The 59,701-nt window shown below is 43.4% G+C and overlaps 2 protein-coding genes across 4 annotated transcripts; one reads left to right on the plus strand and one right to left on the minus strand.

Annotated features, from left to right (window-relative positions):
• Nucleotides 1-21,733: 21,733 nt before the first annotated feature.
• On the minus strand, nt 21,734-31,661 carry BLCAP (bladder cancer associated protein). Of its 2 annotated transcripts, XM_006881515.1 has the most exons (3): nt 31,526-31,661; nt 25,146-25,285; nt 21,734-23,671 (listed from the first exon to the last, which is right to left on the minus strand). In XM_006881515.1, the coding sequence occupies exon 3, from the start codon at nt 23,496-23,498 to the stop codon at nt 23,235-23,237; it is 264 nt and encodes an 87-aa protein (XP_006881577.1). In that variant the 5' UTR covers nt 23,499-23,671; nt 25,146-25,285; nt 31,526-31,661; the 3' UTR covers nt 21,734-23,234. The 2 variants fall into 2 exon arrangements, with proteins under 2 accessions (XP_006881577.1, XP_006881576.1); XM_006881514.1 differs by lacking the exon at nt 25,146-25,285.
• Nucleotides 25,084-26,560, plus strand: NNAT (neuronatin). Of its 2 annotated transcripts, XM_006881512.1 has the most exons (3): nt 25,084-25,230; nt 26,167-26,247; nt 26,468-26,560. In XM_006881512.1, the coding sequence occupies exons 1-3, from the start codon at nt 25,159-25,161 to the stop codon at nt 26,558-26,560; spliced, it is 246 nt and encodes an 81-aa protein (XP_006881574.1). In that variant the 5' UTR covers nt 25,084-25,158. The 2 variants fall into 2 exon arrangements, with proteins under 2 accessions (XP_006881574.1, XP_006881575.1); XM_006881513.1 differs by lacking the exon at nt 26,167-26,247 and having other exon boundaries at nt 25,159-25,230.
• Nucleotides 31,662-59,701: the final 28,040 nt, after the last annotated feature.

A 59,701-nucleotide genomic window follows, 5' to 3' on the forward strand; every position in this document is an offset into this window, starting at 1 on the left:
ATGGCACATAACAACAACAACAACGTAAGACTTTAATCAGAGAGGATCTGATCTGAGAGAGAAAACAATGTGTAATGATAAACCAGAAAGAAACCCTTTATTGTGGAGCATGACTTACAGAAACCCTAGAGGGACTGAGTATAACTACCCTCTGAGGTTTCCAGGGCTGTAATCTTTATAGAAGCAGATTGCTACATCTTTCTTCCTCAGAGTCACTGGTGGGTTCCAACTGCCAACCTGTTGGTCCATCTTCCTCCAACTTATCTATAAACTTAATGTATTCCCAATTAAAATCCCAGCATGATTCTTCCTGACACTTCTCAGCTATTCTAATATTCAAGGAGTAAATAAGCAAGAATGGCCAAGACAGCTTTGCAAAAGCAGTAAAAAGGGTAGAACTTGTTCTGCCAAACAAAGCATATTATCAAGCCTCGGAATAAACAGATAAGTGGACCAAAAAGGGCCCAGACAGGACTAGCACTGGAACTGAGTATATGATAAATGTTATGATTGCAAATTAATGAGGAGAAGAATTAATATTCCATAAACAGTATTTGGGAGGATAAGAATAGGAGAGTGGAGAGTTCATGAAAGTAGGCATCGTGAGGTACAACTTTCTTCACCATCCCTATGTAGGAACTGTGTATTGCATGTATGTTTTTACAAAAGTATTATTTGTAATAAAATTCAACTTGTATTTAAAAAAGTACATTTGTATGTGTATAATTAATAAATGTTATAAAAAATATCAAAAAGATGCTTATCACCTTGATGCAAAAGAATCTTTCCTTCTTTCTTAGATAAGACTGTAAGTAAACCAGTGCAAAATAAAAAGAATTGCAAGAAATAAAAATTTTAAAAATGACTGAAAACCAGAGAAAGCATAAAATATTGATAAATATGACTACATAAAAATTTAATTCTCTAAGACAAAAATATTACCTAATTTAAAAAATAGAAAAACAATTTCAGAAAATATATGCAATACATATGATAAGGTAATAGTATCCAGGACACAATTTAAAAAAAGTATCAACCTCCTAAAACTCAGACAAACACAAAATACCCTTACAGAATGAGCAAAGGATTTGGACAGGCAATTCAGAGGAAATGCAAACAGACAATAAACACACCAAAACTTTAGCCAAGCTGGTAATTTAGTGGAGAGTGGGAGAATGCAAACTAACGAGATACATTTTTTATGCATCAGAATGGTTAAAATTTAAAGCTTGCAGATGGTCTGGGGAAATGGACACTCTCACATACTGCAGGCAACAGCTTAAACTCGGGAGAACTTTCTAGCAATTTCTATTAGCATTTAAAACATGTACACAATATGACCCATCGATTTAATTTCCAAGTATCTGTCCTGGAGAAAAACAGGGGCATGTACAAGGATGCCACAAAGCTTAATGGAACCATACTGGAAACATGTTCGTATAAAGAAAATAAGAAACAACTGGATCCAATAAAGTGTCATCAGTTCGAGTCACTGTGTCACTGACAGGAGTCCTGGAGCTTCATAGGTCAGAGGAGGAGGGTCCTGGGGGTGGAAAAAGCTGAAAAAGAACATTCCTTGTGTACACCTCTCCATCTGCTCAAACAAAACAACAGAGAAGAGTACATATGTCGGTGGGCACAGGAAAGATTCCAGATAAACAGCAAATGTGCAAGAATGGTCGCCTCTGAAGGGAAGGAAGAGACCTGGGGAGAAGCTAGGGGAGGCCAGGAGGGACTTTTCTAATGGTAATACTTTAATTTTATTGAAAAGGAAATGTATTCATGTATTACTTGTGTAATTAAAATTTAATTCAAAAATTCTAATTTCTTTCCAGCCAATTAGCTCTGCCTTGTGTATGTGCTGGTCTCTCATTTGAGTGCCCGGGGACAAAGCACATCTCCTGTGTGTGTGTCTGTGAATGGAACACAGTGATTAGTAAATTGATTAACATTTGGAAAGCAAAAACAGAGAAAGGAAAACTTTCTCTGACTCACAAAAAAGCCAGCAAAGCTAACAAAGCACTTGGGAATAAACCTATTAAGAAACGTGGGTAAGTTTTACAGCAAAAGAGAGCAGCCTTCATTCACTAAAAAGACCTTAAATATGAACCAAAAATAAATCCTGGTTCAATGGAGACAGATACCATGCTCACAGATGGAGAGAACCTGATATTCTAAAGATGCTATTTATCACTTCAATGCAGTTCCACTAAAAATTCCAACAGGATTTTTCTTTTTAAACCCATGAAACTTTGACAGACTGCTTCTAAAATGGACCAAGATAATTTTTAAAAGAATAAAGAGCTCTGTCTGTGTGTGTGTGTGTGTGTGTGTGTGTGTGTGTCCTTATCATGTGGCAAGACATTTGATAAAAGCTTTTCTCTTTGAAAGTCAAGACTGGTTCAGAAAAAAGCAAACACATCAACAGAACTAAATAGAGTCCACATACAGGGAATTGGGAGAAAAGCTAGTGTCAGGACAATAAACAGTTTTTGTTCAAATAGATAGCCATTTGAGGAAAAAGGGTTAAAGAGAAGGGGGAAAAAACCCTTAAACACAGCAGTTTTCAAAGTAAATACAGAATGTATGACTCCCTGGGGTCAAAGACTTCTTAAACAGGAATGCTACATCTAGCACTGGGGCTGCACAGCTCATTGATGCAGGCAAATACAGTACCTTCTGGTCTTGGAGAACACCAGCCTCAGGTTCGTAATAAAAAAATGTCTATACAAATCTTGCTTTAGACTTCACAGCTCAATCTGGCCCTGGGAAGAGGAACTGTGGCACTCCGCGTAGAAAGAATTCTGGGGCTGGAAAACAGAGATTTGAGCCTACCTCCTAGCTACATAACTCTGTTTCAACAGGCAGTTTCTAATTCATCCTCTATGAAATGGAGTCATGTAGATGAGTGTGTAGTTCACATGAAAGAATGACTGTGAACACAGATAATGGGACAGAATGTACAAGGAAGAAGGGAGTAAATTCTTTCTCCTTTTTCTTGACTTGTCTCTTTAAAGTTCCTGTCACACAAGACTTAATGTTTCAATTCTTTCTTGCATTCCTAGAGAACTGTCATGGATTCTCTTTGGTCAAAAAAGTCAGAACACTTAAAGGGGAAAAAAGTTGGAATTGTTGACTTTAGATAGTTCATTTCAAGGCAAAAAATATTAATTTGGCCCCCAAAGAGCTTACTGCTTGTTGCTAGGTGCTGAGTAACAGAAGCACACAAAATAAGCCATGATCACACCTACAAGACGAGATCAAACTGGTGCTAATTAGAAGTACAGTCACTACACAGGTCAGAAAAAAGCTCCCAAAAGAACATAGAGATCAAGTTACTTTCCAAAAGGTAAACAGTTGCATTTAGTCCTGTTCAGTGAAAATACATTATTGGCCCAAACTAATTTATCCACCTCTACATCCCAGTCTCTTTGGAAGCATTTGAATATTTGTCTCCACCCCTAAATTTTTCACTCACTCAGTCCCCCTTCTATACTGTTTTCTCCTTCAAAACAAAAACTACCCATCATCTCCAGTGCAGCAGCTGGTGGATTTGAACCACCTGCCTATGGGCTGGCAGCACAATCCCTGACCCACTAGAGCGCCCTATCTCTCTTTCTACTGAGACACCACTGGCCTTTCTTTTCAATGCCCTTGATTCTTTTGCTAATCTCAAAATGTTGGTGCTTCCTAGGTGTGGTTTCTGGCTCTTCTTCCTTTCTCCTTGTCATAACTTCAAAATCCCGTAGGACTGACAACATCTCAATCCACTGCTCCTCTCAGGAGCTCTGCAACTTCCCAGAAAGCTCCAGTCAGTCAAGTCCCTTTAGATAGTCACCTAACTTCCTCTTCACCTCTACCTGTAAGTCGTGGCTGTTTTCTACCAAAACTGACTCAGCTCCACAGACCAGGCTCCCCAGCTCCAAGGATGGTACCATTATCGGACAAGCCAGACACCCGGGGTCATCTACAATTGTTTCTCCTCTCCCTCTTCAGTCCATCCAGCATCAAGATTATTTAGAACACGGTGATTGTGTCCAAAGACTAACCACAGTACGAGAGAAACTTCCCAACGGTCCTCCTCGATTCCAGCCTCGCTTCTCTGATGAGTTCTCCACCTGCTAGCTGGTCTCAGGTTATATAGCTGCACAGGTCACAACCCCTGCTTTCCTTTCTCTCAGCATGAAGGTAAAAGCTACATCTGGCCTTTAAGGCACTTTCTGCCTGTTGCTCTCTCCTCTTTCTCTTAAGCCCTTTGCGCAGGCTGTTCTCTCTGCCCAGAATGCTTTTCTTCAACCTCATCCAGTTCACTTCTTTCCCTTCTTCACAATTTGGCTTTTGTAGCAAAATCTTTTGGTGTCAGAAGAGGACAGATCCTCTAATTATTTTTTTTTTAATTTTTTATTATTTTGTGTGCGTGTACCGTCAAACCAGATCTGACTGGTACAGGAGGATATTGCGCCTCCTTCTCCGGCAGAGCATCTGGTGGATTCGAACCGTGTTCCTCTGGGATTGCAGTGCAGCTTCTTGCCACTAGGCCACCAGAGCTCCCTAGATCCTCTAATTATATACTCTCCAGCACCTCTTCTTTGGTGTGACTGTCAATGTTGGAAATTATACATTTATGTGTGTGGTTACCTGATTTCTTTTTCCCCCCTCCTTACTTACTTAGCATATAAGGTCTAGGAAAGCAGGAACTCTATTTTAATTCACTCATCAAAGCAGGTCACACTAGATAAGAGTTGTAGTTGTTATATACCGTGGAGTCAGAAACAACCCACAGCTAATCCTCCAGTGGGTTTTCAGAGGCAGTTAATCACATGGGAGGAGACTGCCCTATGGGGCAGGTGGTAGCCTTGAACTGCATGCCTTCATAATGGCAGTGCAGCTTTTTGCCACTAGGCCACCAAAGCTCCCTACCTACCATACACATAAAATACAGGTAAATGACAATATGTGAAGTGGATAAACTTTTGTTATGAAACAATGGCTGTTTTGTGCATTTGAGAGTTGTTGTCTGTCTTTAAGCTCGCTCATGTCATTTCTACCCTCAATTTGCCTAACCACACCTCACATTCCAAGTCTTTAGTCTTGACCACTCAAAGAACCCCTAGTGACAGGTTCACCTCTTCCTCATGTCTTCTTCACAGTACAGCTTATAGCCCCATTCTTTATCAAAAATCCTCTTTCTTAGGTCACACAAAAAGCTCAGTAATCATCAAATACAAAGAGAAAATTGTGTCTTTATCTTATTGAAATTCTCTGACTTTTGACAGTGTTGATTACTTTCCACCTCAACACTCTTCACTACCTCAGCTGCCATGACAAATCATCCCTTAACTGTTTGTCACACTTCTCAGGCCTTTCTCTCATCCTCTGTTGTTGTGTGTCCACACTTTGACAGGCTCCTCAAATGTCATTGGCACTTATGATTCTATCCTAGGCCCTTTCTCATTCTTTGTCTATACTCTTCTCCCTGGTCATATTACTCATTCTTGACTTTCAATTATTCTCTGAGTGAAGATGGTCCCTGTGTTGGTCCCTCCAGTTAAATCTTTTTCTGAGCCCCAGACTCTGAGATCTCAGTACCTGCTGGGCCCCATAGGGCTGTAACCCTGATCTCTTGGCTTCATCTCAACCTACCGTCCTCCCTCTTAACTTGGCTCACTCTCCTGTGTTCCCTATTTCAAGAGTCTCTTCACCATCTATCCAAGACACATGGGTTCTTCCTTGGCTCTACCTTTCTTGCCCCAAGAGGCAATCAATTACTAAGTATTTCTGCTTTTAATCTACTACAATGAAGGCCTCTTTCTTCTTGTTCTGACCACGGCCAGATCCTGCCTAAAATTTCTCCCAGCCTCAGAGGGTGGCATGAAGCCTGAGTTCAATTAGACCAAGGCATTTTCTCTAGACTCTTAACTTCTTGAGTGGTTTTTGTGTATAGTGTAAGGTGTGGATCTTGTTTCAATCTTCTGCAGGCAGATGTCCAATTTTGCCAGCACCATTTGTTAAAGAGGCTGTCATTTCGCCAATTAATTGATTTTGTCTGTGAAAAATCAACTGACCCAAAATATGTGAAATGGAGCTTCAAAATCCTTGGCCTCCAGGGAGCAGCTTGGCATCACCCTCTCCAGGACTGACCTGTTTGTTCTCCTGCAGTCCACTGTATGTTCAACACCCTTCTCCAGCACCACAACTCAAAGGCATCAATCCTTCTTCTATCATATTTAGTTATTGTCCAGATCTCCAATGTATAGCAAATAACTGCAAAGACCATGGCCTGGATCAGGCACGTCTTAGTCTTTAGACTGACATCATTGCTCTTCAGCACTCTAGAGAGGTCTCTGAGAGCAGACTTTCCCAAGGTAATTCATCTTTTGATTTCTTGACTGCCGTTGCCAAGAGTGTTGACTGTGGAACCAAGCTGAAGTTGTTAACAATTTCAATCTCTTCTCGATCTATCATGAAGCTGCCAATTGGCCCAGTGGTGAGAATCTGTTTTCTTAATGTTAAACTTCAATCTATATTGAAGACTACAGTCATTGACCTTCTACAGCAAATGCCTCATGTCCTCCTCAGTTACAGTAAGGTTGTGTTATCTGCATAACACAAGTTGTTGATGAGCCTTCCTTCAATCCTGATGCTACATTCCTCCTCATAAAGTTCAGCCTCCCAAATAATCTGTTCTGCTTATAGATTGAAAAGGAATAGAGACAAGATGCATCCCTGACACACACTTTTCCTGATCCTGAGTCTGCTCTGTCTGGTCCAAGTACAGGTTTCACATGAGCACAATTAAGTGTTCTGGGATTCCCATTCTTCTCAAGGTTAGCCACAATTTGTAGATATGTATATTTCTGGATTCTTGATTCTATTCTGTTGATCTGTGTGTCTGTCACTCTGGCAGTACCATGCTGTCTTGATTACTGGCTGTGCAGTACATTTCAAAAGGCAGCTCGAGAAAACAAAGTATTATAATGCAATATGAAGAGTTGGAATTGGAGAATAAAAAGAATTAACTGTACTTTTCTCAAGCTGAGAGAACTGAAAAACAAATTAAAGCCTTGAGTTGCAATACTGAAAGATGTTATGGGCAATATGCTGAAAGATCCAGAAAGCATCAAGAGATGGAGGGAATACACAGAATCACTGTACCAAACAGAACTGACCGACACTGAAAAATTTCAGAAAGTACCACATGAGCAGGAGTCAATGGTAATGGAGGAAGTGAAAGCTCCATTGAAGGCATTGGCAAAAAAATAAGGTCCCAGGAATCAATGGGATACCACTTGACTTATTTCAATTATCAGATATAGCCCTGGCTGTGCTCACCAGTCTACACCAGGAAATTTGAAGGTCAGCTATTTGTGTGATGGATTGGAGGAGATCTATATTTGTTCCCATTCCCAAAAAAGGTGATCCAACAGAATGTGGAAACTATCAAGCAATATCTTTAATATCACATGCAAGCAAAATACTGCTGAAAATCATTAAAAACTAGCTAGAATTGTACACAGACATAAACGGCCAAAAGTTTATGTAGGATTTAGAAGAGGCTGTTGCACCAGGCATCACTGCTGATGTGAGATGAATCCTGGTTGATCAGAAGAATGTCTATTTATGCTTTCTTGACTATGCAAAGGCATTAGACTATGTGGATCATAACAAGTTTTGGCTAACATTGAAAAGAATAGGAATCCTAGTCATTTAGTTGTTTTAATGAGAAACCTGGACCTAGACCAGGAGGCTACTGGGCAAACAGAACAAGGGAACCTGGTTTAAAATGAAGAAGCGAGTGTGTTAGGGCTGTATTCTCTCTCCATACCTATGTAACCTGTATGTTGAGCAAATTATTCGAGAAGCTGGACTCTATAAAGAGGAATATGGCTTCGGGATCAGAGGGAGACTCAGCAATAACCTGCATTATGCAGATGATACAACCTTACTTACTGAAAAGTAAGGAGGATGTGAAGCACTTGTTGCAGAAAATCAAAGAATACAGCCTTCAATATGCACTGCATCTTGATGTCAAGAAAACAAAGATTCTTACCACTGGACTGATAGGCAATATCATAATAGATGGAAAAAAATTGAAAGCATCAACAACTTCATCTTACTTGGATCCACAATTAATATCCTTAGTACTAGCAGTCAGGAAAACAGGAGACATCTTATACTGGAAAAGTCTACAGTTAGGAACCTCTCCAAATTATTGAGGAGTAATGATGTCAGTTTGAGAACTACGGTGTGTCTGATTCAGGCCATAGTCTTTCCGATCACTTGCTATGTATTTGAGAGCTGGACAGTGAATAAGGATGACAGTAGAAGAATCGATGCCTTTGAGCTGTGGTGTTGGAGAAGAACACTGAACATCCCATGGATGGCCAAAAGAACAAACAAATATGTCTTGGAGAGGGTGCAGCTGGAGTGCTCTTTGGAAGCAGATGATGAAGATTCACCTCACATACTTCGGGCATGTTGTTAGGAGGGGCTATTCCTTGGGGACGAACATGATGTTAGGGAAGGTGGAGGATGGTGAAGGAGAGGAATACCTCAACCAGGTGGATCGACACAGTGATTGCCTCAATGGGCTCTCCTGTGTCAGGAAGTATGAGGATGGCACAGGATAGGACAGGGTTCAGATCTGTTGTTCATAGGATCGCAACTGATTGCACTCAACTCAATGGCGCCTAACAGCAACAACTTTGCCAAACTGGTCAACCATGTCCAGTAATTTTCTAGCTGAAACCTTAAATTAAGGTTTTCTATTGTATAATCTGCATTAAGAGATATTTTAACCTACTCTTTACAAATTTGAATGCCTCATATTTCCTTCTCTTACCTAATTGTTCCTGCTAGGACTTTAATACCATACAGAATAGGAATGGCGATAATAGGTTCCTTGCCTGGTCTCTGGGGAAATGCCTCTAATCTCTCTCCATTGAGGACAATGTTGGCTATAGGTTCAGAGTATATGCTCTTAATCATGTTTGATTTAAACACAAAAGAAATGGAATTATTTTATGTCTCTAAAGATCATGAAGGCAGGATTGAAGACTATTCATTTCATTTCTCACTAGTGCCTCCTTCTCCATTGGCCTCTCTGGGGCTAATGGTGGCTGTCTGTTTCACATGGGCCAGGAGAATGGGGCTGTAAAGATCAGGGGAGGCAAGGGCCAGGACCCTACTGTATTAATTATAGATTTGAGGGCACCTGGGGGACAAGGAGTGGAAGGATTCGGATTTCTCAGCTCCTCCTCATATGCAGAATACATTTTCTGAGTCCCATAAGCCTGGGCACAGGAATAGCATATACATAAATTACCTGATTCATGAAGTGCGCCTACCCTACCCCACTCCTCCACCCACTATCTGTGCATTATAAGGTTCAATGTTGAGTTATACTTCTTTGCATGTGGATTCCTTAGAAGTTGTCATAAAGTCTTTGTGATGAAAAAAAAAGTGTTTTTAAATTCCCAAACCACCATTTCTGACACGTGACTTCAAGCAGAACATAGTTATTCTGCCCATACCTAGCTCACTGTTTGTTGCTAGGTGCTGAAAGGCACAAAACCAACAAGGCATGGCCCCAAACATTCAGCAGGATGAAACCACTGCTAATTAGAGCTGCAGTCAGTACACAGAGGTCAAAGAAAAAGCTCCAAGAGAATACAGATTTCAAGTTACTTGGTAAAATGTAAATGAAATGATTTAATTTCGTCTCTTTCCAGCTAACAAGACTAATCCCTTCACTATTTCACCTAATCTCACCATATCAATCTCCTTCACTGTCTGTTCCTGCTCTTCAAACTCCTGCTCATACCCTGTTCCTCCTTTCTAAAAATGTCCCACTTTGTCAAGATCATACCTCACCCAGTTAAGCTGTTGTCATGTCCTCTGAAGTCTCTGTGGCAAAGGTTCCCAAAGGTCAACCAGCCTTGATTTCCCTTGACTTCGGGACCTGTGACCCACCAGTAACTACTCTGTCTGAAAATTCTCTCCTCTGAGGCTTCTGAGAAGGGTCCTTATTTCCTGGGTTTTCTCCTGCATTTCCTATTTCTCAGTCTGCTCCGTCAGACCTTCTTTCTGTCTCTATCTCTAAAATGTCAGCTCTGACTCAGTCTCTGGCCTTGTTCCCAAGAATCCTGCGCTTTCTTTATATTTATCTCTAGTTCTCTATCTTCCCCTCCTGAGAAATGTCTGTATTTCCTTTGTGAGTTCTAAACTAGCATACATAATTCCCTACCCAATGACTGTTCTAAGCAAAGCCTCCAGTGGACATTTTTTCTCCTCCCCATCCTTGTCCTTTGACTTTGACATGGGAGGAGGCTGGTGACAGACCTATCAACCTCTCCCTGTCAATCCTGATCACTTCTCAACGCAGCTGAGAAATTCTCCCAGAACCCCGGGCTTCACTCTGCAGTTTCTTTTCCTGTGTCCCCAACTCTCCAGGAGACAATGCCATGTGGCCTGCCCTTCCCAGGCCTTTCATTTCCCTCTGGTCACCTTGTGGGGGCTTCTTCTGCTCCACCTCTTACTGGAAGCTGCTCTTGCTGAAGATCCAGTAGCCCGCAGCTATCACAGTCATGAGTCTCTCAGTCTTTATTTGATGGGCCTCTTTTATCTGTTGATTCCTTTCTTCTCAAAAAGTGCTCCACAATCTTTTGCTTCCATGACAGTGGACACCCAGATGCCTTCTTTAGATCTGCATTTCCCCTGCCCTTTTATGGGCTCCCTTTTCTTACTGCCCAAGTCTAAGTGGGTGAGGGATTCTCAGTCACCAATCTCTTTTCTTGGTTTCATCCTGTACATTCTCTCAGGGCCAGCTCACTCAAGCTTGCCGCTATAATCACCACCAGTCACAATGGAAATCACTTGTTCAAGTCTTCTGCTAGAATCCAGACCTTGTCTTCAGTGCCATGTGAATCACTTGAACTTGAAGCTGAAGTTCAAATGTTCAAACTTGAGCTCAGCAATCGTCCTGCAGACCCCAACCCTGATCTTTCTCTCGTGGTGCTCTTTCTAAACTAGAAACATTCTTAACTCTAGCAACCACTCAGTCACCAGATACTCTTCATTTTATCGCCTGGATTTAATCACTTCTCTTCATCCCCTTTGTTCTACCCATCATTGAGACTCTGAATTAAGGCAAATATCTGCTCAATGGTTCTTATATCACCCCATTTCTCCAAGCAACAGATCACCCTGAAACAGAAATTTTTTTTACTATGGAACGTGCCTGCTAAAAATGCTGCTGTGACTCAGTCATCAAGAAGGAAAATGACCAAACTCTTCAAGAGATCACATTCTGTCATCTGGTCCTGCCGTCTCCACCCATGGCCTTTCTATGCCTCTTATTTCATACTTCAGCAGCCTTAAATTGTCTACAAGTTTATCCGTGATGCTTTTTTAGCTCTGTCTTTGTCCACATTCATCCCTCCACCTGCATAGCTCCTACTTATCCTCCAATATCCTATAAACATTTCCATGGATATTCCCATAAAGCTCTACACCTGTACCACAGCCTCTGTAATCCCATATTACCAGGTCCCAAGCCTCTCTGGCCTTCTACTTATTACATACCATGTAAGTATCTGAGAGTCATTCTTGCCTCTTTTACTGTATGATCAAGAGAAGGGACGATATTTTAGTTATCCTCATATTTTTTAACACATGATATAAAACAGATATTTAATAGGCATCATATAAATATATACGTCATTTGTCCCTTCTTTAAATCTTCATCCTTTTAACCTCTGTAGACCACATTACTTTGAAAAATTTACATCTCTCCTAGAAGTGTGTGTGACAGTCTGCTCTATTGTATATTAATATTACAACCAACATTGGGAATTCTCAAATCTTTCTCTCTGTCCTCTAATTTGTTGGTGAAAACTTGTATTTACATACTGCTTCTTCATCATTTGTCTTTGGTTATTAGTAAAGTTAATAATTTTTCAAAATTTCTTTTTTTAGGCAATTGCATTTCCTCTACTGTAAACTCGGGTGAGGTGACTGACACGCTTATCTACAGAGCTACATTATTCTTGGTTTAAAGTTTTACATGAGCTCTTTGAGACACTGCAGAACTGCAAATATTTTAGTCTGGTTTTCGGGTCTCTTTGTGATATTGACTTTAAAAATATTTCATTTCTATGTAAAGACAATGATTGGCCTTTGTCTTCTTGCTCTCAATTAACGTATTAGCTTCGAGATGCTTCCCCTATTTTAAATACTTGGTAGATATTAAATTTCTCTTTTACCCTCTCCCCTTTTAAAAATGGGTTTCTAGCTCCCTTTTGACTTTTTTAAAACAATTTTTTAATTTATATGTGTGCACTGAGGTGAGGCTGGAAATGAGTTTCCCACACTCACCTCCAATGAATAGTTAATCTAGAGCCCCAATTGTTGAACAATACCTCCTCTGCCTCCCAATTTACTCTAAAATATCCATAGCTAATTATGACATCATGGTCACAGATTTCTCTGAAAATATGCCACCTACACAGGTAAGTAAAATCCTAAAGAAAGATATAATCCCAGGCACAGCAACATCAAATACAGGATAGCCTGTGAAAGCTAACAGCAGAGAGTTTTTCTGGAAGTCCTGCCAGCACAGTGTGTGTTGACCAACAGTTATTTATTTTGCCAGTTTGAATGGCAAAATCTAGCCATACTCACCGGTCCTGGAATTTCCTCTAATTCTTCAGAAAAAATACTACTCAGGGATAAAACAAGAGGGAGAACACAGCCTTGCCATTCATCTGCATCAACTTACCTGCAGAGACTCCACCAGAACATTTCACCAGCAGAAGGAAAATTATCTCAGCCAGTTCTTGTCATGTTTGCCTTCTGGGGTCATGTGGCCATTATCACGATTACTCCACGAACCATGAAGTCGGCTTCTCCCAGAGCCTGGAGTCATTATGCCCTGTGTTTGATCATTGCTCTGGGCACCAAGACATCTGAGGGTGATGTGAGAGCTGTAAAGGAACTTGAGGATTATCTAGTCCAACAGCCTCATTTTACAGATGGGGAAACCGAGGCTTAGTGAGAACATGACTCAGTCACAGAGCAAATGGGTAGAAAGTCATTCTTGTTGGGAGGAATCACCATGAGACCTTGTCCTTATTCCTGATCATAAAAATCTTTAGAATCCTAAGTCTCAAAAAACAAAAAATTACATGATAAATTTGTTTAATGTTCAAAGAAGTAGCATGGTATATAGAGGGTATGATGGATTCAGAGGAGATAGGCCTAGTTCTGCCAGTTTTTTGCTGGAAGCCCAAGGGGCTTTGCAATCTCCTCTAGGAATTGGGAATAATCATCCTTACTCTGCATGCTTCAGGGGTCTACTGAGAGAATCCAAGATGAAGGAAGTGAACTTACCCTGTAGACTGGGGTAAACATACACCAGTCATCAGTTGTCATCAAGTCAATTTAGGGTAAGTCTATGGGGTCCTCAAATTCAGTCCTGAATGGGAAATGTTGTCTATGTGCCCCCCGCCGCCACATCTCCAACCTCCAAAAATGATTCTTGCAAACTAAGTAGAACTGGTACCATAGGAGGGGTTGGTCATCACTTCTGAACATCCCAAACGGAGCCACCTAACTGCCAAAGGACATCATTCCTGGACTACTTCTTTCAACTACAGCTTAACACTGCTTGGGTTTTTTGCCTCTCTGATCTGATTTCCAATATCAGACAGTTATTTCATATCAGCAAATATCTATTCAGTGCTTCCCAAGTATACCTGTGAGGGTGTGGGGACAGATGAGGTCACTCACCAAGTGCACTTGAAGCCTCCATGCTTAGTGGGTGTATTCTGGTAAGCTAGCTGTCCATGGCTATCAGCAACGTGTCCACACAGTTGAATCCACTGCATGTATCCTGGGAGTCCGAACACTGTCTCTGTTCTCTGTTGCTCTCTGCCGTCTTTATGGTATTCCACTGCTTTTGAGCTTAGAGGTGATGTCCTACTCTGACACTTAATATTTGATTACTCTTCCCTCTGGATTTTAATGAGCTCCTATCTCCTAGTTGACTTTTTAACCTAGTTTCTTTCTTCTTTGACCTCATGTCTTTTGAACAGTGATATGTTTCAGTCAGCAAGTTCTATCTCCCACCAAACTCCCTTATGCTTCTGTCTCCATGGCTTTCCAACTCTCAGCAGCCTTCCACGTTGGTCCTTCCCTTTAATGCTGGGAGCCCAAAGGATAGTGGTTAAAGTGAGGCTGTCGAAGGCAATGGAATGAAATGCAAATAACAATTTAGCCTCTTATTGTGGGTCATTAGCTTCATATTTGAAATCTCTGAATTTTGGTGTTGGGGAAGAGTACCGAATATCTCATGGACTGCCAAGAGAACAAACAGATCTATTTGGAGAAAGTGAAACCAGAGTGATCCTTGGAGGTAAAGATGGTGAAACAGCTGGTGGATTCACAACAACAACAACAACAACAACAACAACAATAAAACAGTCCAAATAGGTTACTTTCCATTTCTCCATCTCTCCTTTTCCTTTTATAGTTAGAAGGAATAATCTCTCTCTTATTTCTGTTCTTCATTTCATTCTCTCTTCTCCATGGTGATGTGATACCTGCCTCCATCTGTTTACCCCATGATGGAGAAGTCCTCCCACGTGGTCAGTCCAAGGCCCTTCTTGGTCTTTCTGCCAGCAGTGGCGACTGTGAAGACCTCATATTCTTTCTCAGAGTTCTCCTTCTCTCTTAGGCAATCTCCTAGCTCACGTGTGAAAGGAGCCACCTTTCCAGGGAAGGGCAACCAGATTCATTTGGATAATGTTAGGGGCAAGAGAGTTGGGAGCATACTAGGGTAGGTGGGAGCCAGATAGAGAAACACATCTGTAAACAGACAGAATGCACCCTCTGGACGAGAGAGTGCAAAAGAAGAGCCAGGAGTCACAAAAACTAGCCTAAACGGGAAACAAAATGTGAGGCAGAGGGACATCTTATCAAGAGTAAAGAAAGAGATGATCAGATTCATGTTAAAAGGAGATGAACATAGGAAATATCGAGATATAGAACACACAGAACGAGACACGTGGTATTGCCAAGACCAGGGATAAAGAGGGTCAGGCTGAAAATAACGGCTCAGAACATCACCCACTGCTGTATACCAGGTAGAAAATGGCCATGGGGGTCATTAATTGCAGTGCTGTGTGCCTGTGGTGCTTAATTCCCGTCATTCTAGTCAGTTTAAAATGGACACATACAGCAGTTATAAGAACACTTCTAAATGTGGAAATAAGAGCTGGTTCATGTTTGATCAGTAACCACCAAAAAGCAACTCCCAAACAGCCCATCCAAGAGCTGTAGTCTACCCCACCCCCAACAATGCCAGGAAATCACAGCTCAGACCTGAGCCTGGGTCTTTCCTCAAAGCTGTCTGAGGCAACAGAGTCATGGCAAGGACTTGAAGCTTGTTCATATGTACTCACATGAGTGTGTGCTTCAGGGAAGTGTGTGTGTGTGTGTGTGTGTGTGTGTGTGTGTGTGTGTGTGTGTGTGATATGGGGAATTCTGAGATTATAACCCTAGAGGATGCTCATAATCTATGATGGATGAAGATGAGCAATCCACAGGGACAAGGAAGTTTGTGGTTAGAGGTCAGGAATTAAGGGCCAGCCTGGGCTAGCTGTGAACCTTGAATTTCAGTTGGTTAGCTGAAAAATAGCGGAGTGGTCTGTGCTCTATACTCTTGCTACCATATTGAAATTGTTTGATTGATTGATTGATTGATTCATGCATCCACTCACTCACCTATCTGGGTCAACCAGCAAGTACTGTACCAGGTTTGGTCAGGCAGAAGCTGAGGTTCATCAAGGCACAAAAATCAAGGCCTTACCCTCAAGGGTTCTGAGGGTCTTGATGGTAAAGCTAAGGAGTTGGGACAACAGGTCAAATAGGGAGTACATGAGGACTATGCTGGTTATAGACTATTCCAAGTCATTCTTGAATTTAAGATTAGCAGTAGCTCTGTAATCAAGAGATTAAGGTTTATCCTTTAATACACTAATAAGAAAAAATATTTGCTTTAACTCTTGACTGTCTTAACCTACTTCCTTCCAAACAATATCTCCAAAATAAAAAGGAGAAAGTTGAGTAATGTTTCACAAAAGATGGCTTTGGCAGCATTAAAGACCCTGTTCCCATGTTTTCCTTGGCAGACAGATGGGGAAACAGAGGCCAAGTGAAAAGCAGAGCAGAGCAAGGTCAGAGGGAAATGGGTAATGATCAGTCTCAGGGGCTCAGCTCTTGCATTCTTGCCTCTTCCTTGGAGGACTGCCACCAGTGTAGGGCAGAGGCTGGTCAAAGTGGTGGTGGTGGTGAGCAGCCCAAAGGCAGACTCTCTACAAGTCACCCAGGCAAAGAGGTAAGAGGCTAGAGACACTCAGAGGATTAGTCCTCAGAAAAGGGTCAGAAGCTCACTGCCATCCAGTCAGGAAAGATTCACAGCTGACCATCCACTCAGTTCTGAGTTCTAAGACAATAAATGCACTGGAGGAGCCAGTTACTCTTTCTCCCCCAGACCTGCCAGTTAGTGGATTTGAACAGCACCCTCTGGATTAGCAGCAGACTTTCTATGGACTAGTCCACTAGAGCTCCTTAGAAAATGGTCAAGTCCAGCCTGCATTTGACAAAGTCCTTTCAAGAACATTCTTACACTGGTTCCTCAAAGGAAGGTGGCTGGACAGAAAGAAATTATCTCTAAGTAAGAAATAAATACTTATAGTAGGTCACTGGACAAGCTGGTGGTCAGAGATTTGAATTCAGGGCTGTAGCCTTGAGAAAAAAGTTATGCTTGGAATTCCTCTCCCTCTTAAGATATTATCACTCCAGACATAAAAAAAAATGTTGTTGCTGTTGTTAGGTGCCACCAAGTCAAGTACAACTAATAGCAACCCTATAAACAAAAGATCTGAAACCAGTCCTTATCCAGTGCCATCCACTACCTGACACACAAGAACCCACTGCAGCAGTCACCCTGTCAATCCACCTGGTAGAGGGTCTTCCTCTCCTTTGAGGACCCTCCACCCTTCCCAACATCATGTCCCTCTCCAAGGAATTGTACCTCCTAGCAATATATCCAAAGTATGTCATGTGAAGCTTCATCATTCTTGCCTCCAAAGCGCACTCTGGCTGTACCCTTTCCAAGACATAGCTATTCGTTTTCTTGGCCATCCACGGGATGTTCAGTGCTCTTCTCCAACATCACAGCTCAAAGGCATCAATTCTTTTTCTGTCATCCTTATTCAATATCCAGGTCTTGGATACACAGTTAGTAATCAGAAAGACAATGGCCTGAATCAACTGTACCTTAGTCTTCAAACTGACATCACTCCTCTTCAATAATTTGGAAAGCTCCCTTACTGCAGATTTTCCCATTGCAATGTGGCTCTTTATTTCCTGACTTCTCGTACCTAGGGTGTTAACTGTGGATGCAAGCAAGATGAAGCTGTTGACAGTTTCAATCTCCTCTCCATTCACCATGGCACTGCCTAGTGATAAGACTTTGTCGATGCAATTCATACCGAAGGCTGCATTTCTTGATCTGCATCAAGTGCTTCAAATCCTCCTCACTTTAGCAAGCAAGGTTGTTATACGCATAATGCAGGTTGATGAGTCTCCCTCCAATCCGGATGCCACACTTCTCCTCATAGAGTCCAACTTCTCAGATATCATCATTCCAGACATAAAAAAGTTATGGGAATTCACAGTGTTGCCTTATGTCCTCCCAAATGATATCTCTTGTGAACGCCACATCAACCTTGATAACACGGTATTGTTATTACCTGCTTTAAAAGACTGTTTCAATGTCCTCCCTTCCTCTTGCTGATTTGAACTAGTTAAAGAAGGCCTGGTCTTATCTGCCTCGGGCTCTTAGGATTTGTCATGCACAGGACTTGGCAAGTAGTTCTTGAATGAGTGCATTGATGGATCAGATCTCATCCCTCGGAGGTCTGGGCCTAGTGAGGGACAGTTGGTGGAGTGCCACAGAAGACATTTGTAGAGCCTCGCCTTGAGTCAGAAGTTATGACTGGTGTGATGAACTGCACTTGACATTTAAAGCTCTACTGAGACTCAGGGCAGTGAGGTCACAAAGGATGGAAGGAGCTCTCTGAAGTCTCATATCTTTGGGTTCTTTGGTTCTAGACCGTCTAGTGTTTGAGTGAGTCCCTTATTGAAAATATCAAGGGTAGGTCAAGGGCTTTTGTCTGAAACCTTCAGATGCTGTTTAGCTAACCTCTTACCTTCTCCTTCGACGAAAAGGATGGTGAAACTAGGTCTCCCAAACTTAGGGCATGTTGTCAGGAGGCACCATGAGGCTTGGAAAGGTCAATGAAAGAGAAGAACCTCAACATAATGGATTTACAGTGACTGCAAAAATAGCCTTGCCCGTGGCTGGGATCGTGAGAAAGGTTTTCATCTACTGTTCATATAGGGTTACTGAGTGGTAACTGACTCAACAGCACCTAACAATATCTTCCATCCCTTCACCTAGAGTCAGCTCCACAGTCAAAATGCTCGAGTTACTTCTTTCCCTCCACTAGAACCTGGCAGACCAAATTCCTTTTTTTGGCTTTCAGGAAGAAACAGGAGTGGGAGGTAGGTTTACTAGGCTGAGGCTGGACAAACCCCTCACAGTCAAGAGCACTTTACATCACTTCTCAATTCTTGCCTCTTTTCAGAGCAGTGATCCCTCTATCCATCATGGTGGGATGAGTTTGGGCGTGGATGCCAGAAAATGGGATTTCCCCCCCCCCTACTGGTTCTGTCAATTTTTTAACTTTTAACCTTTCTTTTAACTACTTCATGGGAGCTGGCTTCTTTCTACCATCTTCTATTGCTCTCCTCCCTCTCTAGACTAACCTCTCTCCTGTCCTCCCCTCCAAATCCCTAACCCCAAGTTATGGATTAAATGGACTTTCCCCATTCCCTCTGATCCAAACTGGCAGTGCCCTTCTTGCAAGTCCTTCTAGTTTTCCCACTGAAATGCTGAATGAAATCTACTCTTTAAATTGTTGCTCTGCCTGAGTCACTTCCACTCCCGCTGGCTTGTTATTTGTGATGGTTCCCAGCTAGCTAGAAATGGAACTTGTCAGGACTGAGTTTTGGTTTCTGCCACCAGCATTTCAAGCCAAAGAACTCTTCGGTATCTCCTAACACATCCTTTAGCTTTAACCAGATTGATCTCTTTATCCCAAAAAGCCTTTCTGTGTTGTGATAATGGAGATCCTTCACTTTTCTTTCAGCCCACTCTCTCTGCAAGCACAAAGATACTTGATTAGATCGTGAAAAGTAACATTTCATATTCTGGTGCTCAAACATTTATATTTGATGTTTAGGTGTCAGTCTGAATGTCAGCTCACCCTGGCCGTTATCAGTTCTCCCTCTTAGATTCTCCTTTAGTGCCTGTCAATTCATAGTTATTACAGAGATTATTTACGATGATGACCTTTTCCCCCTTAGACTGGAAGAAACCCTGATGGCAGAGACTATCTTACTTTGTCCACCACATGGCCTAATGCCAGGTTCTTTGGGAAATCTAAGGAACTCATGTAGATGGAACCCGCCGTCCAGAAACCCAAGACAATGAAGTGCTGAGGCGTTCAAGGAGGCCTTCGTTAGAGAGTCAACACTAGGTTCACATGGCACATGGACCAAAGCAGAGAGTACACGAGGCTATTGTCCTGCAAGAAGACTGTCCCTTCTCAGAGCTCAGCCACCTTCTTCAAATATGTCCAGGAGGCCTCCAAAGTTCTGAGAGAAATGACTCCTATGAAGTTGGTGCTGGAAAGATTGTTATTTGCTCCAAACACCATATTTTATCTATAAGCAAACTAAGGCCCACAGCAGGGCAGAAGCCAGCTGGTAAAGAAGCCTGGGTTCCAGGCCTTCTGGGTTCTTGTGGTGCTGAGGAATCATCTAAGCAGCCATTCTCTCACTTCAGACTACAGTAACCAACAGTACTACAGGATCATTTCTGGAAGGCCAGGTGCCTCTGCTTTTACTGAAGGGCTATCCTACTTTTGATTTTCCTGCAAGATGAGTGATGACCAGGCAGATGACAGAGGGGGTAGAGCAGTGGTGAATGCTAGATAGCACTGCTGCCTTGACAAAGTGGAAAGCACCTTTGGGGACACAGAATGCTGACCTGGCAGTCACTCTGAGGTGGGGGGTACCTACAGGCTCCTGGATGGAAAGGGCCACTAATCTTCTGGAGAGAGGCCTGTTTGTGACTCCAAAACAGGTTTGATCTAAGACAGAATGCTGCTTTCTGAAGGACAGCAAGATAAGCAATAATTTTGGAATCATTTATCATCCAGGTGTTTCCAGTAGAGGAGAAAGGGGCCACAAAAATCTTTTATTTTGATTTTAGAAATTCCAATAGTCTATTTTCTTACATCGTCCCAGTAGGCTGGAATCAGGGGTTCCTGGATTGTCAGGCCTGGGACTTGTCCTTGAAATCTTCAGTAGGCCTAGACTATACAGTCTCAGTATTTGCTAAATAAACCATTTCTTCCATGTGCACGATGCTTTAGCTTGCAAAAACTTTGCAAAATCACAAAACAGACCAAGAAAAGAGGGATCCAGAGATAGAAGTAATAATCAGATAGGAAACATAGAACTGTGATCAAAGAAAAGTTTGATTCTTTGAAATTAACTTTCAAACAGACAAGTCTTTAGCAAAGTCTGAAGAAAAGGCACCAATAAACAATGCTATGGATGAGAAGGGTAATAACTGATGGTGGTGTTAGGCGCCATCGAGTCGAGTATGACCCATGGGGACCCTATGCACAGCAGATCTGAACCCTGTCCTATCCTGTACCATCCTCACTGACACATCAGCACCCACTGCGGCAGTCATCATGTCAATCCACCTGGTTGAGCATCTTCCTCTCCTTCACTGACCCTCACACATACACTGGGCATGTACTAGGAGGGGGGGCTCTTCCTTCCTGAGAGTAGAAAGATTTAAAAATCAGCTTTATAGCAATAAAGTAAAAATGTAGGTAAAGCAGGAAATTTCTTTGAAATTACCAAAACTCTTTTTCATTTGAAGAAATTCTCCTAAGAGCTCTGTGCCTTAGACATGTAATACTCCTATGGTGCTTTCTAGAATGGAGAGATTCTGCAGTGGATGCCCAGATACTTCAGGACAAGGTCCTGACAAGCTACCCCACACCGTCTCAAAGGTCAGAGACACCGAAGCATGTGTGCCCTGATGACACAGTTCCACACCACTCTCATGCTTCTAGCCATGGTCTTAAGTCCCCTGGTTGGATGGCCAGTCTTATTTATTTTTCCACTTGAAATGTCATAAGGGACTTTATTTTTGCTTCAAAATCAGCACCATAAAAATCCTTGATGATTATAGCTCTAGTCATCTTAAGTTGTTTGTCAAGAGATCAGTTACTCAAATCTCCTGTGGAGGGAAATAATTTCAGGCAGAAAGCCATGGGAGCTGAGAAAGGCAATGGCTCATCTCTGAAAACTTTTCAGACTCCCTCCTGTTTGGTGCCCAGTCTGCCCCCTTCTCCCCCTCCCCAACACTATCATCTGTTCTCTAGAAAGCAGATCAAGTTTTCAGGCTAACGTGCCCTGGCGCCAAAGACCCAGTCTCTTCATGCTAACCCCCCGCTCCCCACCAACTCAGAAATACAACACCACAACCCAAATGGACTGGAGCCGCATAAAACCACAAAGCAAAGTTTATAAAGCTTTATTAAACATTTCAAACAGCTGTGCAACAAACACACCAGAAAGAAAAGCTCCAGATTAGCAGTCTCAATGCTTCACAAGCATGGCCTCACGGTCTCATTCCCTAGATGGAGTGCCTCCAGTTCAGGCCTCCTGCCTGGCCCACCTCCCTCTCCTGTCAAGCAAGAGAAAGATGAATATTTCTGACTGAGGACAACCATGCTGACCCCCAGTGGGCAGGGGCTAGGAGAAAGTCTTGTTTGCCAGTACTTGTTATTGAAGCGCAGAAAAAGGAAAAAGCAAGTGACAGTCACAAAGTCTTCCTGTGTATTCTTCATAGATACAGTCTATGTGTACAGGAACAAAGCAGCTCCTGGCGTGAGGACAATGGCCATTTTTTCCTGTGTCTTGTCTGAATCACCTTGGCGTCCAGTGTGCTCGTCACTCTGTAATCCCCATGCTAAATAAAAACTGTAGTGACTCCCAGTATAACTAGCTACTGCTAAACCTCAAAATCAGAACATGTTCGATAAAGCTTCTTTAACAGGAATATACACATGTATTTGTACACATACATACACACACACACAGGGCACACCGGAAAAATATCCAAACACCTATCAAGGGGGATCATGGCCATTATGAAACACACATGTCCTCTCCCATTCACTCAGCTGGGGACTGCTAGATCTATGGGAACACACCACACCTCAGTCCTGCAGAGCATGCACAGGCGACACAAGGAGGTGCCACTCCTCAGGACAGCAGAGAAAGGTGGGAGGAAGGGCGGGGAAGTGCAGCTGAGCTAGGAAGTCAGGAACCCAGGCACCCAGGGGAAAGAGCAACATCTGTCTGTTATTCTTTCCAAAAGAGAAAGTGGAGCAAACACCGCAGGTTTGCAAACAGTCAAGACACATTTCTATCTTGGCTGCTAATGTGGAGAGGGAGGGCAGGGTGGAAAAGCGAGGCTCTCGGGCGTCAGCAATCTCTTCAAAATTCGAGATAAGTGCAAAATTGAGCCCTATCTTAGACAGGTGCTCCCCTAAACAGGTAAGGGGTAGAAGAGAACTCAAAGAAAACAAGGAGGATTAAGGAGTCAATAACATTGTAGGAAGGGAAGAAAGGAGACCCTGAACAGGGAGGGGTCACAGAGGTGACATTGAAGACTGGCATCTTATCTGCCCAGGTCACCCCAGGGCTGCCGACCAGGATGGGCACAGACTCTTCGCAGGAATGAGGCGAAGGGAATGGCCATCCCAACAACCAGAACCAAGATGGGAATTGAACACACACAGCCACAAGACACCCACAACTACAGACTCTACATTAAAAGCACCGGTCAGTGCTATTATTCACATTATATGGATAAAACATCACAGGCCAAAAAGGCGCCGTCAGGAATGTGGCACCCGCAGGGCTGCGGGATTTTAAACTCCAATGCTTTATGACCTATGTCAATGCCTCCCCTCCCGTCTTCTGCTTCCTTGGAAAGCTTAACCAGGCGCCCGTTAGGTGCCCACAACACCAGGGTCGTGTGCCGATTCTGGAAGCGGAGAATCGGCGCAGTGGTACAGGAAACAGTTTCCCCAGCAGCTATAGCAGATGAGAAACAGGGCTGCCAGGAAAACCAAGGCACAAATAGTGCAAGGCTTCCGCTCCAGGAGGAAGCTGAGCAGGTAGAAGCCCATGAACATGGAGTGGCTGAACCACAGGGCGGGGTTGAGAGGCTTGGGGATGAGGAGGACGGGCAGCAGCCACTGGAGGCAATACATGATCTCTGCTGGGCAGGGCCTTCGCCAAGACCGCGGCACTGCTGCAGGAACCGACCTACGGAAGGCGGCGGGCGCAGGCGGCGGCCCTCCGCTCTCTTCAACCCTCACTCTCCAGGAGCTGCGCCGCTGTGCTCTCTGGCTGTCAGCCTGGGATCACCAAGGCAGCGGGGATCCTGAAGAGAAAAGTCAACACAACAGACAAACAGACAAAAAAAAAAAAAAGACAGACAAAAAAACAAACAAAACAAACAAACAAAAAAAACAGGAACAGAATGTATACTTATTTGGGAAAATGGATCATGGTTAACAACTGCAAATGTGAATGCCCTTTCCTCCCTGCCCACCCAGGAAGTTTGTTTCTCTTCGAGTCACCAGCTGGGGAAGCCTCACAGGAGTCTTTCCTGGGGCTCGGTAGGAGGGCCCTGCACATGCGGCACAGCGGACAGGCTTTGCCCGGGCCCTGCCCAGCAGAGATCATGTATCGCCTCCTGGGGCTGCAGCCCGTCCTCAAGGGACCCAGACCCCACAACACCGCCCTGGGGTTGCCTCTGGATGGCCATGGGCTTCATGCTGGACTCCTGCGGTAAAGACCTGGCTCCAGTCTAGTCTTTCTCAGGGCTGATGCTTATGCAGATAAGCAGCGAAGTTAAAGTGGTCAGAGCAAAGCTAGCCGCGCACACGGAACCTCGGAAACTCGAGCAGCAGATCCCTGGAAGTTCCAGGAAGGAGCGACAGCACCATTGGATAGTTTAAGATGGAAGTTCAAGTTGAGCTTGCCTTTCATCAAACAGCCCAGATTCACTTTACCAAAGCCTGCCAACTTCTTTGAAAGCCAGTATGTGGGAGGACACCTCAAAACCAACAAAGACCCCCACACCAAACGAACTCCAACCAACCCCGAAATCAAGCAAATAAAACCCGCCATAATATTGTGCCCAAAGTAACCTCTCTTGGATCGCATACATATCCACGTGGGGCAGGCATTATACAGAACCTGACCTCCATGAGCTTTTCATCAACACTCAATTTTCCACCCACATGAGGGCCAAAGTCAGTTGGTCTCTCTGCTCGGTGGCCTCGCTGGTTCTGGGAAGACGGGCTTGCTCTCCATGCGCACAAGCAGCGCAAACCAGCAAGCACACCCACAGACCACGCTCGGCACCTTTCGCGTTAAAGAAATGACCCTCTTCAAGTTTGGTTTTCAGCGCTTGCCTAAGGGGGTCACAGAGCGGCTCTCTTCAATGGCATTCAATTGTAGGCTGGGACTGGGAGAGAGGCGTGCACACTCTACCTTCAACCTACATCCTCCCTGGAGCCGCGGTACTTCTCCATTTTACATGAAATTCAAACGCAGGTATGACAGAATCTTCTAGAAGGAGGTTTAAGAGTCTTCTAGAAGGGGGCTAACATGGAACTCCGGGAGCGGGAGTTGGTGTGGAAGGAGCAGATGGATTAATTTTTCCCCTCTCCTGGCGAATGAGGACCGCCCCCGGACACACCTCCTCATGGGCAAGCCCTTTCAGTACGCATGCGCACCAGAGGGGCATACATAAAGCTCAACTCGGGCGGCTGCGGCAGTGCACCCAATAGCGGACTCGGAGGGACCAGTGGACCTCTGCGAACCAGCGAGATCCACCGCCTAACCACCACTCTTGGAACCATGGCGGCAGTGGCTGCAGCCTCGGCGGAACTGCTCATCATTGGCTGGTACATCTTCCGTGTGCTACTGCAGGTAAGTGTGCCCTGGCTCTGGATGGGAATGGGAGAGGGGTTCCGGATGCGCGCCCCTAGAATCCACCCGTCTGCGTCGCGATTGCCGCCCTGTCCCAGCTGCCGCGATCCTGGTCAGCCCGAGTGCCTCTGCCGGCACCATGCACCCCACTCGTTCCCTGCGCCCCCCCCCCCAGTCGCGCAGACCCTTCCCGGTGCACCCGTGGCCGGCCGAGAACAAAGAGTCAGGGTGAGGCGGGCGCCCGCTGCTGATGAACGCCGCCGAGGCTCTTAGCGACCGACGCGGTAAGAAAATCCGCTGCACCCAGGCAGACCCGACCCCAGGAGGGAGGCGGGGTGCTCTGTTTGCGAAAAGACTTCACAACTCGAATAGCAAAAATGTTCGGTCGTAAAAAATTACGCATTGCGGGGAAATCTTCTTAAAAATAAGAGTTCTTGCGGGAGTGGGGTGAAAAATAAGTTGGGGGGAAAGGCACTTCTCAAAACAATTTAAAAGAACTTTGAGGTGATCAGTGAATTCGGGGAGAAAAGTACTTCACCAAAAAACGTCCATGAAAGAGGAAAAACCGCGCATTACAGGAAAAAGAAATCAGACAAAAACACATTGCAGAAAAATGCATTCTATTAAAAAGCCCATTGCCGGGGAAAAAAAAATAGACAAAGGAACAAAAAAAGAATTAGACAAAAGCATTTATTATTTAAAACAAACCAACCCACACAATTAGAGGAAAAAGCTGTTTGCAAGAAAAATGGGAGGGAAAAGCGCTTCCAAAAAAAGGAAAAGCGCTTTACAAAAAAATAAATGTACAGACGTAAAACACCATTGTGTCAAAATGAATTAAATCAGAAGGAAGGTAAATCTCTACAAGAACCCTTTCTGGGGAGAATTCCCTGTTAAAGGAATTCTTTGCCACAGGAATCGCGTATTTCCTTCAAGGTGTTCCTGGAATGCTGCATTTACTGGGTAGGATTCGCTTTTCGAAATCCTCCAGGGACACAGCCCATTGCGAGAAGTGAGGTATACATAAGTTGTGGGTCCAATCAGCTTGCTGCCATGCTGCCCTCAGCACAGCTGGAAAAGCTCCAGCTGCCCGGACTTGTGGACAAGCTGCACCCACGCCCGCCTCTCCGACCTACATCGGACCGGTGGGCGGGCAGCCATCGGGGCGGCGGGCAGGCACGGCATCGGCACTGGCCGGTGCGTCCCACTGAGAGGAGCTCCTGGGTCTCACCCGCAGGTATTCAGATACTCCCTGCAGAAGCTGGCGTACACGGTGTCGCGGACCGGGCGGCAGGTGCTGGGGGAGCGCCAGCAGCGGGCCCCCAACTGAGGCCCCAGCCCCCTGCCCTGGGCGGCCGCTTCACCAGGTGCTCCTGCGCATCTGGGCCAGCACAGGAGCTAGAGCCGCACAGGAAAGGGGGGTTCCCCGCGCTCTCTCGCCAGAGGGGCACGTGCCAAGGTCAGTGAGGGGCTGGTAGCCCTCCCTGAGACGCAGCACCAATAAAGATGAAGATTCCAGACCCCTCCACAAACCCCTAGCACCCCTCCTGCTGTGGGGTGGGGCTGCGGGAGAATAGGGGACAGGGGAGCAGACTCCAGAGATCTGGGCCTAGGCAACACATTCTGTTCTGGAACGAGACTGGATGTCATCCCAGATGCGAGGTCATGGCCACGTCTAAAGGCCTCACCACGGAGGTCCAAACAGCACATCAGCCAACAGAATGAACATTCTGACATCACCAGCTGAAGCCCTGAATCTAGAGGCGGAGAAGGCGCTGACTGCTGCTAGTGCATCCCGACTGGAGGGGAGGCTTGAAGCGGCCCTCTTGCTGTGCCTCACCTGTGGCATTTGCTTTGCCTTGCTGCCGTTGCTCCCTCAATTTTCCGACCTCTCTCAGCCCTACTTCACCCCTCCCAAGCTCACCCCACCCCAAAGAAATATGTCACTTGATCTGAACCTCTTTGGATAGTAAATTAATCCCAGCTTTATTAAAAAGACCTTCCGAACACCCAACCCCTCATTGATCTGTCCCTGGTCTCACGCAATTGTGGTCAACAGTGTAGTAATCGCTAATTGTGCTGTTTAAGTGCGCAGTAGTTGTGTCTCCCCAGCTAGACTGTAAGCTCCTGGAGGACAGGGACCACCTCTAGAAAAAAAAAATAAAAATTAAAAATCCCTGTACCTCCCCCATCTCACACAGTGTCCCAGGACCCTGTGGGGTGGTGGAGGCCCACCAAAAACTTGTCTTTTGTGACTTCTTTTGCAGCTTCAACATATACTTCTATGACTGCCCATTGTGGCGTGGGCACTCCCACTGTGAAGGGGAGAGGCAACAGTGTGAATACAGTGGGTCCCTCATAGGCCCAGCCACATCACAGGACTCTCCTGAGATAAAAGATCATTTCCTGTTCCCCAAATAATAGGATGGGCATTTCCACTTGTAGGCCTGTATGTAGTAAGTGATAACTCCTCCTCTCTAGACCAGTAGGTGCATGTAGTTCTGGAGTGTCTACTTCCCCCCTTCTCAAAGAGGAAGGTGTGCACTGCACTTTTACTTGGTCCTGAAAGAAGACGCTTTGGCTATGATCACCTATAGAAAGAGGAGGAGGGGAAAAGATGGACTTAGTCCTCAAAATAGGGTTTGAGGGGCTAAATTTCCATCTCAGAGTACAAAGCTTCACTCTGGGTCTCTACCCAAGAGCTCAAGGAAATGAGCTGGGCAGGACAGGCACAGGGCTTGGATAAGGGGTACAGGACAAGAAGCATGGTGTGGCACTACCTGACCCCCAGCTCACTCCCACAGGACAAGATCACCGGCCTGATTTTGTTGTCATCTAGGATCTCATCCCAACAGCTGTCCCAAGGGAGTCCCTCTCCCTCTCCAGTTCACCTTTCTCATTAATGGGTTCTCTGCTTCTCCCATCATTTGCTCCCACACTTTTAGGGACACTTACCAGAGCCCTGGCCCAGGGCTCTCTGCTGCCATGACAAGGTGGGTGGACCGGCTGTTCAGCTCTACTTCTCTTCCCTCTTTCCGAACTCCTCAGTGACTCAGGGCTCCTTTTACACGGGGTCAGCTGACTGCCTTACCCAAGGGCCCTCCCACCTGTTCAGCCTCATCTCTGGTTTTATGTGTCCCTGTCACTATACAGCTGTTCCTGAGCCCACACCAAGGAAGAGCCATAAATCTCTCTTGCCACTTCCTCAAATCCTTTAGTCACAGCTATCACAAACATTTTTGGAATATAGAGCAACTCACTCCCCTTAGCCCAATCATGCTTCCCTCCCCTAAGCAAGTCTCTGGCTTCTCAACCTAACCAGCCACTTCTAGAGGTATCTACATTAAATTTATCACCATGAGATTATGGGTAAGGGGTGCATATCTCAATTCTCAGTTTTACCATCAGTGAACCTAGAGTATCTCTCCAGGTCACCTCCCCACTCCATTAGTTTTCTTCCACAAAATAAGATCCTCTCAAAAAAAAAAAAAAATCAAACATCAAGATACTACAAACATTCTGCCACACCAAAATGACTATCAAGACTCATCAGAGCTAGAGACTGGAGTGTGCAATCTGAGACTCATTTTCCTTCCACTGGAGTGGATGACTCCAGCATCTGCCTGTCCTAAAGGTAAGGCCATCTTTTCTCGCTCAGGGTGACTCATTCACAGGCAATGCCCATATAAATCTCTTCCCATCTAAAGTCCAGATTCTGGGAGCCTCAAGCCTGGTTTTCTAATGTTATCTACGCTGAATTCACAGAACTATGAACACATTTCAACGTATGTGCTCACTGAAAGCTGTCCCACTCCTTGCAGCCTTGGAGAAGTTGTGCCTGTACTCCTACTGGTCCTAGTCCAGAATCTCTAATTTCAGCCCACATAACAAGGTGACTGGGCTCGGGCAGCAGGCATGAGTAGCATGGGAGGGCTTAACTGCTCTGGATATAGCACCTCCTGCACCTGTCAGAATGGGTGATCTCAGCAAAGCCCAGCTGTGGAGCTTCCCCCATCCACGCATCAGTAGAATACACTAGCTGTAGCGTGTAGTGAGATTTTTCAGGCAAATAGTGGCCCACCCTTGTGGCCTGATCGAACGAATGTCTAGTCCCCTCTTCAGTGTTCCACCTAAAGCCCTCCTGATATGGCAGCAAATATGGCTCACCAGGGACTGAAGGGATGTGTTGCTATGCCATTCCTGTGCAATCTTCGAAGTTTGTTACACACACTTTTGTTTGTGAAAGTCTTTCCATGACTTATATAAAAACATGTTACTCTGCTAGAGAGCAAAGGGAGAGTTGGAAATTATTAATTCTGTTGTGTTTTTTTGGTTTGTTGTTTTTTAATATTGCCCTTAGTCCACAGCACTAACCGCCCAATCACTTCTTGTCCCTAAACCACCTTCACCAACCCAAGATGCTGCCCTCTACAAGAGGAAGGACTGAACAGATAGATGAGTTGTGAGGAGCCCAAAATGATGTCCTCCTTTAGATAAAGCCTTTAAGACTAATGCCCTCCAAAGAATGGAAGTTTGTTAGCCTCATCAGTTAAAGGAAGGCCAGAGAATTTAGGTACCACAAGGTTCACAGGTGTGAGATGCTATGTGACAGATGCCTTGAATATAGAGTATCTGGATTATAATGGAAGAAAGGGATATCTGTTCTGCAGGTGGGGTGGGGCTTCAGCTGGGGACAGCAATATTACAGGTGGGCTGGACGAGGAAGCAGGTTTGCTGTTAGCCATTCTGAAAATAGCTATTCTCAAATTGAAGTATCTGCTCAGGAACTAGGCTCCTCAAAGGAGATTCTGAAGTTGCACGTCGGTTCCACGCCTGCTCCCTATAGATTTAAATGTGTGCAAACTCCCTATTCCCAAACCAACACCCTCACAACCATTTCTTTTCCAGGTCACTTCTAACTTCCTCTTTATGCCCTAGAGACAAGCTGTCTCCATCTTCCATGCGAATGGCCTTATTTGTCTTCCTTCCCATCCTTCCGACCCCCATGGGGCCCATGCCCAGCAGGATTGGGATGTTTAAACACTCCCAGAGCAGGAAGTCAGAGAGGCAGGCAACACACAGTCCTCAGTACATCACACAGTGACAGGCTGGAAATGGAATGCGTGTCTTTCAAAGCTAGGAGAACAAGAAGACAACCAAACTCAGATTTCTAGATTGCACTGTCAAACAACAAATTATAGATAAGAGGTCAAACAATTTTGGGCAGCAATTTCAGCAAGAACCAATTTACCACAGGTACTGACTGACCTGGTCACCAGAAACCAACAAGCACTACCCCCCCCCCCGACCCCCCCCCCCAATCTTTTAACAGATTTGCTTGACATTAAGCAGTTTCTGATTCAAACAAGCAAAATGAACACAAGCTAGCATTAGCGCTCAGCACAAACTTTTTTTCCTTTGACCCGGCTTTGGGTGTTGCCGTCCAGGAGTCTGCTGGGGTGGCTGGACCATGTCAAGCAGGGCCAACAGAGGCTGGTCCCAACACACTAACTCCCTGAACGGCACCAATACACAGAAAGGCTATTTCTTTCCTTGGACCCAACAGTTAGCGCTGGGCCACGGAGGCCTGAAAACTTAAGATTTGGAAGGAGGAAGGAAAAAGCAATACTTCCCCACCCCCTTCTTCCTTTCCGAAAGGCTATATGTAAGTGTGTCAGGCGTTCATGCCTTCAGCTGCCCTTGAGGACTACTGCCAATATACTGGAGGAAAAGGGGACAGGTGTCCAGGTTTGATGCGAAGTTAAGAGAAAGTAAGCAGCGCCAGCACCTAGAAGCAGAGCATCAACCTATTTCCTACTCTAGACTCCAAAGCGGGGGGCCTGGGCCGAGAAATCATTGTTCCTCCATTCCCCCACGCCCCTTGGGGGTTGAAATATGCAACTGAAGTGGCAGGAACCGGGTGACAGGTCTCTATCATAAATAGAGATCTCTGCCATGGGGCCTCGGGCTGAAGTGGAGGTGTTGGCGCTGGGCGGCCCCGCGCTCCCCGGTTCCTCCTTGCCCTGTCCCGGGAGCGACAAGCAAGCGCTGACCTTGGAGGCCACAGGAAGAGCCCAGGAGTCGAGTTACCCGCTCCTCCGTTCGGGTAGGGGCCTTCAAGGCCCAGACTGGGACCAAGCTGGGCAATCCGCTGCCGTTGGGCAGGGGTGTCCCGCAAGGTACGAGGAAGGAGGACCTAGACGAAGCCTAAGGTGACCCCGAAGGAACAACATGGCGGCAGAGCCGCACGGCGGGCCTTCTCATCCCACCCCCCTGCAGGCCGACGCCAGCGTACCTGGAAGCCCTGCCATAGCGCCACTGCAACTGTCGCCGTCGCCACCAAAGCCTCTCTCTACCTCTGCTCGCCGCCGACGCCGCAGGAAGCCGGGGCGACGCCCCCTCCGTCTTCTAGTCGAGCGGGCCGAGGCCCCCCTCCGGGAGCCGGGCTGTCTACGACAGATGCCTACATTATTTGGGTTCCCAAGTGGGACTATCTTCTCAAAACACCATCCCAATATCTTCCGCTGAGGGCACTTTTATAACATTAAGTACGCGAGCAAAATTATGCAGTGCTGAGGTCTTTGAGCCGGAGGAATTTTTAATCAGGCTTTTCCGAGGCAGCTCCGAAGCCCGAGTCCATGGTCCCCTTATGCATATGCAGTAGATTGTGATCTTACACCACGAGCGGCGACGGGGCGGGGCCTGGGCGCTCTGCCTGAGTTTCTTCTGGGCTGCGTGAATGTTCCACGTACCCTGGGAAAATTGCCTGGCGGCTCACAGGACTGCCCCACCCTTGCCCTTTCGCCAAGGGACCAAGGTTAATGGGCCGGCAAATCTGGATCGCAGATCTTGAGGACCTGACTTGGGTCGGAACCTGCTCTTGCCCTGTGACTCCTGCTAAAGGAGTTAAATGCTTGGCTGCTAACTGAAAGGTTTGGCAATTCCAGCCCACCAGTTGCAATCTGCTTCTGTGATGACTGCGGTCTTGGAACCGAAAGCAGCTGTACTCACGGGGTTATTATGAGTCGAGATTTAGAGTTTCGCACTGGTAGCACTGTATACAGTTAAAAGAGTTCAGTTGCTAACAGGAAAGATCTCTGATTAAAAAAACAAACAAACACCTCTGGGTGACAGCCCGGGCAACCCTATCGGGCAATTGTATTGGAAATCCACCAATGGTAACCACACTTATCCAGGCCTTGGTAATATGCCTAACTCGGGATTGTTACTGGGAATAAATGAGTCAGTGTGTGTTAATGTGTTAACTAAGTAAGCACATTCCCCGAACACTTACTGTGTCACAAGCACAGTGCTGAAGACAAGATAGAGGGTGACACTTCTTGAGCTCCAGCCGGTTTTCAGAGGCAGTAAATCACATGGAGGAGATTGCACAAAATTCTTCCACGGAGCAACTGGTGGATTTGAACTCAAGCGTTTGGATTGGTAGTGAAACCCCTTACCACTAGGTCACCAGAGATCCAGTCAACTAATTACTGTATGTCAATAACATTTAATCAGATCACTTTGTAAATGTGATGGCGCTCTGGTGGCGTAGTCCCTAAATGTTATGCTGCTAATCCACAGGTGACCACCACTTCCAGGCTGTTCAGATCCACTAAGCGGCTCCGCGGGGAAAGATGGGCAAACTCCTCTCATGCAATTTACAGCTTCTGAAAACCCACGGATGGGTCAGCTAGGAGTCTATTCTGACTGGACATCAATAAGCTTTGCTTTTAGCAAAGGTGAAATTAGGATTGGTAAGGTAAAGGGGACAGTGAAAACATTCTCCTCTTCTATGATCCTATTCACTTACCAACAGCAAGGCACTGGACTACTAATTGACATGTTAATAGTTTATACCTCCAGGGACCTCTGGTGCCCTAGAGGTAAGAAACTGCGCCACAAACTGCAACCTACCAGCTGTCCAAGGGAGAAGGATAGGCAGTCTCTTCTTGTGCATTTAACTGCCTCTGATACCCAGCTGGAGTTTCAGCTATAGATTGGCTCCAACTGAAACAATATTCAACAACAGCAAACAGAGTTTCCTCTCAGGGAGTGCTGGTACCCTAGAGATTAAGGCAGGTAGTTCAAATTCACCAGCTACTCTTGAGTTACCAGCTACTTCAAGGGAGAAAGATGGGCTTTCTCCTCTTGTGCAGTTTGCAACCTCTGAAAACTCACTGCAGGGATAGCTATGAGTCATCTCCACGGGCAGTGAGGAAAGGCTTTTCTGAAGACCTGCCTGATGACCTGCTTCTGAAAGGCCACAGCCTTGGGAATCTTACAGACCAGTTCTCTGTGCACTTGCAGTTCCCAGGAGTTAGACTAGAATTAACAACTAACAACACTGTGGCTAAGCTGGGTTCAATTCCTAGCATACCTCATGCACTGCTAATCCATGTCTGTCATTAGAGGCTTGTGTGGAGCAATAATGCTGAACAGATTTCAGCAGCGATTCTGGACTAAGAGACATGACTGATAAAATGATGAACTCCTTCTGAAAAATCAGCAGATGAAAACCATGAGGTTGCTGTGAGCTGGTGCTGACTGGTATAAACATTTCACTGCCAGCTGAGAGGTTGGAGGTTCTAGTCCACTCAGAGGTGCATTAGAAGAAAGACTTGGTGATCTACTTTTGAAAATTCAGCCATTAAACACTACACTCTGACATATACGAGACTGCTGTGATTCAGAACTAACAGCAATTCAATGACATTTAAACTGAGAAACCAATGGAAATTAAGAGTTGTGCATAGCAAGGTGTATGTGTGTGTGTGTGTGTGTGTGTGTGTGTGTGTGTGTGTAGAACAGACAAGCAGCACTATTAATTAATTTGGATTTTATATTTATAGAGGTTATATTTATAGAGATTAAAAACCATCATAACCGAGGACATAATATAGAATTTGGATTCTAAAAGGCCACCCTGGCTGCTTAGCTTGGAAAATCTTTGAGTGACTGTGAGGACACCAAGTTAGAAGCTGCTGCTGTTTTCCAAGCACAAAGCAGTGATGACTCAGGCACGGTAATGACCTGGGGGGAGGGAGGGAAGAACTAAGGGATGTAAAACTGGATGTGGATGGAGACATTAGCAATAACACCTAGAGTTTAAGCCTTACTTAATGAAATGGGAAGGAGTCCTGGTAACACAGTGGTGATATGTTGGCCTGCTGAAGGAAAGGTCCTAGTTCAAACCCACCAGCTGCCCCACAGGAGAAAGATGAACAATCCCTTCTCATAAATAATTGCAGGCTTAGAAACCAATGAAGGAAAACGATGAGTCCAACTCAATTCAGTGGCAGTGGATTTGGTTTAATGAAGGGGTAAGAGCCCTGGTGGTACATCAGTTAAGCATTCGGCTGCTACGTAATGAGTTGGCAGTTCAATTTACCCAGTAACTCAGTGGGAGAAAGATATGATTATTTGTTTCCATAAACATTAACCCAAAAATCCAAGACATAACACATATGCGCGTACACACACACACTACCACTGCAACCCTATAAGACAAAATAGAACTACTATTCCATAAGATTTCTGAGTCTGAAATCTTTCTGGAAACAGATTGCCACTTCGTTCTCCTATGGAGTGGCTGGTGGCTTTGAACTACCAACCTTTTGATTAGCAGCCACTTAACCGCTGCACCATTAGATTACAACATGAGGTCATTATGAGTTGAAAGTCAACACAACAGCACCTACCAACAATGAAGAAGGGTTTAAAGAGTCCCTAACAGACCTGGTGAAGCCTGAAGAAGGATTGTTCAAAGCAGAAAGATCAAGAGTTTGGTTTTGAGAAGTTCATTCTGAAATGTCCAGGCTATATCTAGGTGGAGAGGGCAAATAGGACATTTTCTATGAAGCTGGAGCTCAGAGAGCCGAGCCAGAGATGAATATTTCACCAGCACCAAAGTGTAGATGATATGTAAAGTCATGACTCTTAAGTGAGATCTCAAGGGAAGAAAGGTAGTTAGAAAAATGAGCAGGGGGGATGGAGGCTGAGAAGCAATAAGTAAGCTAAGTTGGAAAACCTGACAAGCCTGAAGCATTCATTGTCTCCAGGAGAGAATGCTAAGCAAGGCTGACTGCTCTGAGCAGATAAGTCAAAGCTGGACAACGCTGGGACCAGCAGAGTTCCCTGGGCTCTTTGTGGTTGGTTTCTCCAAAAACCCTAAATCACTTTATTTAGAAAAGTAAGTTGACTGAAGCTGTGTGGATGACGTTATGGTAGATTAATAGAGTAACGTGGCAATGAATGCAATTAAGGGCCCAGGCTTGGGGAGCTCTGGTGGCCTAGTGGTAAGGAGCTGCAACTATAATCCCAGAGGCGCACAGTTTGAATCCACCAGATGCTCTGCCAAGGAAGGAGGGACAATCTCCTCCTGTACCAGTCAGATCTGATTTGACGGTACACTCACACAAAAACAATTAAAAAAAAATTTTTTTAAAAAAAAGGGCCCACGCTTTTCCATCCCTTTGCTCTGCTGTCCTCATATGGAAAGAGACTATCCTTCCTTTTTCTCTAGGAGCAAGAGGTGGACTCGAACTGCTAACCTTTTTGTTAGCAGGCAGACACATTATGCACATCACTAGGATGCCTTTGTATGTATGTATATGAGAGAGGAAGTGCACTTGTCAGTCACGACATGTAAGGTGTGTTCTGAGCTGGTATAAGTCTGTCTTCCAATAAGTAACCTTGATATATTTTCTGGGTATTGACAAGGCTCCAGCAGCCTTTTCCTTCTTCTGCTTGGGACCCCAGAAGCACCTGGAAGAGGTGAGGCAAGACCTCCTACTCTCATACAAATGACTGTCTTCATTTTCATCCACATGACTGTACCATCAAAGCTCAGTGGTGGCAGAAACCACCAAAATTGGGTTGATGGATCTAAAGGGTCTTTTTGCCCTGAACCTCTCCAACAGCTTCCAGCTTCCTGGCCAACTTGTTTGTTGTTGTTGTTATGTGTCATCGAGTTGTTTGCGACTCATAGTGACCCTATGCACAACAGCCCTAAACCCTGCTCTATCCTGTGCCAATCACACTGTCTCTGACACACCCATCCTGATTACCCCAGTCACCGAATCAATCCATCTCATAGAGGGTCTTCCCCTCCTGTGCCGTCCCTCCACCCTCCCAAGCATGATGTCCCTCTCTAAGGACCCGTCCCTCCTGGCAACATGTCCAAAGTATGTCAGACGAAGCCCCAGTAGCTTGGTTTAATCTTCTCCAAGATAGGAAGAAGGATTGGCCACCCACTTCTGAAATAGCAGGCTTCTGAAAACCCTATGCACCTATGCCCAACTTGAGTTCGTGGAATTCAGATGGGGCTAGATTTGGAGTTACATGGTCAAGAGTCAGTCAGAAAACACTGATAGTTACCAACAAATTAACGTTAATTAAACCACCATACCTATTTACCTAGAATATCATTCTCTATTCAACAATTAACTTTTCTGAAATAAACCTTTTTTTTTCTGGCTTAGACTTCCTCCTTCAACACCATAGGCTCTTGCTCATACTTTGTTTCATAAAATTCTTCTGTGTCCGCCAATTCCTTTTGGTATAATGACTCTTCATACTCTTTCTATCTTCTTTTCATACTTCCTGGATCATTTCATATTCTGCCTAAAGCATCCTTAAGTGTTGCAACTTGAAGCTTGAATTTGTTCTTCAGTTCCTTGAGCTTAAAAATGCTGAGTTCAGCCCCTTTGATTTTCTGACTCCAGCTCTTTGCACATTGGAATAGCTACTTGTTCAATAGCTAAAGAAGTAATGTGCTATCAAAAGATGTAAAATACTTTAAAATAAAAAAAAAAGATGTAAAACACTGCTGGAATATTACTACTGAGCTCACAGCACAGGGAAATAAGCTTTGGCATAGTACAGAGAGCAACCGGAATACCACGATTTTTAGTCCACTTTTCATTTACGTGCTGTGCGTCCTTGCGTCAGTTAATTATCACCTTTCTGCTCACTTTTCCTACCTCTAGTGGAGCTGGTAAGGAGCTGCCCTACCATCCCGAAGACACTCCACTCGAATTAGCCTGCTGCTCCATGGAAAAAAGATGGGCAATTTCCTCCCTTGCAATTTAACTTCTCTGGAGGGTCAGTTCACAACAACAATTTGGGGAAGAGAACTCTGGTGGGATAGCCCACACAGAGAAACGCTGATAACCCAAAGGCTGCACTTTTCTTCTGTTAGAATCCATAGGAGCTCTGAGGGAGAAGGATGAGCAATCTCCTCCCATGCGATATACAGCCTCTAAACCTCACTGGAGGGTCAACTGTGCGTTGGTTCCAACTTCCGAGCAACGGATTTGAATTTTGGTGGTTCTGTTGCTGTTGTTCTGTGTTTGCTTTAATTTGGGGAAAGCATTAGAATCTAAGTGACATGGTGGTTTGAAGGATTCAGTGAGTTCATGTTAGAGAGTGCTTGCCACATGGTTATTAGCATGGTGTGTACCTGTTATTAACCAGCTGCAGTTGGGTTGACCCACTCAAGTCAACCTCGTGTTTCAGGAGCAGAACTGTGCTCCATACGCTTTTAAATTGCTGTTGTCTTTGAGAAGTAATCACCATGTCTTTCTTCTGACGTACTTCTGTTGGCCTAATAAGATTTTGGTTCATGGCTATTTGCGTCACTGTTTGATCCACCCAGGGAATTCTTTACAAGTGGCTAAATGACTTATCTCACGGCTGGCCAAACTGTGGGAGCCATAGTGGGTCCCTCAAGAGGGTCCTTCTTAAGCATGGCCTTAAAGGAAATAGGACAACTGGATACAATCCCCAGTCTGTTCACATGACCTCAGGGAAGTCTGAGGCCCATTCTAGTTTTAATTTCTCCAATACTAAGGCCTTTTGTGTCCCCAACTTCTTGGAGCCTTTTTTTTTTTTTAAATTTGAAAAAAAAAAAATTGCTATTTTAGTTAAGTCTGTGCTGACACCTAGTGGTAAAATGAGCAACTTCCTAGTCTCTGTGACATTCTCATCCACAAATACCTATTAATGATAAATTTGATAGTTGAAGCTCTTACCATGTGCAAGACAGTTACCTTACCTGTCTTAGTTGATTTTCAATATAAGCTTATGAAGTATAGACTATCATTGTCCTTGTTTTGCAGACGAGGAAACAAACATTCGAAAGACATTGAACAGTCAGTTGCCTAAAGAAGGGCTGGTGACACAATGATTAAGTGTTAGGCTGGTAACTAAAAGGTTAATAATATTATACCATCCAGCAGCTTCCTAGGAGAAAGACATGGCAATCCATGTAAATATTTCAGTCTAGAAAACTCTATGAAGGCACTACTTTGCCTCATGGTGTCACCAGGAGTTGAAAATCAACTCACTGACACAAAACAAAAACACACATACAGCTCTAGGTCACAGAGTGGGATTTGAATCAGAGACTAAAAGTCTACACTTGAATCTCTATAATCCAGCCCCCTCAGTGAGTACTAAGAAAACATGAACAATCATGTCCTATTCCCACATAGAATGTAATAAAACTAGCTGTTTTAGGGGGAATAAATGAGGCTCAGATGCCTATACTTGAATAAGCTGTAAAATTCCCTCCCATTCTCCTTTGGAGAATTTAGGTCTCAGAGGGTTCGTTCTTCCTAAGGAACTAGGTCTACCCCAGAAGATTATGAGCCAGCCAGGGATTAGCTGTGAAGCCCAAGCTTCCGAGTTCCAGCTGAGACCATTCATTTACTTGTTTGTTAATATATACATTCATTCCTAAAGCAAACATTTATTGACCACCAAGTATAAGCCAGAGACTGTATGAGGCTCTAAGAATATATCAGTGACCAAGACTGAGAAGGTTTCTGACTTCTTGGAGCTCACCATTCTCTGGAAATTAGGGTTGGATCCTTAGTTGGGTCATGCTTGATCTGATAATGTAAAGGAATTGTCCTGGAATGCATCTTACACCACTTTTTATCTCCTAGGAGGTGAAAAGAGAGAGAAGTGAGCAGAGAAGGAGGAATCACCTGACTATCAAGAAAAAAGAGCTGAGAGGAGAGTGTGTACTTTGGACTGGACCTGGGGTTCCTATGCTAAGAACCTCCCACACCCTGGGGAAGACTGATGTCAAGACACATGTTGGTCTCCAGGAATGCTGGGCCCACAGAAACTGAAAGGAGACCAGGCTCTTTTGCTAATGACACAGAGGTAAAGCCTTCCCCTAGAGCCAACTCTGAATTCAGACCTCAAACCTTCTAAACCATACAAGAATAAATTTGTTTGCTATATAGCTAATACAATTAGTATATATTCAATTTAGTATTGGAAGTACAATGCTGCTCTAGCAGATTTTAGGTATCTAGTAGGCAAAGTGGATAAAGTTTTAGAATTTAGACACACTGATATTTAGTAGTGACCTACAAAAATCACTGGGTTAATGCTCCAAATTGTTGAGGCCAAGAAGATTAAGATAGTCTTAAAGAAGATTGTTGATACATAAGCACTAAATGCAGTTGTTGAGTTGAAACTGACCTATAGTTGACCCTCCAATGGGCTTTCAGAGACAGTTAATTGTACTATAAAAGGTAACACTGGAAAAATTTGCAAAATCTGAATGTGGACATTGGGTTAGATTCAACCAGAACTGGCACGCTCACCTGGCAGATGCTTCCTGGACATCCTTGGAGGCATCTGCCAGGAGGGCGTTTCGTTTCTGGTTTAAGGTTGGGTGGACCGTCTGGCTGTTTGGTGCTTTCACCCTCTAGTTGAATGTCAAGGAGACATCTGGAGGCATCTGTCAGGAGGGTGTCCTTGTTCTGGTTGAAGGTTGGATGGAACTTCTGGCTGTTGATTTCAGCCTCTCATTGAGAGTCAATGGAACATCCAGGAGGAATCTGGCAGGCAGGAGTGCTGGTTGTGGTTAAAGATCAGGTTGAACATCTGGGTGTGTGATGATTTCAGCCTCTCAGTTGGTGTCAATGAGACATGCTGGAGGCATTTGCCAGCTGGGTGTGTTTGTTCTAGTTGAAGGTCAGTTGGAACTTCTGGCTATTTGGATGTGAACAATGGATTAGATTATAGCATATTATTTAATGTTAAGTGCCCTGATTTTAGCAATTGCAATATGGTTATGTAACATATTCTTCATAAATATTGACAAAGAAAGGAGTAAGATATCTGCAAATTGTTTTCAAGTGATACAGAAAAAAATTATATACATAGAAAGAGAATGTTAAAGAAAACAAATGTGACAAAATGTTAATAAATTGCAAATATTTGTGAAAAGTATATGCAAATACTTTGTCCTATTCTTGTGATTTTTATATAAAATAAAAAACACAAGCAAACAAACCACACTCACATTAAGAAATTGTACTTCCTCTTTCTCTTTCTGAGAGATGCAGGGTCATGGTTTCATGAGACATCTCAGTTCACTGACCTAATATCACATTTGGTACTTTTCTTATATACCCTAGCTCATTGTATGGTACCTGAAATTTTAAAAACTTATGAACAGGCATCCAAGGTACAAAAATTGATCACTATTCACCTAAAACAATAGCAGAAAAAGAGTCAGGCATAGAAAGAAGAAATAGAATGTGTGGTTAATTTAATCTGTGATCAATTATTTTCTTTGCCATGAGACTAGAATTGCATAGTGCCCAGGTAACATTCTGACCAAAATGACATAGAATAATTCTGACCAAAAGGGGGAATATATGTAGAACAGAATTTTAAATTCTCATGGAACCCAGGCCTTCTGGAACTATTCAGACTACATAAACCCTTACCCTCGTACTATTGTCCTGCTGTTAGGTGCTGTTGAGATAATCCTTAAACTTAAGCAAAAAAATATATCCTGAAAATGTCATTAAATAAAATAATAGTTTATTAATTAAAAATTACTGTCTTGAACATTGTGCTCTTCTAACAATTATTCTCATGAGATAAAATAGGCAATATCTTGAAAAGTCCAAGAGAAAACATAATAAATAGGTAGTGAGTTTATGTCATTGAGGCAGGAATGGTTCAGAAAAGAACAGGGAGCATGGCCACATGACTTGACATATTTAACACTACATATGGAAATTGTTGATTTGATATCTATTCTATTCTTCTGTGTATAATCTAAATAACAACCAAATAAAAGAAATAAATGGCAAAAGAAATTGTGGCTTTATCCACTTGTGTATTTCATTAAAATCCCAATTTCAGCAGTGGAAATTTTTTTTTAAAAAGTTTGTGTCTTAGAGTTACATAAACATGGAAATTGCATGGCTAGAAAGTGAGACAGATCCTTTTTCTGCACCTCAATATTCTCATCTTTAATGGGGTTGATAGTTTTGACTGCTAAGTGTTGCTTGTAAAGACAAAGCCAAAATGCACAGAAAATAGTATTAGGCTGACAAATAGAAAGTACATAATAAATGAAAATAGCCAAAACATTTGAGGATATGAAGCACTTGACCACTAACTGTAAGGTTGAAGGTTCAAATCTACCCACCCAGAGGCTCCTTCTAGAAAGATCTGGTGATTCACTTCTGAAAACTCAGCCACTGAAAACTGCAGAGCACAATTCTACTCTAATGCACATGGGTCACCAGGAGTCAGAATTTAATTAAAAACAAGTTGTTTAAAATACACATACACATACTCAAAAAACATGCACTCATTATTGTAGTAGGGAGCCGTGGTGGTCTAGTAGTGGTAAAGAGTTGTGCTGCCAACCTCAAAGCAATCACTTCGAATCCACCAGTTCTCCACAGAAAAAAGATGAACATTCTCCTCCTCTGTGATTTACAGCCTCTGAAAACCTGCTAGAGTGTCAGCTATGAGTCAATTCTAACTCTACAGTACAATAACAACAGTGTTATTTTGACAATTTGATGAGTACATACACATGATAAGACTTACCCAACTGTACCCTTTGTTGTTATTGTTAGGTGCCATCAAGTTGAATACAACTCATAGTGACCCTATGAACAACAGATCAGAGCCCTGTCCTCTCCGGTGCCATCTTTACAATCTCTGACAAATTCAAGCTCATTTTTGCAGTCACTGTGTCTACCTCGTTGAGGGTCTTCTCCTTCGCTGACCTTTCCAAGCATGATGTCCTTCTCCAGGGATTAACTTCTCCTAGTAACATGCCCAAAGTATACGAAACAAAGCTTCATCATCTTTGTCTTCATGCAGTACTCTGGTTGCACATTTTCCAAAACATACATGTTAGTTCTTACGGCAGTCCATGGGACATTCAGCACTCTTCTTCAGTACCACAGTTTAAAGGCCTCAGTTCTTCTTCTGTCATCCTTACTCATTTTCCAGCTCTCAGAAGCATCACAAGTGACTGAAAAGACCATGGCCTGAGCAGGGTGCATCTTCATTCTTAAACTAACATCATTGCTTTTCAATAAGTTGGAGAGGTCCCTGACTCCAGACTTCCGCAGTGCACTACATCTCCCGATCTCTTGGCTGCTGGTACCAAGTGTATTGATTTTAGTTCCAAGTAAGATGAAGTAATTGGAGTTTGAATCTTTCCTCCATCTATCATGATGTTGCCTTTTGGTCCAGTGGTGAGTATTTTTGATGTTTTGATGTTTTAATGCCATTCTTATTGAAGTACATATTTAAAGTACTATTTAGATATGTAAAATTTATTGTATGCAAATTGTACTTCAATAAAGTTGTTGAGTTCTGACAAGCTGGAACTGATTTATGGCTGACCCTCCAAGTGGTCTTCAGAGGTAGTAAATCATACTGGAGGAGATTGCCGATCTCTCTCCTGCAGGGCAGCTTGTGGATTTGAACAATGTACCTTTGGGTTGGCAGCACAATTTCTTATTACTAAGCCACTGCAGCTCCCTAAATATATGTTGTTGTTGTTGTTGTTTGATGCCGTCGAGTCATAGACGACTCATAGCGACCCTATGAACAAACAGCCTGAGCACTGTTTGTACATAGAGTTTCCGGAGGCAAGCCGATTTCGGAAGTGGATGCCGCTCCTGCTTCCAGGCTTGATTTAGTCGGGAAGCTCCAGCCAACACTGTCCACCATGGGTACCCATTACCATGATTGGCATATTTACACACACACACACACCCCTAGTAGAATGTTCCCTTAATCAGTTTCCTATTATACAATGTTTTTCAGGATCCTTTTAAAACACAGAACCTGAGGACCATATCTTTCTTATCACCCAAGTCTAGCTAGACACATACCAGCTTGCCCAGGAGCTCTGCCCCTAGACAGCTAGCTTCATGTTTACCAAGAACAGGCTCTTTGTGTTCCAAAACCTATTTATGGTTCATTTTGTCACACCTACTCAATTTCATCCAATATACAAACTGAAAGAAACTGGCTGCAATGTCATGGATGAATCCCAAAGACATTTGTGCTGAGAGAAGAAAGTTAGACACAAATGAATACATATCCTACGAATCCATTTAGATGAAGTTTTAGAACAAGCTACACTAATCTGGTAAAAAATAAGAACAGTGTTTGCAGAAGAGGGCAGAAATTGACGGGAAAGGGAACTTTCAGGATTGATGTTCATTTTCTATATCCTGATAAGAGTTTTGTTTACATAGGTGTATTTATCAAAGTTAATAGAGGATATATTGAAGATTTGTGCATTTTATTCTATGTAATTTTTTACTTATTTGTTTTTACCTAAACTGATATGGAACTCTAGTTAACTATATAGATTATGAAGTATTTTTTAGGAAGAGGTATACTGATGTCAGCAACCTACTTTGAAAATCATAAAAAAATAAGATGAATTGATAGATAATGGACAAAGCAAATATCACAAAATGTTATGTAGAGAATATAGGTAGAGGTATATATGATGTTTGCTTTAAAATTATTTACTTAAGTTTTTCTGTATGGTTTTTTTTCCATGAAAATTAAGAAAAAAAGAATCAGAGCTGTTGCTGTGAAAGGTAAATTAAATTCTCTGGGAAGACCCAATAATTGCAAGTTGTTAAAATACCGCCCTGTAATTAGGTATGTGTGGGATAACTGTGAGAGAGAAATCCTCAAGAAAGATTCTGTCCTCAAATAACTCCCAAAGAGCCTTAAATTCTCATTCAATTTTAAAGATACCAAAACTGGAAAATATAGATCAATGGATTCCTGGAAGAAAAAACATTTGCCCTCTGGATCCAAAGACTGAAGAATAAACGTATGCTTATATTACGTTTTCTGTGTGGCAGTTTGGGATTTTGGAGACAAGAATGATGAAGCTTCACCTCGCATATTTTGGGCATGTTGCTCAGAGGGGCTGTTCCTTGGAGAAGGACATGATGCTAGGAAGGATGGAGGGTCGGCAAAGGAGAGGAAGACCCTCAACCAGGTGGATTGATATGGTGACTGCTGCAATGGGCTCTTGTGTGTCAGGAATAGTGAGGATGACACAGGGTAGAACAGTGTTCAGATCTTTTGACCTCGTAGCAGCTCAATGAACAACAGATGTGAACCTTGCCCTATCCTGTCCCGTCCTCATAATCTCTGTCATGCTCAAGTCCGTTGTTACAGTCACTGAATCAATCATCTCCTTGAGGGGCTTCCTCTTTTACTGATCTGGCCCACTACATTTCCCAGCATGATAGCCCTCTTGAAAGACTGGCTCTCCTTGAAAATAGGTCCAAAATAAGTGAGAAGAAATCTACCATCCTTACCTCTAAGGAGTACTCTGGTTGTAATTCCTTCCAGGTAGATTTGTTTGTTCTTTTAATAGTCCATGATATATTCAATACTTTTTGCCAATACCACAATTCAAAGACATCAGTCCTCCAGTTTTCTACTGTCCAACATTCAGATTCATAGGATGCAATTGACCATGACTTGGATCAGATGCACCTTAGTCTTTAAGCTGACATCATTGCTCTTTTAACATTTGATGGCAGATTTTTCCAATGCAACAGGTCTTTTGACTTCTTGACTCTTGTTAATCTTTCTCCCAGTCTTCTTCAAACAGATCTACAACCTTTCACAAGAGTGATCATTCATTAGGGAAATAGAAATAATCAGAAATTTAGAGGATTATCAGATACTGGATCTGAAATGACACTCGTTCCAGGAGACCCAAATGTCACAGTGGCCCATCACTCAGAGAGAGGGCATATGGAAGTCAGGTCATTGATGTAATTTTAGCTAAAGTTCATCTCACAATAGGTCGAATAGTTCCTTGAACCCATCTTGTATCGTTTTCCCAGTTTTAGAATGCATAATTGGAATGTAAATTTTCAGCAGCTGGCAGAACTATCACCTTGGATCTTTGAAATATAGAATAAAGGCTATTTCGATAGAACAAACCAAGAGGAAGACAGAAGAACTGTCTCAGATCCACTGGACAGTCAGCTCTGAGTTGCCCTGCTATAATGGTACACAACAACAACTAACTAGGAAAATAGCAAACCAAAAGCAACTGCAGTCCTGGAGGAATTGCATAATTAGTAATTCATAATTAGCACCATTAACTTGAATTTAAGAGATGCAGGAATGGTGATTTCCAGATTTCATTTAACCCATCTCCAAATAGAGCAAGGGAACATCCTTGGGAACCTCAAGGGAGGGGAGATAAACGGCTCAAAAATCATGAGAAGAGTGTGTCAGGGATGTATCCTTTCTCCATACTTTTTTAATCTATATACTATACCTCATCTGAGAGACTAGATTTTATGAAGAAGTATGTGGCATTAGGATTAGAGGAAGAACTCATCAATAACATGCATTAGGCAAAGACATAACCTTACTCCCTGAAACTGAGGAATACTTGCTGCAGAAGATCAGGGACGGTAGCCTTCAATACAGACTGCATTTCAACATCAATAAAACAAAGATCCTCACTATCGAGTCAGTAGGCAGCATCATGATAGATGGAGTAAACACTAAGGTTGTAAATCATTTCATCTTGCTTGGATCTATAATCAACACCTGTGGCACCAGCAGCCAGAAAATCATATGATGAATTGCATTCGGAAAATCTGCTGTCAAGGGCCTCTCTAGAGTGCCAAAGAGCAATTTTGTTAGTATGGAGACCAAGGTGTGGCTTATCCAGGCCATAGTCCTCTCAATTGCTTGCTATGCATCTGAGAGCTAGAAAATGACTAAGGACGACAGAAGTGTCTATGTCTTTGAGGTGTGGTGCTGGAGAAGAGTATTGAACATACCATAAACTGCCAAGAAAACAAACAGATCTGTCCTAAAGAGGGTGAAACCAGATTGTTCTTTGGAACCAAAGATTTTTAAATCTGTCTTACATACTCCGAGGATGTTACCAGAAGAGACCAGTCATTGGAGAAGGACATCATGTTTGGAGGGTTAGAGGGTCAGTGCAGAAGAAGACCCTGAATGAGATGGATTGACACAGTAACTGTGGCAATGGGGTTAGGTTTGTTGGACAAAGTGAGGCTGGCTCAGGAGAGGATAGTTCAGGGGTTTTGTTCATAGGGTTGCTAGGAGTCATAGTTGACTAGACAACATATAACAACAATGTGAACTCATTGAACTAGGAAAAGTAGGTCAGTGTAAAAGAGGAAGACCCTTAATGAAATGGATTGACACAGTGACTGTAACAATGGGCTTAAGCATGGTGGAGATTGTGAGAAAAATGAAAGTTTTCTATCTATCGTTTATAGGATTGTTATGAGTCATAGTCAACTTGACACTTCACAACATTTGGCCTGTGCAAAAAGCAGATGGATCTTTGAGAATGACAGCTGATAATCATGAACTTAACCAGGTGGTGATTCCAATTACAGCTGCTGTTGCAGATGTAATTTCATTGCTTGAGAAAATGAACACATCTCTTGGTGTCTGGTATGCAGCTATTGATCTGTCTAATACCTTTTTTTCCATCTCGATTAGGACCAGCATTAGCAGTTTGCTTTCAGCTGACAAGGTCAACAATATACTTTAATCACTCTACCACAGGGATATATCAAGTCTCTATTACTAAGTCATAATTTAGTCTGCGGGGAACTTGATTGCCTCTCCCTTCCACAGGATATTACACTGGTCATTACACTGATGATATTATACTGATTGGACCTAGTCTAGACTTACTTTAGATATATGGTTAAGGGTAGAAAATCACTTCAACAACAATTCAAACATCTACCATTACTTGAAGTCTTTGAGTTCTGATGCTGGAGAAGAGTGTTGAACATACCGTGGACTGTCAGTAGAACAAACAGGTCAGTCCTAGAGAGAATGAAACCAAAGCTGATCCCTGGAGACAAGGATTTTGAAGCTCCCTCTTACATACTTTGGGCACATGGCCAGGAGAGACCAGTCCTTAGAGAAGAATATTGTGCTTGTTTGAAAGAGTTGGAGGGACAGTGCAGGCGAGGAAGACTCAGGATGAGATGGATTGACTCAATGCCTGGAGATTTGTGATTGGGTCTGTTGGAGATGATGAGATTGGCTCAGGATAGGACAGGATTCAGAGTTGTATGTAGGGTCACAAGCGACTCAACGGGCCCATTAACACCACCACCACCACCACTGTGAAATTTCTAGAAGATCAGCGGTAAAGGGAATTCTGAGATATTCCATGTACAGTGAAGGATAAGTTATTGCATGGAGGCCTCTTTGGATTTTGGAAGAAACACAGTCCTCGTTTAGGTGTGTTTCCATGGCCTAGTTATTTATTAAGTATCTCAAAAAGCTGCTAGTTTTGAGTGGGGCCCAGCACAAGAGAAGGCTCTGCAACAGGTTCAGGCTGCTGTCCAAGCCATACTGCCACTTGGGCCATATGATCTGGCTTATCTAGTGGTGCTTGAAGTATCAGTGGTAGAGAGATGCTGTGTAGAATCTTTGGGAGTGCCACATTGACCAGGGGTAAGGTATGATGATTTACTTATATTATGTGTCAAGGTTGTCATGATCCTCAGTCTAATGTAACTATGCTTTGTGTTGTAAATTCTAACTTCTGTTAGATTAGTGAGTCAGGATTAGTGGTAGTTCTGTAAAGATTTGATCAGTCTGATCTGATGAAGGGGAAGTCTTCCCTGGGGTTTGGCTTGGATCAAGTATGATTAAACTCTCTGGCAATAAGTTAGAGAGCTTTCTCGTCAATTTGTATTGGGCCTGTGGCCTCCAGTAATTCATTGTACTTGCTGGTGTGGGACTCATCAGTCTCCAGATCTAACAATCTGAGCCTACTCCCCAAAAGAGATTCCAGCTCTGAAGATGGCAGCGTCCAGAACCTGCAGCCTGACGTCCTGCCGGTATGTTGATGATTTAAGTTCGTTAGTCTCTCTAGACAACTCTCTCTCAAAGTCTGACCTATAGACCTAGAACTTGCCAATTTTTAAAACATGCAGGCTCTATCTCCCTGAACTCTATCTCTCTATCTATCTATATAAGCGTCACTCGTTTTGCTTTTCTAGAAAACTCAGACTAAATCTTCCTTGATTCCTTTTTCTTTCACATCGTACATCTGGCCAATCTCCGAAATAGCTTCAAAAACAAAGATTTTCACCACTTCTACCACAAATTCCCTGGTCCACATTACCATTGGATTACTACCTGGATGATTTGAAAAGCCTCTTTAAATATCCTATCATGAGCAAGCCCTCTGTAGTTAGAGTAATTTTGTTGTGACATTAATCACGCCATGTCAACACCATCCTCAAAATCCTCAGTGGCCTTCTCTTTCTCTATTTCTGTCGTAAATCCTGTAAAACTCTCCGTGAGCTCACTTCCTGCTCCCTTTCTTACTTCATTTCTATTCCTCTCTAGCCTCACTGTGGATCTTTGAAGAGTTCAGACAAGCTGTCACCTCATTGTTGGTTTGTTGTATAGCATGTGTTGCTATTTTGCTGGAAGCTGTACCACAGTGTTCCAAATACCATCAGAGTCACCCGCGGTGGACAGGCTTCAGTGGACCTTCTAGACTAAGGCATTAGACTGGGAAGCAGGATTGGAAGGCCACTTCTAACATGAGTAGCCAATGAATATCAGTTGTAACATTGACTAATGTAATGGTGGGAGACGGACCCCTCAGGTTGGAAGACACTCCAGATCTGACTGGGAAATAAACTGCCTCCTCAAAGCAGATGGAGTTAAATGTTCAGGATTTTTATCTGTTGATAGACCATCGTTTGTTAACACAGCATCACTCAGAATGAGAGAAAACAGATGCAAGCATCTATTAGTAATCGAGGAAAACTGGAAGTTGTCAAAAATGAAGTGGAAGACATAAAAATCAATATCCTAGACATTTATGCGCTAAGATGGACTTGTATTGGCCATTTTCAATCAGAAAATCATGCGGTCTACTATGTCAGATTTGACAAAGTGAAGAATTGAGTCATAGCGACTGTCAAAAAGAACATTTCAAGATCTCTCCTGAAAATGGGAAAGGATACAGCAGGGACCTGAGAAGACAGGGTGATGGTGGACACAGTTCAATAGTGATTACTTTTAGAAAACTGTGTGTATGTGTGTGTATAAATAAAAGATCTATCCTGAAGTACGATGTCGTCAGTGGCAGGATAATCTCGATATGCACAGAAAGATGACCTGCTAAATATATCTATTATTCAAATTTATACACCATCTGTTAAAATAAAAAATTAAGAACTTGAGGATTCCTACCAACTTCTGCAGCTTGAAATTAATCAGCCATGCAATCAAGGTGACTTAATAATAACTGGTGATTAGAACGAAGAAGTCTGGAACAAAGAAGCACCAACTATGGAAAATAGGGCCTTGCTGTTGCTGGAGATTGCATGATAGAAGTTTGTGCAGCCAATGGCTTATTAATTGAAATACCTTTTGGGAAAGCATAAATGGCCACAAAGATTATAGGTTTAGTCATCACTGTTAAGTACCATTGAATCAGAACCGACCCATAGCTGACCCTCCAATGGATTTTCAGAGCTAGTAATTGCACAGAAGATTGTCAGTCCTTCTCCTGCAGAGCAGCTGGCTGATTCGAACTGAGTGCCTTCGAGATTACAGTGCAGATTCTTACCACAATGCCACCAGAGAGCCTGGAACAAAACTCACCTCCACAGCTCAATTTGAATTAAAACATTTAGACATAGTCATAAGGTGAAAAATTATACTCACTCCTTAGAATAACCAACCACATAAGATCAAAACAGCTGCATTTCCACAAGGTTAAAGCTCGTAAGACAGGAAAAGGGAGCATAGAAAAATGAATAGAAACAAGGATCACAGGAAGGAAGTGGGATGAGTGTGGTTACATTGCAGGTATTGTAATTAACGTCATATATCAAAATGTGTGCAAATGGTTGAAAAGAAAACCAAATTTTTTTTGTCAGTGTTACTCAGTTACTCAAATCATGATAAAAAGGGAGAAAATATTATTTAAGAAAAGCCACATCATGCAGATCTTCTGGTAAACAAAACAAAGAACAAATGGCTCTTTTCCATAGTGCAAGATGGTGAATATAAAGTCTAAGAAGCCAGATGTCAAGGAAGAGCCTGAAGCCAAAAAAACAGATGCCAGTGGCAAAGCTAAGAAAGCCACGGTGGGGAAGCCCCACTCGAGCCGAAATCCTTTCCTAGTGAGAGGAATCGGCAGATACCCCATTAGGCATGTATTCAGAAAGGCCATGTCCAAGAGGAATGATTCAGCAGCTAAATCCAGGCTAAAAAGATTCTTACTGCTTTCACGAAACCAGTTGGCGTGATAAAAATGGTGGTTAAACTTTTAAAAATGCCTGGGTATTCATCCTGCTGAAGATATGCCTCAGAAGCTTTTGAGTCATTGGCAGAAGCACCCCTCCTTCCAAAAAAACCCCAACTCAACCAAAAAGCCCCTTCGGTTTGCGTTGGAGAAAACTGCCACCTGGCGTCACTTTCCAAAACCGTTCTGACCAACCTCATGGAGCCCTATAGAGGCATTAGAGTAGTTTTCCTAAAGCTGCTAGGCTGTGGTTTGCTATTTATGACTGGACCTCTGTCCCTTGGTTGAGTTTTTCTACATAGAACACCCAGAAATGTGTCATGGCCACCTCCACCAAAATTTATATCAATGATGGAAAAACTCCAAAATACCTCACTGATGCAGACTTCAAGAAGTCATGCTGGAAGCTCAGATCCCCTTAAGGAAGGATTCCACTATATTTTAAAAAGGTAGATTATTAATCTTTCTCTCAGCCTTTCCCAAAGTAATCTACAACCTTTTACAAGAGTGGCTGCTCAAGGGAGCTCTGGTGGCCTAGTGGCAAGACGCTGCACTGCATCCCAGAGGTATGTGGTTCAAATCCACCAGATGCTCTGCTGGAGAAGGAGGGGGCAATCTCCTCCTGTACCAGTCAGATCTGATTTGACAGTACACGTAAAAATAATACAATAAAAAATATATTAAAAAAAAGAGTGACTGCTCATTGTTTTACAAGAGTGACTGCTCACTGGGGGAAAGAAATGAATCCATTTTCTTGGACATTGCTGGATACTGGCTCTGAACTGACACTAATTCCTGGAGAATCAAAGCATCACCGTGGCCCACCAGTCAGAGTAGGGCTCTATGGGGTCAGTTGATTAACACAGTCTTAGCTCAGATCCATCCAGCAGGTTCACTGGATCCTCGAACCCATCCTGCAGTGATATTCCCAGTTCCAGAATATGTAACTGATAGAGACATACTTAGGAACTGCCAGTGCCTCTACATAGAATCCCTGGAGTCTGGAATATCATGGTAGAAAAAGCTGACCGTGTACCATTAAAATTGTCTCTACCTGAGCAAACAGTAAGCCTTTGAAAGCAGTACTGCATTTCTGGGGGAATTGCTGAGATTGATGCTGCCATCAGGGACTTGCAGGATGCAGAGGTGGTGATTCCCACCACACCCCCATTTAGCTTGTCTACTTGACCTCTAAAAGAAGAGATGGCTCTTGGAGAAGGGCAATTGATTATCATAAACTTAACCAGGCTGTTTCTTCAATTGCAGTTGCTATTGTAGATGTGGTTTCATTGCTTGAGCGAATTAATACATCTCCTGGACCTGGTAGGCAACTGTGGAGCTGGTCAGTGCCTTTTCCTTCCCCCCTCCGCTCTAGTTTCAAGGGATCATCAGAGGCAGTTAGCCTTTCACTGGCAAGGCTGGTCACACTTCTAAACTTTCCTACCTTAAGGATGTGTCAACTCTTCAAGACTACATCATAATTTAGATCATGGGGTCTTGATCACCCATCATCCCTTTCTAGAAAACAACACACTGGTCCATTACATTGATGATACTATTCTGATTGGACCTTGTTGTTGTTGAATGCCGTCGAGTTGAGAATAACTCATTGCGACGCTATGAACAAAAGGCCTGAAGCCTTTCTATAACTATTGTCGTCCTGCTTCCAAACCTGTTTTAAAACTGGGAGCTCCACAAACACTGTCCATCATGGGCAGCTGTTATGGCATTTGATCCCCAGTGGCACAAGTTCAGCTTCACAGCAACCCCAGATTACCTCAGTACAGCAAATGGACAGAAGAATGCTGTACAACTTAGAAGAATGTTCCTCCAAAATGAAATAACACTAGGTCCTTGGGTCCAACCGACTTATAAATACAAGGGCGCTCTCTCTTGCTTGCTTGCTGACACTCTATCTATCATCTATCTATCTATCTATCTATCTATCTATCTGTCTATCTATCTATCTATCATCTATCCATCCATCCATCCATCCAAAAGATCTGAAGCCTTTCTACAACTATTGTCATTTCCCTGAGTCCATAGAATTTCCAGAGGCATTTGGTTTAGGAAGTGGATGTCATTCCTGCTTTCACCAAACACTGCCCATGATGGGTAGCCAATTATGGTACTTGACACACCTATGGCCCAGTAACTCCAAGTTGCTTCAGTAGAGCAAATGGGATGATTGGACCTAGTAAGGAAGAAATATTAGTGACTCAACTTACTGTACGCTAAAAGATAGGAAATGAACAACAAAGATTCAGACATATTTTAGCTCAGTGAAATGTCTAGATATTCAGTGATAAAGGGTATGTTGAAATATTCCATCTAAAGTGGAGGTTTCCACTAATCGCATCTGTTTCCCTAGCATCTAATAAGAGGCTTCTCTTTTGAAGGCAATGCATTCCCCTTTTAGGAGTATTACTCTGGTCTATTTACCCAGTGACATAAAAGCTGCTGGCAAGAGAAGGCTCTGCAAAAGACAAGGTAATGATGGTCATAGTCCAATGGTGATTAATTTTATACAACACAGTACGTGTATGAAATGCAATGTGAATGAAGAATCATGTGAAACAGAATGTATATGGACTTTGTAAGCAAACCAATATAAAATAAAGATTTTTTTTAAAAGATAGAAAGCTCTGCAGTATATCCAGACTGCCGTGAAAGCCACTCTGCCAGTTGGACAATATAATCTGGTAGATTATATTATGCTGTGAAGAGTCTTCGACACACTTCTCTAGCTGAATCACAGTGTAGGTCTTTAGGATTTTGGAACAAAACCCTGCCATCCTCTGTAAATAACTACTCTTCTTTTGAGAAATAGCTTTCAGCTTACTTTTGGTCTTAGTAGACACTGAACTCATCACCATAGGTCACGAAGTCATCATGTGGCCTGGGCTGCCTCTCATCAACTAGTGTTTGTCTGCCTCACACATTCATAAACTTGGACGTCCACACTAGCACTCTACTCCCTTGAGGACTGAACTACTATTTTGATTTATATCACCATATGTTAGTTTTGCCTGTCCTAGAATTTTGATAAATGAACTCATAATGCATATAATCTTTTCCTTGGTGGCATTTTACAAGCCACTCATGTTACTGAATGTATCAACAGTTCATTCCTTTTTTATTGTTAATCATTGTTTTGTTATATAGCTAGCCCACAATTTGGTTACCTATTCCCTCTGATCATGGCCATTTGGGTTGTTTACAGTTTGAGGCAATTACAAACAAACATGTTATAAACATTTTTTTCCTTCATTTTTGTGGGCATTTATTTTAAGTTCTTTTGGTTAACTGTTATTAGAAATTGCCAAAATGTCTTTATACCTATATTATTATACCATATTATACTACACCTGCCATATATTGGAGTTCCAGTTGCTCCATAGCTTCTCTAACATTTAGTATTATCAAGTTTTCACATTTTAGTCCTCTCTGTGTGTCTGAGTGGGTGTGTGGAGGTAAATAATCTCAGTTAAAAAAAAAGTATCAAATATATTAGAGTGCTAATTCTGACCACGAAAGCATCTCAGAACCTCAGAAGCCTGGCTACTAGAGATTCCAGTTGCAAGTAATTCCTGAATGAGCAATTTCCTCCAAACTTATCCCAAGATGAGCCCCTCCCTTTCTTCCCATTCAATTCAGGAACCCAGAACCAGCCATCTCCTTCGTCTCACAGCCAGACTCACACCTCATCCTTCTCTGTTGTTGTTATTATCCAGTGAGATCACATTCATACCCTTCAGGCTGCATCAGAGGCCTCCTTAGATACCCTGACTCATTTTCCCATGATCTAAGGTCTGAGTGGCACTTTTCAACTTCCAAGAAACTTTTAGGGGCTTTCTTGTAGCTGTTTCAGCTATTCCACAGCCTGCTTTTCTCAGGCATACCAGACTCTGGGCAAATAGACTCATATTTGTTCTAATAGCATCCTTCCTCTTGAATTCTGTTCATGTTTTGCTCTACATTTATGTGCTGACTCACAGCTTTATCTCTTGAAATCCCCCCATTTATTTTACGATCTGTTATCATGCTATGAAGCCTGTCCCACCCCCTCTCATTTAATTCCACAAGCAATTATGAGCTCACATACTTAGCAGTCCATGTGCCAGTCCATTCGGTCTTCATTGCTCCCCATTTGGGTCCAGCCTGGACGACAGTAACAACAACCTCACTGGTCTTCCCACTTGCACTCTGGAAACCATACAATTGGTTCTCCTCGGGCAAATCAGAGTGATTAGATGCCATCACACTGCTGCTTAGAACTCTTGAGTTTCCCCAACATTCTCAAGCGCATGTCCACGGGCAACTCCCCATACGTGTGGAAATAATAGTCAAGAAATCAAACAATGTTATAGGATTCCATTGACACGAAATACGCAGAAAAGGGAAACTGTAGGGACAGAAAGTAGATTAGAAGTTTCCAAGGACTGAGGAAGAGGAAAATCCTTAGGGATCAGTTGATGGGTACAGGGTTTCTTTTGAGGGGTGATGCAAATATTCTAGAATTAGAGAGTGGTTTGGGTTGCACAACATTGTGAATAGACTAAAAAATCACTGCATTATACCCCTGAAAGATTGTTAATTTGTGACATGTGAAATGTAACTCAATAAAGCTGTTCTAAAAAAAATTTAACCTTGGACTGTCGGATGCCAAGTCTGCACTGGCACATCCCTGAGAGTGAATACCTGAGATCTTGTGCCCTAGACCCTCCCTGGCCTGTTCTAGTTTCGGAGGAAGCTGGAGTGTTTATCCTCTAAGTTCTGATCTTCATAGACCATGGGTTGTCCCTGGGCTCTAACTCTTCTGCCGTGATCTCTGCATCCAGCCACATTCACTGCTGCAGTCAGGTGACTTACTGAGACACAGAGGCACAAGCAACCATGAGGTGTCTGGACACCAGTGACCAAGATGCTGTCGGTGTCTGGTGTACCTGTGTCATCTTGACACTGCTGTTGCCAAAACATTCCCGCCCGCCTTCCGCAACATCACACTGTTTCAGCCTCCTTTTTGTGAAGAACTCCCTACTCTTTCTAAAGAACTCACTGCCTCACCTCCAGGCCATTGTAAAGGTCACATCTTCTGGCTGAAATCTTGTCCCCAGCTTTTCATTCCTCTGACTCCTTCTCCTCCTTCAAGATTCAGCTACTGTGCACTCAACACAACTTGGAAATTATATGTCATTTGCTTGTCTATATGTTTAGTGTCTATCGTCCCCATCAGGTCATGAGAGCCAGAAGAGAGAGATTATGTCTGTTTTGCTCATGGCTGTACCCACCACTTCCTTCGCTGTGCCCATCAGCCACTTTGCTGGACCTGGCACATAGGAGGTGCTCAATAAATGTTCGTTAGATACTCTGAATAAGACATACCCCAGGCCTTGCTCTCACAAACTAGCTGTCTCAGCCACAGGATGGGTGGATCTGGGCTGGTGTTCACGGCATCAGATGTTATTGTTGTTAGGTGCTGTCGAGTAAAGTACAACCCATAGTGACCTTATCAACAACAGATCTGAACCCTGTCCTATCCTGTGCCAACTTCACACTTCGTGACACACTAGAGCCCATTGCAGCAGTCACTCTAACAATTAACTTGGTTGAGGGTCTTCCTTTCCTTTGCTGATCCTCGGCCTTTCTGAGCATCATGTCCCTTTCAAAGAAATAGTCCCTCCTAGCAAAATGCCCAAAGTATGTGAGGTGAAGCTTTATCATTTTTGCCTCCAAAGAACACTTTGGCTGTATGTTCTCCAAGTCATAACTGTTTGTTCTTTTGGCGTCCATGGGATATTCAATATTCTTCCCCAATGCCACAACTTAAAGACATCAGTTCTTCTCTTGTCTTCCTTTTTCTTTGTCCAGCTCTCAGAAATGATCGGAAAGACTACAGGTGGCACCAGATGGCATCTGCTAAAACTGAGAGGTGGACATAGTAGCAAAGAATACAAGCGAAGAAGAAATTCTTTTTTGTTGGAGACTCAGAGATGGAATAAATCTAGAGCCTAGAGGACAAGTACCTTTTGATAAGGGTGTGGAAGGATGACTAGGAGGTCATCAGGTTACATAAGAATATAGGAAGGAAAAAAAAAGAAGAAAAAAAAAGAATATAGGAAGGGCTTACTAGGTAGAAGGAACAGCATGGCTAAAGGTTTAAAAGCAGTCAAGTACTCTCTCTCTTGCTCTGTGTGTGTGTGTGTGTGTGTGTGTGTGTGTAGGAACTCTCTGTGTGTGTCTGTCTGTCTCTGTGTGTCTGTGTGTCTCTGTGGCTGTCTGTGTGTCAGTGTGTGTGTCTGTGTGTCTATGTGTGTGTGTAGAAACGAAGGTGTAAACAGATTGATTTCATCCCCCAGGCATTCTCAATTGCGCCCCTTAGCCTTCTAAGTATGGTGTGCTTGTCATCAGAGGAAAGGCTCAGTGATTTCAGGCAAGATGTAAACTTCTAATTTCATAAAGACCTGTACATTAACAAAGACAGATATCAACCTGAAGAAAATTGTTCCTTACATAATACACACATGTGGATCCAGCAAAAGTTAGGCAAATGTTGCCGAGGATGCTGGGAGCCACAGCAGGAAGGAGCAAGGAAGGGGCTTGGTGGGACCAGCTCTTTGGCAACTCGTTGTGGCCACAGGATTGACTGAGAGTAGAGGGGAGAGGGCGTGAGGCCAGAGCCTAGGGCCTGGGAGGAGGGGAGCATCTGAAGTCTAGAGGTGACTGGGTAGAGGGAAGGCATGATGAAGCTCTGGTGTTTCACCTCAGTGGATGAACTTCTAACTGAAAGAACCAAAGTCACAGCAGTTGCATCTTTTTGCATTCTTGCCTTTTTATTTTCAAGATTTCAGACTTTTAAAAAAATTTATTTTATTCATTTTAATGAATGCTTACCGAGATTATGGATTTCCATTCATTCATTGTTCCATTTTTCTCCCTGCCCACCCCTCCCCTCCCAGTTCGTTCTTCTCTTTGAAAAGTAAAAGAAAAATTCTTTCATTGGTATACAATCCGCTCTTCCCCCCCACCCCCCAGTACACTTTACTATGCAGCCTTCATTCTGGACTCTTGTCATGACCATAATACCCAATCATATATCGCTTTTAAACTGTTCTCTCCCTCATCTATTTCAATGCAGTATACATAATTTATCCAATTTTTCTCAGTCTCACCCCCACCCTGATGTCAGTCCCATTCTACAACAGTGGCTCTATGCAGTATTTGTCCTTTTATGACTGAGATATTTCACTCAGTATAATGTCCTCCAGGGTCACCCATTTTTAATAATATTGCATGAGTTCCTTGTAAGACTCAGACTTTTTTTTTTGTACATGAAACAAAATTTGCAGAACTCAGGTTAGAGGAGGCGGGTGAAGACTTCCTCCAGTGCCCCCAGTCAGATGTTGTAGCAGGTGGGATTGGTGCCTGGTATCATCATGGGTCTACATCTGAGCTGGCCTACAGATACTCCTCCACCACTTTCTGCTTCTCTCAGCCTGAGGGTCACTGGAGCCTCCTGCGCTCAGACCAAGGGCAGTTTGGGTCCCAAAGAATTGATGCCCAGGACTAACCTTTAGTCAATGGAGGACAGGAGCTGGTGAATAAATGATGTGCTTTGAGTGCTCTGAGGTGTACTCCACAGTCTCCAAGAGGGTCCCCAGCTAGAAGGAGCCCCAAATGTCCACATCAACAATGCACTTGCTAATTTACCCTTCCGCAAGGAGAAGCGGGGGCAATCTCCTCTTGTGTGATTAACTGCCTCTGAAAACCTGCCAGAGGGTCAGCTCTAGGTTGGTTCTAACTCTACACACACAACAATGCACCCTGCACTGGTTCTCTTTTCCCCGGCTTCATTTCCCCACTCAAATGATGCTTCTCAGGATCACCTTCCAAAGAAACCATCCTCACCTAAAGAAGCAAGAAATGCCAGACCTGTCCGCACTTCAGCTCCCCCAATGTTGGTTGTTTTATTTCTTCAAATGACACCCAGAGCTAGTGTGATCCATGACATTCTACTTCTCACAGAAGACTTTCCAGGCACAACCGACAACCAAGGCGAGTGAGAAACAAGCCGACTTCTCTTTTTGTTTCAATCAAGTCAGCAATTGTCATCCCACAGCTCTTGGTATAAGGGGTGGGTGGTCACCTTGCCTCAGGGCCTCTGTACTTGTACTGAACATCCCACGGACGGCCAGAAGAACAAACGGATCTGTCTTGGAGAAAGTGCAACCAGGCTGCTTCTTAGAGGCAACTTTGTCTCTCTTATTTTGGGCATGCTGTCAAGAGGGACATGTCCTTGGAAAATGACATCATGTGGAGAAAGAGAGAAACGTCCTCAACCAGACGGACTGACAGAGTGTCTATAACCATGGGCTGGACCATGTTGGGGATGGCAAGAATGGTGCAGGACAGGGCAAGATTCAATCTGTTTGTCATGGGTCATTATGGGTTAGTTGACACCACAGCACCTAACAATTCACCAACAGTTCTCCAAAGATATCCTATGTCCAGGTCCCTACTTCATTCAGATCTCAGCTTAAACGTCATCTCTCTTTTTAAAATATTTAATATTTTAAAATTAATTTTAATGAAAGTTTACAGAGACTTTGGATTTCCATTCATACATTGTTGCACTGTTCTCCCTGCCCAACCTCCCCACCAGTTTGTTCTTCTCTTTGAAAAGTAAAAGAAAAGTCCCTTAAAACAGTTATGACATATCATCTCATCCCAGTCAGAATAGCAAAATTTAACAGAACAGCAAGTAACAAATACTGACGAGGTTGTGGAGAAACTGGAACCCTTATTCACTGTTGGTAGGAGTGTAAAATGGTGCAACCA

This window comes from Elephantulus edwardii, unplaced genomic scaffold, assembly GCF_000299155.1.
Source record: "Elephantulus edwardii isolate Elephantulus edwardi_28Jun2011 unplaced genomic scaffold, EleEdw1.0 scaffold00015, whole genome shotgun sequence".
Taxonomy (NCBI): Eukaryota; Metazoa; Chordata; class Mammalia; order Macroscelidea; family Macroscelididae; genus Elephantulus; species Elephantulus edwardii.

Coding starts and splice junctions, on each gene's coding strand:
- NNAT (XM_006881512.1), top strand. CDS start 25,159: ATGGCGGCAGTGGCTGCAGCCTCGGCGGAACTGCTCATCATTGGCTGG. Junction 25,231..26,166: donor TCTTCCGTGTGCTACTGCAG/GTAAGTGTGCCC, acceptor ATTTCCTTCAAG/GTGTTCCTGGAATGCTGCAT. Junction 26,248..26,467: donor AGCCCATTGCGAGAAGTGAG/GTATACATAAGT, acceptor TCTCACCCGCAG/GTATTCAGATACTCCCTGCA.
- BLCAP (XM_006881514.1), bottom strand. CDS start 23,498: ATGTATTGCCTCCAGTGGCTGCTGCCCGTCCTCCTCATCCCCAAGCCT.